Raw genomic sequence first — 72,089 nt, forward strand, 5'->3', positions numbered from 1 at the left:
TATTCCCATCTTTTGGGTTAAGACTCCTGCTGCCACTCTCTTACGTTCTGAGACATAAAGGCGGTAGGGTTTTTGTCCATCTGGTAGTGCCAACGCTGGTGCTTGTTGGAGGACAATTTTTAGTTTCTCAAACGCAGATTGGCATTGTTTTCCCCATTTCCACGTAATTACTCCCACCCTGTCTTCTTTATGTTCCTTCCCTAACAGACCATAGAGGGGGTCCACCAGTTCACTGTATCCAGGAATCCATTGTCGACACAATCCCGTGAGTCCCAAGAATGTACGTAGCTCCTTCATATTCTGGGGTGGTGGGAGTGCACAGATTGCTGCCTTACGTTCAGGGGAGAGAACACGGCCTTCTTTTGAGATTAAGTATCCCAGGTACTTGACAGTATCTTGGGCCCATTGGACTTTATCCTTCGATACTCGGTATCCTTTTTCATGGATGTAGTTCAGCAATTCCACTCCTTCTATCAGAGCTTGGAAAAGTTACTTTTTGAACTACAACTCCCATCAGCCCCAGCCAGCGTGGCGCTGGCTGGGGCTGATGGGAGTTGTAGTTCAAAAAAGTAACTTTTCCAAGCTCTGCCTTCTATCACACATGTCTCCATGTCTGTACTGCATAAAAGTAAGTCATCCACATAAATCAATAAGGTGGATTGCTTCTTGGACCCGTACCAGTCGGCCATGTCTGTTTGTAGTGCCTTAGTAAACTCGGACGGTGAGCTGCTGAATCCTTGGGGCAACACGGACCAGGTAAGTTGGCAACTGCGAGCTATTTCAGAATCATCCCATTGGAAAGCAAAGAGGTCCTGGCAGTCTTCATGCAATGGTATTGAGAAGAATGCGTCTTTTAAGTCCAGGACTGTGAACACTGTGGCTTGGGGGGGAACACGGGTCAGTAGAGTGTGTGGATTTGGTACCACTGGCACATCTTCCGATACCTTTTCATTTATTACTTTTAGGTCTTGGACCAATCTGTACTGCCCTGGGCGGCCTTCCTTGGGAACCCCGAATATGGGGGTATTGTGTGGGCTGGTTGTTTGATGTAACCATCCATATGTTTTAAACTGGTCAATCAATTCCTGCAGTCCTTTCCTGACCGCTGCTCTCAAGGGAAACTGCTTCACTGGGGTGGGTGCAGTTCCTGGTTTGAGGGTGACTTTGACTGGTGCAGCATATCTGGCACGTGCTGGATTGTCTTTTCGTGCCCACACATCAGGGTGAATGGGGAGATGCACAGGTTCCCAATGGGCCTTTTGTTTTTCCTTGATGCCTTGGGCAATCACTTGGAAAGCACACTCTTGGCTTTTGGGCAGTATGACTTTCATACTTTGACCATCAAATTCAATGCGGGCCTGTAATTTACTCAAGAGATCCCGCCCTATAATTGGAAGAGGGCAAGCATCAGACAATAAGAACTGATGGGTCAAATACTTGCTACCAGCTTGAACTACCATTGCCTTGGTTAGGGGTAATTTTTGTTGGGTCCCATCAATTCCCATTACTGTGACTGTCTCTGAACTGGGGTTATATTGACAGGATTTTGACCGCGGCAGCATTGAGAACGATGCTCCAGTATCCACTAATCCAGTGATGTATTTTCCCTTGACTTTTAATGGCAAACATGGTTCTTCTGCCGGGTCCCCCTCAAATCCCGTCCACCTTCATTCAGATTCCTCTCCACTGCCCGCCCACTGGGCCATTTCCTTTTCAATCTTCTTCTTTGGTGGCTGTCCAGCCCTTTTTCCATCCTCCCACAACTTCCGGCCTCCATCAATGTTCATATAGTCATCCCTGCTTCCGTCCTGTCGGGCCCTGGGCACTCTTTCACTCTTACAATCTTTTGCCCAATGGCCTCTTTTTAAGCATCTCGCACACTGATCTTTCTCTAGTCTTCTCCTTGGTCCTCTTTCCCTGTCTTCCTCCTGTCTTGTAGCAATTAGTGCTGCGATCATGCTACATTGTTTCTTCATCAACTTCCCTTCCTCTTTCTTACTTGCTTCATCCCTATTTACATATACCTTGTATGCAATTTCCACAATCTGTCCCAGTCCAATGCCCATCACACCTTCAACCTTCTGTAATTTCTTGCGAATATCTGTGCAGCTCTGTCCGATGAACAGGGTGACGAGGAGGCGCTGATTATCGGCTGCTTGTGGATCTAGAGGGGTGTACTTCCTCATGGTGCTAGTGAGGCGCTCAAGGAATGAGGAGGGAGATTCCTGCTTTTCCTGTCTCACCTCATACAGTTTAGCCATATTTGTGGGTTTTGGGATGGCGTCCTTAACACCTGCCAGGATTAATCTCTTAAACCGCTCCAAAGCAGCGGCCTGTCCTGGTACAGAGCGCCAGTTTGGATCTGTACTCATTGGAAGAACTAAGTCTGGAGCCAGAGCTGGAAGGCCGCCTGCCGCCCTCTGCTCTCCTTCTGCCACTTTTCTTGCCTGGCTCAATACTAAAGTCTTTTCCTCTTGGCTCAGAAGGGTATTCATTAAAGTCTGTATATCAGCCCAGGTGGGGTGGTGACTGGCAAAAATAGAGTCCCAGAGTTGATAATGCTTGTCTGGATCTTCCCTTAATGATGGCATTTGGTTTTTCCAGTTAAACAAATCTGATGTAGTGAAGGGAACATGAACATATGCCAGTCCTCCAGTTCCATCAAGAACTGGTCTCATGGGGCAAATTACTGCTGGTGCTGGCAGGGTAACACCACTGCGTAGTGTCATTGGTGTTAAGTCAATGGCTGGGGCCACTCTCTCCCTCCTTGCACTTTCCACAAAGCTCAAGCATTGGGAGGTTAAACCAGGCGTGCTTTCGGGACTTTTATTCATTCTAATCAAGTCTGAATATTGATCCAGTGCATCCTGCCACTGATCATGTGCTTGTCTGGAAATCTGTTCCATAATTTCAATAGTTTTACTGAGTTCACTTGCTGTTGAGTCTGTTTCCCTGGGTGTGCTGGAAGCTGGCACTGAGCCTGTTTCCCTGGGTATGCTGGAAGCTGACAAGGGGAGGGAGGAGGGGGGGAGAATATAGATGATCCCACCCCTCCTGGCATTTGGGATCCTGTTGAAAGTGATCCAGCTGGGAGCTGGGAGGGGCTATAAGGTGGAGACTGGGTGGTGCCATAGGGCGGTGGCTGTGCTGAGGGCACAGCAGGCGGCGCTGAAGGTACGGGCACGGCAAACACCCGAGGAGGCGGTGCCGGCGCAGCAAACGCCCGGACCACCTCCACTTCCTCATCCGTCTCCAAAACTGGGGGCTTTTTTGGTAATTTTTGGAGAGAGCATTGGGCCATGGCCATTTCCAGCGCACAATCTTCTGGTGGATCCTGACTGACTGTCTTCCAGGCTTGCACATATTGCCATGATTCTGCAGTATCAGGCAACATATTTGCAAGCGCGGAGACTATCCTAAGGATCGTTACTTGGCGGAATGAGCCCTGTGGCGGCCATCCAACCCCCAATTCTACCCAGTCAATTCTACAAAACTTTCTTAGTGTTTCCGGCTGAGGCTTCTTCCCTCCCAAAGACGAAATTGCAATTTCAAAGTTCAGAAAGATGTTCAATACACATTCTAAAGGTGTCTGTCGCTCCTTTATTCTCACCCTCTCTCTCTCTCCCTTGACCCTGTGCCCAGTCCCCCCTGTTTTCCCACACTTCGATGCACCCTTCCCCATTTCTCTTGGTAGCAGTTTACCTGGGGAGATGTCTAAGACGAACGTAAAAACAGGTGACATACGGCATGCGCCTCCCTGATTTCCCGGCTCAGCCCCTCGCAGGGTGTGAGAAACGCGGTACTACAGGTCCACTCTCACCTCGGAACTATGTCCTGTCTCGTTCACTCCCTTTCACGCACTCTCACACTGTTTCTTCAGCCCTGAGATGACTCACCTCTCCGTTTCCCTCACCCGAGCTCCAAGCTCCAAACTTGTTTCGATTGCAAAGGGAGGTATCGTAGCGATGCCTAAACGTCCCAAGTCACTCTCACAGCCTTGGGCAGGCTCAAACAGCCCGGAGCGCTCTCCCGACCATCTGTGGACCATGCCTGGAACGCAGAGGGTCGCGAAAGATACCTCCTGGCTTGGCTCGCCAAAATTGTTAACAACAACAACGCCTCAATATTTGAATATTGATAGGCTAAGGCTCGCTCCCAGATCACAAGGTTCCAATAAACCTGGAGACGACGAAACAAGTGGTAAAATATGCCAAGTTTATTAGTACACTTGCAAGAGGAGAAGCAGCCAGACTGATTCTACCTTAGCTGGGCACAGCCAGCCTTTTTACTACCAGGAAGGTTACGTATAGAAAGTATAGCAATAAGCACATGCCCATTTCCCCAAAATCAGCCCATTTACAAGAAATCCCATTCGTGTGGTTTCATTCTCCCCTCATGGAAGACCCCTGTCTGGTTCCCATTTTCCTTATATGGTGTTGTTTTTCTTCTTCAGGTTAGGGCGTTGGTGGGGGTGTAGGCGCCATTACTCTAACATAGGAATGCAATGTCTAAGGAAGTTAAACACTGATCTTTACTACATGACCTTGCCACACATCCTCCCTAATGCTACAGGATTCCCTACAAGAACTACTTCGAGGAATTTCTCTCAGGGTGATGTGGGTATCTATTTCTTTTAACATCCTAACAAACAACTTATAACAAAATTAAAATCATTTTCCACACTATCATTTTGAATGATTTTAAATACCTGTTTTTAACTGGTTTTGCCAATGGTTTTATTGTTTTAATTCTATAAACCACTTTGAAGTTTTTTACAATAAAGCGATATATAAAAGTTGTAAATAAAATACATAAATAAATTTCAGAGTCACTGTGGCTCTTGGGTCTCATTCCTCTTTTATACCGAGTCAGGCCATTTGGTACCATCTAGATCAGTACTGCTGACATGGACAAGCATTGGCTCTCCAGGTATCCAGGCAACAGTCTTTTCCAGAGATTGGATTTTGAACCTTTGCATGCAAAATATGTGCCCTACCCCTGAGCTACAACCCTGTTTAAAAAGGTATCTTTTAAACTTGTTCTTTTCAACTCACTAATGAATGCACAGCATACTAGAGTAGATCCACATAATACATTTAAAGCACAAGGATCACCACCACTGTAGTTTGTTAAAGGTGATGGCAACTATAACTGTAAGGGGGTTATTGCCCCCTCCTTGTTCTTCAGCTGATCAATCGGAGGAGCAGGGAGGGGCCTATTTTCATATCTGTCATGGTACTGTGCTGAGTTTCAGAGCTCTCCAACCAGCTCAGTGCCCTGTTGAGATGGACAACAACCTCCTCCCCACTCAACTCTGCATGCTTTTTCTCCCCTATGGTGGCACTGCTGTTGCCAAAAATTTGGTCCGGACTGTCAGGCCACTAGCAAAGCCTTGGCAAGTCAGATTAAGCCTGTAGCCCAGTGACACCCTGAACCTGATCTACCCCAATATTGTCTACTCTGACTGGCAGGATCTCTACAGCAGCCGTGGGGAGCCTTTGGCCCTCCGTATGTTGCTGGACTACAACTCCAATCAACCCTGGCCAAAACCTGGGCTCCTACTGGGAGGAAGGGCAGAATATAAATTTAATAAATGAAAAACTTGCAGGTGCAAGTTGTACCTAAGCAACATCTGGAGGGCCAAAGGTTCTCTATGCCTACTCTATGGGGTCTCAGGCAGAGAATGTCCTTCACACCACCTGCTGCCTGAGAATCTTTTAAAAGAAGATGCCAGGGGATGTGGGGCATTCTGCATGCACAGAACATGTTCTACAATTGAGCTGCGGTCCTGTGCATGGAATGTACAGCTGTAATGTATCTGGCATTTAAACTGGGTGAGTTCCACTTGATGGCCAAGGAGTTTATTCCCCTGGATGACCCCAAACACTTTGCCAGCAGGCATTTGAAGTGTAGATGCAAATATGTTGAGGTCAGGGGCGATAGGAACACACAGGGTTATAGCCAACTAAGTTTGAAGAGTAGACCTATCAAAATTAATGAGCGTAAGTTAGTCATTTCTATGAACTTTAGTGGGTCTACTCTGAAAGGACTTACACTGATTACCACACATAGGATTGTATCCAACTAAATTCTGTGCAGAGTAGACCCACTGAAATGAACAGACATGACAAGCTTAGGTTCATTCATTTCAATGGATCTGCTCTGAGAGGGACTTTAGCTGAATATAACCCACTGCAATGAATGAAGCTACATCAGTCATGCCCATCAATTGCAATGGGTCTACAACCTATACTTTGCATGTAAAGCAAGACTAGCCCAAGATATTTTGCTGCCAATGGTTGACCACATGCCCTCTTCACCCCCATATTTCACATACAAAACTGATGGGGCTGGCTGTTGAATTTTATTTAAACTTTGGGCATGGGGCAGCATCAATAGTATGCTGACATACAATTAGTGGAATAGAATCCATGACTGGGTCATGGCCTGATTTAAGGTGGGTGACAAGAGCCACACTACTGCCAGATGACTGGAGCAAGCTAATGTTGTCCTTATATTCAAAATTGAGGGGGAGGAGGAACCTGGGAACTACAGACAAGTCTGACATCAATCCTTGTGAATATCCTGGAGCAGATTGTAAAGCAGTCAATCTGTAAGCATCTTGAAAACAGTGCAGTAATTACTAGAAGCCAACATGGATTTGCCACCAAACCAAAGAAGACACGGGACAGAGATATGGTATAATGTTATATTTATTAAAATATAACAAATATTAAATCATATTCAATTCAGCCAATTAGTCAAATTTCAACTCCTTCGGGCAGGTGAGGCTCAACCTAACTGGGAGGGAATACTCCCTCCAATCCTCAAAGCAAGTCAGTCACCTCGGACTGTAACTCCTCAGTCAAGGATGTGGGAAAACTTATCCCTCCTTGCTATTGGAGTCAGGTATGTGGTTCCAACCTCTGCATCCTGGCCCTGCCGTACAGGCGTTCACCATGATGTGCAAGCTGGTCCCACGAGAACACTCCCCAGATCCCCACCAAACATTAAGCCCTGATGGTTCCCTAGGGAGTGCCCTTTACCAGAATGACCCTGCTGCCTCAATTTTTCCCCAATTACCTCACCTGCCTGAATTCCACACCAGCCAAAGCAAGACAATCACAACCCTCCCCATCAGGCCAATTAAATCAACCCAAGCAGGGAGGAGTGGTCTTATTTATACCCTCTAATCCCTTCACCTAATTGATGCTAAGACCCCACCTGACCTATTTGAAAACCTTCGGGAACCTTCCTGAGCCTTCTGAAGAGGGGGGGTGGCGGCGGCAAACACGCCCCTGCTCAAGGCAGGAACACCATTGTCAAGAACAAATCCTCCCAGACTGATCGTATCTCATTTTTGATCGGGTTTGGTGTAGTGGTTATGGTGTTGGACTGTGACCTGGGAGACCAGAGTTCAAATCCCCAAATAGTCTGATAACAAATATAAGACTGATAAGACTGGCGCTCCTGTCGAAGCCCTGGTCGATCTGTGGAATACAGAGATGACCCGGGCTGTTGACACGATCGCTCCTGCGCGCCCTCTCCTATGTAGAGCTCATACAGCTCCTTGGTATACTCCGGAGCTGAGAGCGATGAAACAAGACAGGAGGCGGCTTGAGCGGAGATGGAGACGAACTCCCGACGAATGCAATTATGAGCTGGTTTGTGCTTCTACTAAGCTCTATGTAGGAGCGGTGAGGGCGGCAAAAAAACAACATTTCGCCGCCACTATTCAGTCATCTCTCTCACGCCCACGGGAGCTTTTTAAAGTGGTTCGTGGCCTACTTCATCCAGGCCTACAAGATACGGCGGATACATCGGTAGCTCGATGTAATAAATTTGCTGAACACTTCCAGCATAAGATCTCATGCATTCACCGGGACTTAGACTCCTATTTAATAGCAGTTAATCCTACTGAGGTGTCCAGAGCACAGTCTTGTCATGTTTTGTTGGATGGGTTTCAGTTGGTTCAGCTCGAGGACGTGGACAAGGTGCTTGGACAGGTTCGTGCGACCACTTCGGTACTGGATCCTTGCCCCTCTTGGCTAATTAAAACTAGCAAGGAAGGAACAGTTGGCTGGGCCAAGGAAGTGATTAATGCCTCTTTACGAGAGGGAGTGGTCCCTGGCTGTCTGAAAGAGGCGGCAGTGAGACCACTCCTGAAAAAACCTTCCTTGGACCCAGAGGATGTCAGCAGCTACAGACCAGTAGCCAATGTTCCGTTCCTGGGCAAGATCCTGGAACGTGTGGTTGCTGACCAGCTCCAGGCACTATTGGATGAAACCGATTATCTAGATCCATTTCAATCGGGGTTCAGGCCTGGTTTTGGCACTGAGACTGCCTTGGTCGCCCTGTTTGATGACCTATGTCGGGAGAGAGACAGAGGGAGTGTAACTCTGTTGATTCTCCTTGACCTCTCAGTGGCTTTTGATACCATTGACCATGGTATCCTTCTGGAGAGGCTTGCGGAATTGGGAGTTGGAGGCACTGCTTGGCAGTGGTTCCGCTCCTACTTAGCGGGTCGTCTCCAGAAGATAGTGCTTGGGGAACATTGCTCGACACTGTGGGTTCTCCAATGTGGGGTCCCGCAGGGTTCGGTTCTGTCTCCCATGCTTTTTAACATTTATATGAAGCCGCTGGGGGCGGTCATCAGGAGTTTTGGAGTGTGTTGTCATCAGTATGCTGATGACATGCAGCTCTACTTCTCCTTTACATCTTCTTCAGGTGAGGCAGTCGACGTGCTGAACCGTTGCCTGGCTGCGACAATGGACTGGATGAGAACTAACAAACTGAGACTCAATCCTGACAAGACTGAGATGCTGTTGGTGGATGGTTTCTCTGATCGGATGGTGGATATATACCCTGTCCTGGATGGGGTTACACTCCCCCTAAAGGAACAGGTGCGTAGTCTGGGAGTCATCTTATACTCTCCCTCACACTTGAGGCTCATGTAGCCTCGGTGGCCCGGAATGCATTCTACCAACTTCGGTTGGTAGCCCAGCTACGTCCCTATCTGAGTAAGGAGGACCTCTCATCAGTGGTACATGCTATGGTAACCTCGCATCTGGACTACTGCAATGCGCTTTACGTAGGGCTACCTTTGAAGACGATTCGGAAGCTACAGCTAGTGCAAAATGCGGCAGCCAGACTGCTAACAAGAACTAAGCGGTCTGAGCATATAACACCTGTGCTAGCCCATTTGCACTGGCTTCCAATATGCTTCCGGGCCAGATTCAAAGTGTTGGTACTTACCTATAAAGCCTTATACGGCGCGGGACCACGATATCTGTCGGAACGTCTCTCCCGATATGAACCGGCCCGTACACTGCGGTCTACTACGAAGGCCCTCCTCTGGGTTCCGACTCATAGGGAAGCCCGGAGAGTGGTGACAAGATCTAGGGCCTTCTCAGTGGTGGCCCCCGAACTATGGAATGGTCTCCCCAAGGAGGTGCGCCTGGCGCCGACACTATCATCTTTTCGGCGCCAGGTTAAAACCTTTCTCTTCTCTGAGGCATTTTAATTCCTGTTAATTGTAAATTATTATATTTTGATTTTAGACTGTACAGTTTTGTGTACAGTTTTGTGTTATTTTTATTGTATTTTTAATGTTCACCGCCCAGAGAGCTGTTGCTAGTCGGGCGGTATATAAGCTTAATTAAATAAATAAATAAATAAATAAATAAATTTAAATAATAAATAGTCATGAAGCTCACTGGGTGACCTTGGGCCAGTCACTGCCTCTCAGCCTCATGAAAACCCTATTCATAGAGTCTCCATAAGTCAGAATTGACTTGAAGGCAGTACATTTACATTTAACCTCCCTTGTAGACTGTGGGAATGCAATAGGCATAATATATCTGAACATCAGCAAAGCTTTTGACAAAGTGCCCCATGATATTCTGATTAGCAAGCTAGCTAAATGTGGGCTGGATGGAACAACTATCAGGTGGATCCACATTTGGCTACAGAATCATACCTTTTTATTATTAATTTTTATTCAAATTTTCAAAAACAAAAAAACAACACAAAACAAAAACAATTATACCAAAAAAATAAAATGTTGACTTCCGATTTGTCGCAGATCAACCATAGGTCTACAATATATAACAATCCTATCTCTAAAATTATATTACAAAATCACTTTCCTCCAGTAGTTATCTTAATTAATCATCAAATCTCATAAACATTACTTTATTCTTTCCACAAAAAGTCCAAAAGAGATTTCAATTCCTTGAGAGATATATCTTTCAATTTTTCTCCAAATAAACATGTCGCTTAATCCATCTTGATTCAAATCTATTAGGTCCAGTAATTTCAATAGCCATTCCTCCATTATCTATATTAATTCCATCTTCCATCTTCAATAATCCTGTTAAATCCAGTAATTTCAGTAGCCATTCTTCCATTATCAGTATCCCATAATAATCTTGTTGTCATAGCCATAAACCAAATAAACATATCGATTAATCCATCTCGTCGAATCTATTAGGTCCAATAATTTCCATAACCATTCTTCCATTATCAATATTAATTCCATCTTCCATCTTCAATAGTCCTGTTAAATCCAGTGGTTTCAGTATCCACTCATCCATTATCAGTATCTCATGATGATCTTGCTGTCATAGCCATAGTCATATAACAAGAGTCTGATGGGAATTTCCCCCTTCACAAATATGTCCTTTCCATCAATTCTAAATATGTTGCTGAAATATTGTTGTAAAGTCACTTCTCTCCTCTTCTTTTTTACAAAATGCACTGGCTCATCTCTTAAGAGTTTTTCCATTGTCACATATTTGTAATTAATTCCATAGATTTTTTTCTATGTCAAGCTCCATCACATCATTCCAGTCAAGAAAATTATCCAAGACGTTGATAACTTTATCACTAATATCTTCATTAGTTTCTTCAGAGACAACGTTGAATTCCAAACAGTAAACTTTATTTCTAACATCCGTAAACTCCAGATCTTTTTCCAATTCCTCATTTGTTCCAGTCTCCATGGCTTGTATCTTCCCTTTAATTTTTCTTTTCTCATCTCTAATCCCATCAAAATCCTCTTTCACAGAATCCCCTATTTTTTTAAACTCCTGCATCATTTTGCTAAGTTCAATTTTCATCTCCTGTCTGCCCTGTCTCAGGGTTTGTTTCATTATCTCAATCTCACTCATTATTTTCTGAAACATAATTTCTTCCATGGTCTCAGTCACTTTCCTGGTTGTCATTCTTAAAACCACAAAAACAAAAAATTATTTCAGCCACAATTGGGTTAATGTTTCAGGCTTACAGACATCAATACAGCCTGTCTTATCTCTTATATACTCAGGAAAACAAAACAAGTTTAGTTCCCAGCTTCAAGCAGTTAGTGGCGTCGTGAGTAAGCAGATTCGTCAAAATGAAATAGACAAAAAAAAAAATAGTTCCAGACATGATACTCCAAAGTTCATAAATCAAATTTGTTTATTTTTTCCCCTCCTCGAAATAAAAATCCCTCTTCCGTTAATATCTTTAGAATGCACTTCCAGGCCTGCTTTTTGCAATAAAAACAAAGATAAGCTTTTTTCGATTTCTTTCCTCCTTAGTTTCGTGAGTGAAAGAGAAATTTTTTAACTCACCCAGTTCCTTATAGCTGATTCATTGACAAATCTCTTTTTGGTGCAACAATTTAAACCAAGTTAAAAAAAATGGAAAGAAGGATGCTTGCCTGTTAGTTCGTTTTTCTTTGAAGAAAAGATAAACATGTTGCTTAATCAGCAAGAGCTTTGATGGAAGTCCGTCCAGCATTCGCTGGCTGAACTTTCTCTCATAAATTAATGAAATCCAGTCCTCCCAACAAAAACAGGCTTTGTGGTTAATCTCACGTTTCTCCCTGACCAGGAGAAAATCTTAACCAGTCAAAAAAAAAAAAACATTCTGACTGATTAAAGCTGAAAAAACTTCATCTAAGACAAGAGCTTGTCTCAGAGGCAGCACAGGCGAATCACCCTTCCCGGAAGTCGGCTACAGAATCATACTCAAAGAGTGCTATAGTTCAATAATTCCTTCTCAAATGCGGGGGAGGTAATGAGTGGGGTATTATAGGGCTTGGTCCTGGGTCCAGTGCTCTTCAACATTTTTATTAATGACTAAGATGAGGAGATGCAAGGAATGCTTATCAGATCTGCAGATTATAAAATTGGAAGGGGCAACTAATACCGTAGAAACCAAATTCAAAGTGATCTTGATAGGCTGGAGCATTGGGCTGAAGACAACAGAATGAAATTGAACAGTGATAAGTGCCAAGCTCTACACCTAGGAAAAAGAATAGTATTTTAGGCTGCATTAACAGAAATATAGTTTCCAAACTGCATGAAGTACTCATTCCTCTCTATTCAGCACTGGTTAGGCTTCATCTTGAGTTCTGCATCCAATTCTGGACACTGCACTTTAAGAAGGGTGCAGATAAAATGGAACCGGTTCAGAGGAGGGCAACAAGGATGATTAGGGGATTGGAAACAAAGCTTTATGAAAGGGGACTGAAATAAATGGAGATGTTTAGCCTTGAGAAGAGAATGCTGAGGGAGACAGGATGGCACTCTTCAAGTACTTGAAAGATTGTCACACAAAGGAGAGCCAGGAAAAGAACATAAGAAGAGCCTGCTGGATCAGGCCAGTGGCCCATCTAGTCCAGCATCCTGTTCTCACAGTGGCCAACCAGGTGCCTGGGGGAAGCCCGCAAGCAGGACCCGAGTGCAAGAACACTCTCCCCTCCTGAGGCTTCCGGCAACTGGTTTTCAGAATATGCTGCCTCTGACTAGGGTGGCACAGCACAGCCATCATGGCTAGTAGCCATTGATAGCCCTGTCCTCCATGAATTTGTCTAATCTTCTTTTAAAGCCGTCCAAGCTGGTGGCCATTACTGTATCTTGCGGGAGCAAATTCCATAGTTTAACTATGCGCTGAGTAAAGAAGTATTTCCTTTTGTCTGTCCTGAATCTTCCAACATTCAGCTTCTTTGAATGTCCACGAGTTCTAGTATTATGAGAGAAGAAGAACTTTTCTCTATCCACTTTCTCAATGCCATGCATAATTTTATACACTTCTATCATGTCTCCTCTGACCCGCCTTTTCTCTAAACTAAAAAGCCCCAAATGCTGCAACCTTTCCTCATAAGGGAGTCGCTCCATCCCCTTGATCATTCTGGTTGCCCTCTTCTGAACCTTTTCCAACTCTATAATATCCTTTTTGAGATGAGGTGACCAGAACTGTACACAGTATTCCAAATGCGGCCGCACCATAGATTTATACAACGGCTTTATGATATCGGCTGTTTTATTTTCAATACCTTTCCTAATTATTGCTAGCATGGAATTTGCCTTTTTCACAGCTGCCGCACACTGGGTCGACATTTTCATCGTGCTGTCCACTACAACCCCAAGGTCTCTCTCCTGGTCAGTCACCGCCAGTTCAGACCCCATGAGGGTATATGTGAAATAAAGATTGTTTGCTCCAATATACATAATTTTACACTTGTCAATCTCTTCTCAATCATCCCAGAGTGTAGGACAAGAAATAATGGCCTACTTACAGGAAGCTAGATTTTGGCTGAACATCAAGGGGGAAAACTTCCTAAGTGTTAGAGCTGTATGACAATGGAACCAATTACCTAGGGAGGTGATGGGCTCGCCAACACTGGAAACATTCAAGAGGCAACCTGTCAGGTATGCTTTAAGTTGAATTCCTGTATTGACCAGTGGCCCCCTTCCAACTCTACTATTTTGTTATTCTGATTCATACTAATATACAAATAAATGGTAAATAAAAGAAGAAATGGGTTCTTAAATGCATGTTTCGGTCAAAAAGTTGAAAAGTGAGCTCTAACATACCTGAAGGCAACATCTTTAGAGTTAGAGAATGTTAGGCAGGTTGCATAGCACACTCATATCTTCTCTCAGACACCTCCCTGCTGCTTGCTCACCTCTCCACCTGGTGCCTGCTCACTGTCCATCCAATTCCTCAAACAAAAGTGGTAATGCAGTGTTTGAAGCATCATGTGAGCAGAGCAAAAGCATATGCAATGTCTATTGGAATACTGTTAGGTCTGAGTTAGGGAGTCCTCATCAGGGGAGTCCTCATCAGAGGAAGACCAGGAGTTCTGGTCTTGGACCAACCCTGGGTCAGGCAGGTGCCATCTGGGGATGAGGAGCCAGGGTCCTGCAATGAGGCTGAGGAAGGACCATCTGCATCCAGGGTGAGTTTGGCCTTGGACATTGAGGCTGAATGGACCCAAGCCTGAGGGTAAAGGTTGCCTCAGGCACCAGCTGGAGACCTGGCCCATTCAGAGGAGTGCCTGACTGAAGACCAGGACTCCTCAGGAGTAAATGACTTTTCAGGAGTAAAGGTCTGGGTACAAGTGATGAATAGGAGTCAGCTGAGATTTGGGATGTGGTTCCAGCAACTCCAGCATAAAAACACCAGTGGTTAGTTAGAAGAGCTGTTGGAACAATGTCTATATTGCTCTATTTGCTGACTTCAGACTTGACCTTGGAATGTTCCAGATCTGCCTCTGGTCTTGCCCTTCATCTGTGTTGCCCATGGACTGCTTTGACTTTGTTTCTTGACTGATTCCTTTGTTATTGTGGAATCTGTTTGGACTCTGACTTTGAACTAGTCCTGGAACTGCCTTGGTGATGCCTTCAACAATATTAGGGCTGGGAAGTGCTTGCTTTTTGAGGAGCCTGGTGAGAACAAGATAAGTACTGTATATGGTCTGGACTTATGTGTTGCTACGTGCTTGTGTCATCAGCTGGCCTTTCCTCACAGTACTGTCTATACTACACTTAGAGAGTGACTAGGCTTCTTTGGGAGAAGGGTGGGTTAAAATTGAACAAGATAGCATTTTAGTGTAAATTTCTCCTAATCTACACATTTTTCTATGCAATTTTGCCTAATACATTTTTGTACAGCACTTTCCTTTAATGTAATACATATTGTATGCTATTTTCACTATGTATTAGTGTAGACATTACTTGTGACTTGACTTGCAAAATTCAGAGAAGTGTGAATTTTGAAATATGGCTGTTTTAGAAAGTGCATATTGTTTCAGAAAGCGCTAATTAGGTAGGTTTACCTTTAAATATGAACAGAATTGAATTTCTCTCTTATGTCTTGATATTAACACTGTTCCTACCAGGGCTAGTCAAAGCAGACAATACTAGGATATAAGGGAGCCATCTATGTACCCTTAATATTTCAGGATGGATATGGATCACCATCCAGCACCAGATTACTCCGTTTTGTGTTGTTGTTTTAAAGAACTAGGAGAAGCCATAGAAATAATGGCAGAGTGAAAAAAATAACCAGACAAGTGAGGAACTGGTGAAGAGAAGTGAAGAACATTGAAGCTACTGAACTGTTAGGATTGATCAGCTTTTTAAATTAGGCCTGCCCTGTCTGCGTTCTGGTGATCTACTCGAAAACAAGAACTGGGTATTATTGCTCTTCAGGCCATGTTGGCTCCACCCATTCCCCATATCCAGCCTATTGGTTCTTCCTGACTGGGACTGGTGAAAAACTAGTCACAGGGATGAGCTTCAGTGGGGCCAGTTCAGAAGAGAATTACATAAAATGAAATCATTTGGGCTTGATTTAATCTGGGCCCCAAATAACTTACTTTAAACAGTTGAATCTGAAACTGCAGTTTGATGTGAAATCAGACTGATTACAATCTGTTGCTACTTAAGCAATGAACTTAAGCTGTTGGAAAAAGCAAACTTGGCCGGCCCAAGATGCAGGTTTTCAGCCTGCTATGTTTAAACTACTCAAGGAAAGTGGGCATGGTCAATTAAAAACATAGAGCACAGCTAGAATTTTGTTAGAATATATTTCACCTCCCACTGTTTTATCTTGTGCAAACTGAGACACTCCTCATGTCTATTGGAAACTATTGTGCAGAATAGTCAGTGCCATTATTCCACAATTGTCTTCGGAGTTTTTTTTAATGTTGCTATACTTCACATATTCACAGAAGAAAAAAGAAAACCGTTTACTATAGAAAGCTTCACAAAAATTGCAAAGTAAATCAAACATATTTAAAGTGCATTTTGACAAATGTGTAGGGCAGTACAATATCTCAGAGAGGAGGTCAGGTCTCCTACTCCCTTGGTGCATTCACTATAGCTGCCCAATTCCCCTGCTTTTTAAAGATTGATAGAAATATCTGTTGGCTATAGGTACATTCTTAAACTGCAAGGTTTTTTGCCTGTTAGTGAATATTCATATAAGATCAGCATTTAAAACCAATTACTATCCCACCAATGCCCTTGTGTAGCCTTGTAGTCGAGCAGTAATCACCTGATTACCACAGGTGACAAGGAGTTCTGTGCAGGTGAGTCAACAAGGAGAGACGGGTTATCTATTGTGTTGTCAGATTATGTTATGATCACATTGTAACCTGCCATGGGACCTTTGGCACAGGGTGAACAATAACTATGCTATATCAGGGACAGGGGTCAGTTTTTCCTATCCTAAGCATGATTGCATGGGAGTAAATCCCACTGAATTTACGGGAAGCATCAGCATGGCATTGGGGGGATATTTTTAATTTATCATTGCAGAATATGAAAAATTCATGCTGGCTATATAATAAAAGCCTCTTGGATCAGGCCAGTGGCCCATCTAGTCCAGCATCCTGTTCTCAGAGTGGCCAACCAGATTCAAGCAGGCCATGAGCACAAGAGTCTAGTCCTCTTTAAAAGCTATCTGGGTTGGTGGTCATCACTGCCTCTTATGGGAGCGAACGCCACAGTTGTACTATCCACTGTCTGAAGTCAAAGTTCCTTCTTTTGTCTGTCCTGGATCTTCTAACATACAGATGCATACATTGTACAAGTTTAAATCTTATTTATTTTTGCTTTGTTCATGTTATAAATCTAGTTAGTAAATAAATGATTGGCATTCATAGATTTTTAGTGTCAAGTTTTGTAAGACATAGTGTTGCAAACAGATCTCCTTTGTAGATAGCATACAAGCAGGAGTCTCAAGGGCAGCATTGGCCATAATGCAGTAGAGGAGATTGTAATGAATGTCACTGGAATAGAAAAGGACTGGAGAGGCCCAGCAGTTCAGAGGATGTAAACCTTGAGGGACATGATGTAATTCATGCACAATGCCAGAGACAGCATGTGGGAGAGAGACAATTTTATATTGGGGAGGGGGAACCAGGATCATGGAGGGTCATGCTATTTTATGAAGAAAGGTAGCTATCTCAGAGGAATGCATTGGAATGGTCGTCATCATTAAGGTGGAATTTTCATTGGCATCCCAAGGTCCAGGTTTGCTAGAAGTTCAACCAAACACACCATCCAATTGCTTTGGTGTAAGCGGAGGGGAACAGACTGGATTTTTTCCAACCCATGATGATGTGTGGGTTAAAAAAAAGGGCAGACTTTTAATCTGCCAACAAGACAGAGCCATTCAATTGTAACATGGACATATCTATGTATATTAACACCTTATTTTTACCATGTGGGCAGTGACTTTGTAATCAGTGAGGAGGATATACTCCAGGTCCAGAGAATGATCCAAGAAAACATGGTGGTAAAGATCTGTCTCTGGAATCCAGCAAATTAGAGTTTAAGTTCATAGGTGATCACTTGTGGCTTTCATGAAGAGCACATTGACCTCTTTGTGTGGTAGGACAGAATAGAAATGTATGTCTCCACTAAAAATAAATAACAGAATGAGGGGTTCTTTCTTTCTTTCAAAATGTATTAACTACCTTTCTGCCAAAACCACACCATCATAGCTCAAGCCATTGAGCATAACCCTGAAAATGACATCAATGTAACTTTTGTGAAGATGGGGCTCACACATCTCAGCTAGCTAAGGAGGACCATCTGAGCAGAGGAGGATGAGGGTATATAAAACCCTGGATATACCACTTTTGAATATACTGTATATGCATTTCAGTTAAAATATTTCTATCCTGTCTCTTATAAAAAGCTCAAAGCATCTAGCTAAAGAGAGGACCTTCCAGTATTATAAAAATACAAAACACCAATAACAGTGAAACACTAAAGAATCATTATGAGGAAGGGTTATGGCTCAGTGGTAGAACAGCTGCTTTGCATACAGAAGGTCCCAGGTTCAGTCCCCACCATCTCCAGGTAGGACTAGGTGTGCTCTCTGACTGAAATTCTGGAGAGCCATTGCCAATTAGTTGCCCATCTGTGTCATTTAATGAGAAAAGAAATTGCATTAAAAGATTTTGGTGAAATTCTCATGGGTGGGTTCTTGTATTTACCTTATTTTCAAGGTAGGTATGGGGTGTTTGTGGGTATCATTCTACAAGTTATCTTTCTGGTGATCTACAGTCTGGAGCACCCCCAGATGCCCATGAAAACCTCATGATGTCCTAGGGTGGACTTTGTTATCAGTGTAGCAATGCAGAAATAAAAAAAAAACCTCTGATGGGGAATTTTTGGTGGTGCCCCATGCCCCTGAGGTTCAGATTGTCTTGGTAACCTCAAGTTTGGATGACTGTAATGTGCTTTATGTGGGGCATCCCTTGAGTTTGTTCTAGAGGCCACAGTTGGTGCAGAATGTGGTGGCTAGGTTTCAGGTAGAGACAAACTAACACCAGCAGATAAAACCTTTTGCACTGGCTGCCAATCAGCTACTGGATCAAGTTCAAGATTTTTGGTATGAACATATAAGACTCTATAGGACTCAGGACCATGTTACTTGAGAGATTGCCTTATTGCCATTGCAATCTGTGGGAGAGTTTCTCCTGCAAGTTCCAAAGAGAGCAGAAGCCTTCTCCACAGTAACTTAAAAGAGGGCTTTCAGTGTGGTCACCCTTGTTCTGTGGAATAAACATTCCTGTTAAGATGTAACAGGTGCCCACTATCTACATTTTCTATAAACAATTGAAGACATTTTTGTCCTGAAAAGCCTTTCCAGTTGGATTAAAAGGTTTGATAAATTCTGCTTTAAATGAGAGCTGAATCGAATTTCTTACCCATCCCAATTCTATTATCATTGTCTTAAGGAGAAGAGGAAGCATTTGATGGAGCTTTAAAGCAGGGGTGTTCACTGAGGTGCCTTGCAGATGTTTTTGGGCCACACGCCCCTTAAATATTGGACAGGTGCCATCTCTGTTGACTTTTCAGCCCCTAATGAAGACTGTCCTCATTCAACAAGCCTTTTAAGTAGAGTCATTATCCCAGTCTACATTTGAATTGGAGCCAGTGTAGTGGTGAGAGTGTCAGACTAGGACCCGGGGTGCCCACTCAGCCACAAAGCTCACTGGGTGACCTTGGGCTAGTCACACAGTCTTTTAGACTAACCTACATCACAGGGTTGTTGTGAGGATAAAATGGAGAAGGGGGCAACCATGTATGCTACTTTGAGCTCCTTGGAGGAAAGGTGAGATATAAATGTAATAATAATAATAATTGTTCTTAAAGATGTTTTGTTTTTAAGACTTTTTAGTGTTTTATCATTGGTTTAACATCCTGGACTCTCTTTGGGAGGAAGGGCAGGATATAAATTTAAATAGTAAAAATAAGTCTCATCACCCCTGACCAGCATGGTCAATAGTCAGGAGTAATGGCAACTGAAATCCAACAACATCCGGAGGTCACCATGTTAGCTAAACCCTGTTTTAAAGTCTCCAAAGTGAATCACATATCTGTTCTCATTGATTTTAGCAAGGAACAAATGGCAATGCTGATCATCCCTTCAGCAGAGACACAATACATGTAGCATTTAAAAAAAGGCTGGTTTCCTTTTATGTTTTCAACAGGCACACATGCCCCATCATTAATATGTATTTTCAGCACATGGAACAGCCTGCAGTGCTCCAGTTGGCCTGGGGACAGGTGTTGACATCACAGCAACCAACCCAATGATTGGCACTAATTGTGAACCTTCTTGGCAGTTTTCAGCAAAATAGCTATAACGGGGAATGATTTGGGAGACATACAGAAAGATTCCCTCAAGGTCAGGACACACAAAAATAGGTATGATAATCCAGGCAGTCTTGTACTGATGCCATCCAAACGTGTGTGTTGTTTATCAGGATGATGTTGAATTCTGTGTTGAGTGGAAAAACATTTATTTTATTTATTTATTACTGGATTTATATCCTATCTTTCCTCCAAGGAGTTTAAAGTGGTGTACACGCTTCCTCCCTCCTCTCCATTTTATCGTCACAATAATCCTGTGAGGTAGGTTATGATGAGAGATAGTGACTGGCCCAAGGTCACCCACTGGGCTTTATGACTGAGTGTGGATTTGAACTCTGGCCTCCTAGATCCTAGTCCAACACTCTCTAACCACTACACCACACTGGATCTCATCTATAGCTAATTGGTCTGGCACAGCTGTTCCTACTACTCTGATATGGGTAGGCTGTGCCATGGACAGCAAGCTAGGGATTCAGTAATACTGGAACTCGGAGCCATTCAATGAAACTGTACTTCTTTACAGAGGGCAGACCTAAACTATAGTCTTCTCTCCCAGAGTTTATGGTGATGGCCTTCACCTCAGCAGTGTATATCTGATGGGATGCAACAGGATGCAGTCCATTGACTTGTTTTGGAGCCACCCCTCTGCCAGGTCCCTCTGTCTCCAGAACTACACCCAATCAGCAATCGGAAAGAATCCCCTTTCATGCTGCTTGGCTCCCAGTGTCTGTTGGTTGTGGGAGGAGCAAGCCATGAGGAGGCAGCGACGGCAACAGTGTGTGTGTAAGAAAATTTACAGAAAGGAGAGGAGGGTTAACAGAGAATGGTTTTAATTTTTTTCCCCATCCACTATGGCTTTCCTGGCATTTCCTATGTACCTCTTATTTAATTTTGCTGTATTTTGAGTAGTTTTTTGGAAGTTCCTAGTTCTACTTCCTTATTAACCGCAGCAGCAGTTTGCATCTTCTACTGCTGCCTATGAATATCTCCACTGCCACTACTGCCACCACTGCTTTCTGTTGATAACATTTTGCACAACTATTCTGGCGGCCAAAGGCTACCTGAGCTAGCAGAAGCAGAGTCAGAGCTGATACCACATCCAGTTCAGGATGGGAGTAGTGAGGAGCCAATCACCCAGGCATTGAAAACAGCAGTTTAAGTTGTTTAACCTTGATTATTAAAGTTCTAAATGAATTTGGGAGTGTAGGGAGAGAGATTTAAATATGAGAAAGGATGGAAAGCAAAAGAGAAACATGTGGAAAGAGAGGAGGTATACATTGATTGTTGGAGCCTAAATTGCAGATTACCTGAGGACAGGGGGACCTTCACTGATGATCAAAAGACAGCATTTCATCCTCTCAGCATCGAGTTGGGAGGAGGGGGACAAGAAATGTGGTGTCTAGAACTTTCTTGAAGATCAGGAGGAAAGCGTTTTTACTCCTTCACATGGGGAGGGGGAACTGTCTGTTATATTCAGGAACATTTCTCCCTCATCTCAACGTGGAGACAGGAGGGAGAAACATTGATGAGCACAAGAGAGCATTTCCTTGTCTCCATCCCTGAAGATCAAACAGAGTGATTCACGTGTGAGAAAAAACACACTATGTGCCTGCATGTGTGTGACAGCTTGTGTGGGGGGGAGGGGGAGGGGGAGGAGGAAATGTAGGTGTGTGTGAGAGAGAAAGGTGACACTAATGCAGCTCCCAGCAGTAGCTCCTCCTTCTGGCCCTGATTCTTGTCCACCCTTGTGTGCCTCCAGGAACCAGGTGGTAAAAAGAGGCATGAAAGAGCATCATGATAAGCAACACTAATTTAGTATGTGTGTGATCTGTAAAGAGCCATGTCCTTAATGAACATCATTAATTCAGTGTGTGGGAAAGAGCATAAAAAGCAACCAAAAGGGGAATATTAAGTCAGGGGGGTGGGGTACTAATCATAAATTCATCTTATCTTTTTTTTTTAAGTTATAGCTTTTTATTGAGGGTGGTTTTTTTTTACATTTTATACATTTAAAGATAACATAAGAAAATAAAGTGAAATAACTAAAAGGGGGAAAGACAACCATAAACCATGTTATTCATTATGTTTTTGTTCATGGCAACAGAACATCTTGTTCATGATTATTATGTTTGCATTTTCAAAAAAAGAATATATTTACATTAAATAAATATAAATGATAATATTTTTATTAGCATTACAAATTCAGTAGGAAAAGGGGAGGGGTGGGCCGAAGAGGGGTGCATCTGTGAGCGAGTGTGGCATAACCCATGAAGGGACCCTGCACTTCTAAAGTGGCCATCACACTACTGCCTCAGCTTGAATGGCTTTAAAAGAGGACTAAGGCTGGGCCCCTTGAAGCAGAGCACCTGCTTGCGGCACAGGTGGTGCTAACGATGAGGCTGCACCTGCTACAGCTGCTGCTATATAAAGGGGCTCAGTTTCAGCTTGTTCATTGCTGGAGCAACTTCAGAGCTCTGTTCCCCAGAGCACAGGCTGAGCCTTGCCTTGTATCCTGCCTGAGCCTCGGCCCACTTTGGCTGGTCTTACACCCTGGATGGGCCTTGCCTTGTTGCACTGCAGAGCACACAGGGGGTTTCACATGAAAATTTCACAGTGCTTATTTAGCAAAATTGTATGATTCACACTTAGACCCGCTTATGAAGTGAGAAACTGCGTTCCTTTGCAAAAAGCAGTTCTTTCATGTCTGCCTGTAAAGCTACTTATGGAAGGCATTTTTGTATAAGTGGATTGCCCTGGGCAGGCCTGGCACCAGCAGGCTGCTATGTTGAGTACTGTGGCTGAGAGGGACCCCTGCTCCTGGTGCTGGGTGGGTGTATCTCCCGCTCCATGCTCTGTGCTAGCATTGGGTTGCAGAGCATGCACCTGGCAACCCAATGCTAGTACGGATCGTGGAGCAGGAGCCACCCACCCAGGCAACACCTCCCTGATGCTGCTGCAGGCTAGCCACACCACTTCCTGAGTCACACTGCCACCATCACCAGGGGTGTAAATAGTGCATTAGCGCATGCCTGCCTGCCTGCCTGCCATCACCTGCCATTACCCCTGGCAGTGACAGTGGTTGTACCACCATGCTGCTGTCTTTGAGGGCCCACTGCAGTCTGGTGCCGGTCCTGGCCCTGGGTAAATACCAGCCAAAAGCATCTGCAGCACAAATCTGCCCTGGCTTCATTGTAATACATGCCAGACCTCCAACTCTGGCACAGATGGTATAGTGAAGAGGGTCTGACTCAGTGGTAGACCATCTGTAGATCAGAATGAGGGACCTGTGGACCTGCAGGTGTTGCTGGACCAGAACTCCCATCATCCTTGACCATTAGCCATGCTGGATGAGGTTGATGGAAGTCCAGCAATAGGTACTCTATCACTGATGTACAAACTGAATGGTGCAGAATGATGGAAGGTGGCTATTAAAGAGAAAACCATGGGTAATGCCATGCCTAGCTCTGACCTGGTGCCAGACATTGAGCCCTCAGAGGATAAACCAGGCACCCCACAGTTCAAGGACCTTGAGGAACAGGCAGGGCCCCCTGAAATCAATGCTGAGGATCCCTTTCAGGGTTCTTCTGGGCTGATTCCTGATGGATAATTCCTGGAACTATCAGAGAACTTATCATGAGAACATGAGAAGAGCCCTGCTGGATCAGCTCAATGACCCATCTGGTCTAGCATCCTGTTCTCACAGTGGCCAACTAGACACCTATGGGAAGACTTCAAGGAGGACCTGAATGCAAGCACACTCTCCTCTCCTGTGGTTTCCAGAAACTGGTATTCAAAAGCAGCATTCTGCCTCCAACCATGAAGGCAGAGCATAGTCATCATGACTAGTAGTCACTGATAGCCCTATCCTTCATGAATTTGTCTAATCCCCTTTTAAAGCCACCCAAATTGGCGGCCATCACAACTCCAACCTCCTCCAAGAGAGGGAATTGGAGGTCACCCCGTCAGGCTTCCTCCGTGGACACCACCTTGTCACGATCCCACCTCAGGGTCCTGGTCTCTTAACAGTTCTCTCACCAGCCCTAGCACAGATCTCTCAAGATCCCACTGCTAGGCAGTACCACCAGACACCCTGTAAACAATATTGCCTTCAGACTGTGCCTTTGTCTCCTCCTGATTTATTGCTATGTTGTGTCTGGGTGCACTTACAGGCCACAACCCCCTGTATCTTTGTGCCTATAAGAATTACAGCCCTGGGTTGTTTTGGATACCTGATGATGTTACACTATCTCTTCACCACTGCCACCCTTGATACTATTTCCCAACCTTGGTATATGCCCTGCCCACCCTTCTGGTCTGTGAAAACCCAGCCAAGGATCAGGTGTTTTGGTAAACCAAGAACTATTTATTTATTTATGCAGGGAATAACAAGATTACTTAAAGGTTTAGTCAACAAGCGTGTGGTTTCATAAGATGCATTACTCTTTATGTTTCTTAGTAATCAATAACCTGCCTCACTATCCGCCTAATCCAATCCACCCAGCAACCCTTTTTAAATTGTGTTTTAAATTGTTTTTTAAAAGATGTATTTTAAATTGTATTTGTTTTTAGTTACTGTAAACCACACAGAGAGCTTCGGCTATGGGGCGGTATACAAGTATAATAAATAAATAAATAAATAAACCCTCCAGAACCCTCAGAACCTGTCATCCTCTCATTTATACCTTCAGATACTCAGACACTCAGCCAATCATCATACAACATTCTTCAACATTCCAACCGATGTACTCCCCCCTCTCACTCAGTCTACTTACCACATATACTCTAATAAACCCTCACTTACCATATTTACAGTATTAAATGTATAGGGACATCACACACACCTCTTCAAGAATGCCATCACCAAAAGCTTCAGGTCCAGCTGAGGAGTTACAACACAGTATGTATCTATAGACCCAGCCATCAGTTTACTCATGAGTAAAGGGTCTACCAATGAGTAAGCAATCCCTAATACTCCTTCACCTTGTGGTTAGGAAACCAGAATATGAAAGCTTCCCTCCTGAGCCTATCATTTATTGGAAAAAACACTGTTCTCTGGCTCCTGGTTCTAGGTCCCCTTCCTTGCTAAATTCCCTGTGATATTGACTTTGGGATCCAGACTGGTTTTCTGGGCTTCACTTTGTTGAGACAATGGCCCCATCTGCACAATTCCCAGAGTGGTTTAATAATCAATCCCTCTTCCCAGAGGGAACTCTGAGAATTGTAGCTCTGTGAGTGGCATAGAGGTATCCAAATAACTCTCAGCACCCTTAACAAACTACAGTTCACATTATTCTTTCTAGGAAGCCATGACTGTTTAAAGCAGCCTTTCCCAACCAGTGTGCCTCTAGATGTTGCTGGACCACAACTCCCATCAGCCTCAGCCAGCTTTGCCAATGGTCAGGAAAGATGGGAATTGTGGTCCAACAACATGATACTGCTTTGACTGTATAGTGCAGATGGGGCTTATATTGAACCTTGAATGCTGTTCTCTTGGGTAAGTGTTTTGGTAAATGCTTTACTTTCCTTAGACTGAGACCCTACCTCCTGGGGGTAAACCTTGGAGCAGGCAAATTCTTATACTGTATTGCCCAATCCAGATGTGAAATCATGTTCAGTCTCAGCAAAAGGGAAAGAGCTAGGACACAGGTTCCCTGTCTCTTTTCTCATTAAAAAGACTACTTGAGTCATCTGTCTCCTGAAAGCCTTGCAGTGAGTATTTGCTCCATGCTGTTACACATGGGAGGTGAAGGTGCAACCTTCCATCTAAGCAAGGGATGAAGTTAGACTCAAAGTGTGACTCAAATAAAGTGTGTAATGAATTCAGCTCTAGCCTTTATTAAACTGATGTCTCTGAATACATAGGCAAATGCAAATGGGGGGGAGAATCAAATCACATTTGCAAATGCAGTGACGTTCACCAATGCCTCTTCCAATTTGCACTCAATGCACCTTCATTTTGTGAGCTCCCAGATCTTGCTCTGCTACCGTCACTTGGGCAGGTTGTTAATAGCAGCATTTAAATGCAAGTCAAATATCAGGTTCTTCAACATTTCAGCTTTTCCCTTCCTGGGGAAAAAATTTTTTTTTTAATCTGCCATTAAAGTTGCAAGAGTGTTGCCAGTGGGTGGGTGGAATGACAACCATGCCATCAGGCTGCTGTTGGGTTTAAGCAAGTTTGCAGGCGGCCCCCTTAGATAGGGAGATGTTCCCTCTAACCCAGCCTTTCCCAACCAGTGTGCCTCCAGATGTTGTTGGACCACAATTCGCATCTTGCCTGACCATTGGCAATGCTGGCTGAGGCTGATGGGAGTTGTGGTCCAACAACATCTGGAGGCACACTGGTTGAGAAAGGCTGCTCTAACCAGTATTGGGGATTTCTCTATATGTTTGTTTACCATGATGTAACTTCCTTAAAGGGTGGGGTTATTTCTCTTCTTCCTCCTCCTTTGTCAAGGGAGTATAGAAATTCCTGTATATTCTCCATTAACCTCTAGCAGAGGGAGCAAGTGGACACTCCTTCCAGGAGCATCCTCACCAGTGACTGAAAATGGACTGAGACTGCAGATTATATCTGTCTAAGCTAGAGCTTATGTTTTCTTAAACATATGAAGGTTGTAAATATTCTTTCATTCTTTTTACCTAAGAAGATTGTTGATTTATTTGATTAACTAGTATATCTGAGAGAAGGTGTTGGACTGGTTATTCTCCAATCCACTCTTGCATTTATACTTTGCTAAGAAATAGGACTACATACTGTTCCTATTTCATTTAACCAAACAGCTGCTTTCATGCCAGAGATCAGAAGCAGGGGCTCCTGACTAGTGTCAGCTCTGCACTGAGACAGCAGTGCCGGTGGGGGCTGGAAATTCCTGGGTAGTTATCAGGGCGGGAAAGTCCTTAGCTGGCAGTCTGGTTGTAAATCTGCCAGGCTAATGAGGATGAAGCATGATAAGGGAAGGCCCTTCCTAAGCTTACATGCCAAACCAGAAGTCCAGAAGCAAGGTCAGTAGAGGTCTGGGTTCAATTGCCAAGGGGTCAGTCCAAGATAAGATTCAGGGAAACTAGAAACACACGAAACCATGCCTGACGTTGTAGTCAGCAACAAGCTGAAGCCAAGGTTTAACTTTTAAGGAGCAGGTTTGTCAGCAGGTGTGAGCCCTCAGCGTTTTGGCCTTAAGTGGACAGGCCTGCCCCTGTTCTGCCTGACCTTCTGCTGTCTATGTTCTGCAGGTGAGTGGGGAGTATCCTGTTCACTGGCTGCATCTGGCTGAAGGGCTTCAGCTGTGTCTGGGGTGCTCTGCAGCTGAGGGGGAGAAGGAGCTGAGTTCTCAGGAGTTTCCTCTGTTTCTCCTTCTGGGTCTGCTGCTGTTACTCCCGAGTCATCCTCGTCTGATGAGTCCTCTGACGGGGCCATGACAACTAGCTCCATCAGGCATCTCCTGTCCCTGTACTGTTTCTGTCCACCAGCTGGTCATTCTAATAGGACAATCCTCATTTTTCCACTTTTCAGCAGACAGTGAGAGGGGAAAGGTGGTAAAAAGAAAAGAAATTTTAAAAAATGCTACACATGAGCTCTTCTTAGCCAACTGCAAATAATTGCAAAGCTCCAAACAAACACCTCTTATCACAACGCCATCTTGGAACTGGTCAATGTAAAATCTCCTATTTAAGAACTGGTGCCTGAGTTTACTGTTTTCCTCTTTCCTCCCTGTCTCTTTTCCTTTGTGTGTTGTGTTCTTTAGATTGTAAACCTGAGGGCAGGGACTGCCTTGCATTGACTGTATGTAAGCCACTCTGGGAGCTTTTGGGCTGAAGAGCAGGGTACTAATGACCTAAAGAAAGAAATAACCTTAACTGTGAGCCTGTTGCATATCAAATCCATCATGTTGTCTTTGGACTAGGATAAGTTACAGAGAGGGAAAGGGTTTTCCCACCCAGCAAAAGGTAATAAGAGTAGTTGCCTGCCTGAAAGTGCCAAGATTGTGGAATGAACAGCTGGGCCAACTGGCATGAATTAAGCAAGACTATGATGAGACATAAAAGTATTTGCTCCAGGGAGTTGGAGGGTGGATTTAAGAGCTAAGCTGTAGGATGGGCAGGTGTGCCCCCAGTAGGAAGCACTATGGATTTGAAAAGTTCTTTTGTTACATTGACACACACACACATACATACATGCACCAGTGACAACAATTAGTGTTGCCATGCTATGCTCTATAAACTGGGGTTTTTCATGCACAGAAATTGGAATTGTGTGATAGTTTAGTTCACATAGTTCCCTAGGCTGAGGGACTGATTGTTAAACAACTCTAAAAATTGTAGCTCTGTGAGGAGAATTGGGGTCTCCTAGCAGATCTTCCCATCCTTAACAAACTACACTTCCCAGGATACTTTGGGGGAAGCCAGGACATTTAAAGTTTTATAGTAGGTTGGCTTTAAACTTATGGTGCAGCTGAGGCCTGAGTTTTGCTGATCTCTGGGGCTAGATAGTTTCCTTGAGGTGTGCTTTTGGGGGGTGGGGAGTATATTTAGGAGATGTACAGATCCCTTGCAGATTTTTCTGGAATCCGCTGGATCTCTTGGAGTTTCTGGAGAAGTATGTCCTTAAAGATTTTGTTGTTCTTGCCCATGAAACTTTGTTTTTTCACTTCTGTAGCTGTAGCAATTTTTTTAAAAAAGTTCCAATACCTGTTGTAGGATATTTGCTTTTTGAGCTGGCTTGTAGAGTTGTCATCCTTCATTACTAGGCCTGTTCCTGTGCCTTTAACAGGAATCGGAGGCACAGGCCATAGGAAGCTGTCTTGTACAGAGTCTAGTCATTGGTCCATCAAGCTCAGTACCGACTGGCAGTGGCTCTACAGTTTCAGAAAAGGAGTCTTTCCCAACCCTACCTGGAGCAGCTGGGGATTGAACCTGGGACCTTCTGCATGCAAAGCAGATGCTCTATCATTGAGCTATCACCCTAACCCCAAGACATTAGGCCTGAGAGAGCTCTTTCCATCACTTGGAAGAATGGAGTCAGCATTTAATGCATTTTTGGTACAGAGGTCCTCAGGTGCTGGATGAAGGTGCCTGTCTCTTTGGGGATGTGGGGTTGAATTCCACTACTGCTCCCTGTACAGTTTGAAGGATGCCTGTGTTTTGGTTTGTGTATTGTTTTGGAAAGTGCAAATCAGATTGTTCACATTTGATGATGAACCTATTTCCAATGTTGTCCCCTTCCCTTGTTGGAGCTGTTTCATTGCTGATGCAACAACTCCCTAAGAGCTCAGAGCTCCAGTACAAACCCTTCCTGAACCAGGGAAAAAGACACTCACCCCTATTATCCTTGGAAAGACTGTAGCTCAGTGGCACACCATCTGCCTTGCATAGAGAAGGTCCCAGGTTCAATCTCCAGCAGTTCTAGGTAGCGCTGGGAATGTATTCTGCCTGAAACCCTGGAGAGCTGCTGCCAGTCAGTGAAGACAATACTGAATTAGATGGACCAAGATCCATATGTTCCTATGCCTATGTTGCTTCCAACTGCAGAACCTCAAAGGGGGAACAAGAATCCATTTAGTTCAGAAAGCTCAGGGTTAAACTTAGACTCAGGATCAAATCCCAGCTCAATTGAGCTGACAGCAATGAGCAAATTGCTTTCTCTCCACTGTCTGGAAAGAAAAGATGCATTTACTCTTCCCTTTGAACTTTAAGGATAAAGTCATTTCTACATGAAAAATGATAAAGCTGTAGTGGTGGGGGGAAAGCTAGTGAATTGTCAATGGGTTGGAAAATGTAGGCTTTATTTTGCAAACCAGTAAGTCCATATTCTTTCTAGCTGTCTCTGAGCCCCTGGGGAATGTGATGCAGTGCAAAGATAATGATTTAGACTCCTTAAAAATGTGAGTCATTACAGGTTACTAGGGAACACTAAGAAAACCAAAAGAAATAAAGACATTATACAAATGTATTACCCAGTTTAATTAGAGCTCCACAGGTGAAGGTGATTGTTCAGGAATTTTGCAAATGTCATAAAACCATCTCTGTTTTCTTTCCAAAGGTAATATCCTTAGCTCCAAATTGCTTGAGCAGCAAAGGGATGGATGTGACCTCAGACGCAACAGTAGCACTGATTATTAGCAGGAAAGAGCCCCAGAGAGCTGAAAGGAACTCTGAATTAATCTGATTTATATAATTCACCAATTCCAGCACGTCGTTGAATTGCACTCTCCTCCCCAGCATTTTTTTTTTTTATAGAGAGAGAGAGAGAGAGATGAACAGCTCTCACTTATGCCAACAGGAGTGACGTGGGGGAATAAGGTTTCTCATTATTATTTCTAGCAAAAGGTCAAGCCTGGCATTAAGAAACACGTGTGTCTTTCTGACCGGATGGCGAGTGCTATATAAGCATTGAGTGGTTGTTGGAAAATGCCAAGTGGAAGCATTTTACTTCCATCACTCTGAGAGCCGGAGAGAGCACAACAGGTCCGGCTGATAGCAATTGTAGATACGTTGCTTCGGAGAGCAGGACAGGAACCAAGGGGTGGAAATTGCAGGGAAGCAGATTTCAGCTAAACATTTAGGGCCCTTCCAGATGTCCTTTTTTGTGTGCATTTGTGATTATTTGTGCTCACAATGGTATCGGGGTGATTATACACAATCCTGCTTTCAATAGTGCTTGCTGCTGCAAATGTTTTGGTGTGAACATATTGCTTCATTTCCAATATGCTGAAATCCTGTAACTTTTCATACCACAAATATTCCAATTTTATTTTTTGTCCAAATTTTGTTGCACTGTAATACAAGAGTTGCCCTTTCTGACAGTGATAATGCATTAACATTGGAGAAGCATTCCAGAACAAATAATAAAATGGACTGATTTATGGATGGTACAGTATAAATCCATCACTAATACACTCTTATTGCATCAATGACATGTTGCAGAATATCCACATAAAAAGCCACCATCAGACCAGAGGGGTCCTTTGATAAACTTCCTAATGGCAAGAGCTGTTCCTAAAGTGGAACAGATTGTCTTGGGAGCCTTGGGGTGAGGGGAGGCTCTCTTTCACCAGGGGTATTTAAGCCAAGGCTAGACAGCCATCTTTCAGGGATGCCACAGTTGCATCCTGCATTGCAGACTCTGCATTAAACCAGGGGTTGGGCTTGATGACCGCCTAGGTCCCTCCCAACTCCATATGATGCTGATCTTCTGACCTAGGGCTAGGGATGGGATCTGTTGGCCAGTGCTGGTTTGAAAGCATTATATCAACCTAACAGGCCAGTATTAATTTGAGTTTATTCTTTGTCTGCGAGGCACTGCTTTTACTGATCTGTTTTTTCTCCTCACAAAAAATATTGATATCAATATCAATAATTTTAAAGTAAATATCAATAATTTAAAAGGAAATATCAATATTTTGAAAGGCGATATTGACAATTTAAAGGAAATATGAATAAAATTATTGTTCTAAAATATTGATATTAAGAAGTGGATTAAAAAAAAAGTTGTTGAAAATAACCATGGAAAATCACTACATAGAAATCCAATCCACAATGATAGAGAATTAGTGAATTAATGGAAAATTCGGTACCAAATCCAAATTGGGCGGAATCCTAGCACAGCTTTGGATTCTTCAATCAGTGGTCAGGTTCTGTCTGCATATAATTGGAGCTGCTACTCCCAACAACTTGGGGCCATATTATCTGAAAGACTGCGTGCCCCTTATATTCAGCTGTCAGTAGAGGAATGAAGGCCCAGAAAAAAAAGGAAAAAAACATTGTCATCCCCCCATTTTTTTTCCAAAAAATAAACTGGAAATTTTGTTATTGTTTTAAAAAAATGTTTTTCCCCCTAGGCTTTCACATCTCTACCTCTAAGTTTGCTTAGATCATCTAGGGAAATTGTCCTTGTGGCAACACACCCTACAGAATATTCTCTGGCTGTGACCTAAGAACAGGCACTTTCTACTGTTGTGTCCGATTCTGTCAGCCTAAATTTAATAAAATTAGAGCCATCCAAAGTGGTAGGAACGGAAACATTTGAGCGGCCTTACCTTTGCTCTGATTAACCACTTGGCTGGATTTCAGAGGACTCTCTCTAATCACATGAATTTCTTTTGCTTCGCTAACCCCCCTATCCAGCTGGAATAGATGTTCGTTAGAGAAGAAATTGAAAAATGAGCTTGGTGACCTATCGGAGGTGGATGATTAATTGTTCGGAGATTGCAGTCATGATTACAGAGCCTTTCGTCTCAGGTGATGATAATTAGGTTTCTCAGTCTTCTGCATGTCTACGTGATACCAGAAGCTAGCATCCATCCATCCATATATACACACATCCCCCACCCCCCCAAAAAAAGCTTCACTTGGACTGCACAGACTCTTGTTTATTATGCACAGCCGAGTGCTATTTAATTATCCATCTTCTTTTAAAAAGAAAGCACCACCAGTAATCAAACCATCCCTATCCTAAGGAATCTAAGGCAATATTCACACATTTATTCCACTATTATTCCACTTTAAACAGTCATGGCTTCCCCAAAGAATTCTGGGAATTGTAGTTTGAGAGGATGCTGTGAGCTGAGATTCCTATTCTCCTCACAGAACTACAATTCCCCAAATGATTTAACAGTCAGTCCTTGTTGCCGTAGAACTCTGGCAACTGTAGCTCTGTGAGGGAAATAGGATTCTCTTAATCCTTTCCCTTCCCAAACTACATTTCCCAGGATTCTTTCGGGGAAGCCATGAATGTTTAATGTGAAATAAATGTATGGTGTGGATGTGGCCTAAGAGTAGGTGCACAGGTGTCAATGGTATCTTCTATCCAAACATTTGCTTTAGTGCACATAAGACATCCTTGCAGACATTCTGGACGCAAGCACATCCTCATGCTACATATGCAAAAAGAACTAGCCAAACTCTGAACATGCATAATAGTATTTTAATGGACATGATTATCGATTGATTGCAGGAATTGCCATTTTGGGATCTGGCACTTGAAACTTCTTTTGACAGTTCCCACACTGTGATATCTGATTCAAATTCAACCCAATGGGTCCAGGCCTTCACTACTTGTAGCCCATCAACCCAAATACAGTTCAAAATAGTTAAGTATTTGTAAGCAGCTGTCAATGATATCATTGGAAGCCTTTGGCATGTGGTGAGCTGTCACTACTGTGCTTTGGACCATCTCTCTGAGCAGCTAAAGTATTCTCAGGCTCTGGACTAGCCCTGCTCAACCAGGCAGAAAAATGAATATATTTGTGAAAATAACATACAAAAATGCATTATATTGGGAGAAAATGCTTGCAAAAATGTATGCATTAGACAAAACAGCTTACAAAAAAGTTTGTGTTAGGAGAAATTTGCACTAAAATGCTGAAGAATTTTCATGGGTGTTTTTTCTAAATGCAAATTGCTGCAAGAAATGTAGATAACTGAATTTAAGATTATTTTGTAATCAAGGCATGGAAAAAATATGGAAACAAGCCACATTTTAATTTAATCCAGGTGGTAAACTATAATACATGGCTAGCATTCCTCTTTGCCAGATGTGGGGAACCTTTGCCTCTTCAGATATTGCTGAACTACAACTCCCATCATCCCTGGCCATTGGCAATGCTTGCTGAAGCTGATGGGAGCTGTAGTTAAGCAACATCTGGAGGTTCCCCACACTTGCTCTGTATGATAGATAACAATTTGAGTAGGCCTGAAAGACCAAAATTTACCTTTTTTGACTAACCTATGCATAAATTGAAGGTGGTAGAGGAATGGACTCCATTCTGTATTCATTCTCTTCCCCTACAAATTCACTCACTGTCACTTTCTTCAGTTTGATTGTTTCTCCTCAACTTGGAGGAGGAGGCTGCAGCAGTGGGGGGGAGGAAAGGGGGACTAGGAAGTTGGCTTCTCTTGCCTATGAAGTTAAATATCAAGTCACAATTAGGAGGCAGCACTCAAGTCTGAATACCTAGAAAGACTCTGACAGGCCTGACAAGATTGAAGTGGTGTAGGAAAATGTCAACAGACACTATCAACTCTTGTTGGGCCCACAGCTTTTCACAGGGAACTCTGCCAAAGGAGTGTAGTTAACAGCATCAAGAGATGGTGAGTGAGATGGGGAATGATGGAACATGGAAATAGCTGAAAGCAGATTTTGGGAGGGAGGCAGGGGGAAGAAGAAGAAGACAGATGTTGTAAATGCTGCAAAAACCAACACAACATAACACCACTATGGGTAGAAGGAAAAGAAGGGCTGTAGCTTGGTGAAGCCTGTGCCTTGCATCAAAATGTAATGCATGAATGCCATTGTGAAGATTGCAGATATGGGGCTGCATCCAGCTAAGTCCTGAATATCAGTTGCTGGGAATCTATAGAAACTATAGAAAACTATTACTTACCCTATACAAATGGGTTTCTTCTCATTTTTAAAATATACTTTCATAATATTTGAGGCACACCTAGCCACCTCTTAGGGCACACCAGTGTGCCTGGGTGCACCGTTTGAGAATCACTGCCCTAGGGGGAGCGAGACTGATTTAGTTACTGGAGTTAGTCAGTGTTGTGTGTGCTGGGTGAGGCCTAGCACAGAACAAGCTCAGATGTTTTGCTGTTTAAGAATTATTACATAAGGAAGCTCTTATTTTATCCTCAATCTAATCCTGATCAATATAACATGGTGTCAAAAGTTAAGAAATCCTCATAGTGTCTCCAGAGTAGCAGAGCTCCTGGGACAACTGAAAAACAAAACAAAGGAAAGCAATGGCAAAGTTTTCCCCACCAGAGGCCTTTGATCTCACCAGGCCTGCAGCATGGCCAGACTGGAAGCAGAGGTTTTCCAGATACAGCATTACTACAGAACTGAACGAAGAGAAGGAAGAAATCCAGGTATGCTCCTTGATTTATGCCATGGGCCAGCAAGCAGAGCAGATATTTTAATCATATGAGTTTGCTGCTGCAGAGAACCAGGATGACTATCTCCTAGTCCTGGTGAAATTTGATGAATATTTTGTGCCAAAGAAAAATCTCATTCATGAGAGGGTATGCTTTCTTCAGAGACATCAGAAACCAGGGGAACCTGCAGAGGCCTACATAAGATGGCTGCATGAGAAAGCTGATGAATGTGCTTTTGGGGATACCAGGAGTAGGGTTGCCTGGTTCAATCCCTGAGACTGATCCTGTATCTTTAGGAGAAGAGAAAGTCAGCCAAGTGCAGGTGTTCTTGCAACCCTGTAATGGGCAAAACCACAAGGTGGAATTCTCCCCTCTGCACAACTTTTAAAGATACAAAGACCTCTTGGAGCCTGGGCCTGGCAACCAAGAGGTCTTCTGTATCTAGATCAGCCTAGCTGCTGACATTGCTAAATTGACTACATTCATCACTCCGTTTGGGAGATACTTCTTCAAGAGATTGCCGTTTGGAATTTCAAGTGCAGCTGAACTGTTTCAGAGGGAAATGTCGGAGCTGTTACAACACCTAGAGGGCGTTTCAGTGTTCATGGATGATGTGTTGGTTTATGGTGCCACAATGGCAGAACATAATGAAAGATTGGCCAAAGTCTTAGCAACAATAAGGGCAGCAGGGTTAAGACTCAACAACAGCAAATGCATCTTACACCAGAAAGACCTTACATGTCTTGGACACTGCATAAATAAGCATGGTGTGAGTCCAGATCCTAAGAAAGTAGAAGCCATTTCCACAATTAAACCTCCAGACTCCACCACAGGACTGAAAAGATTTTGGGGCATGGTACATTATTTAGGATGCTTCTTGCCAAATTTGGCAAAGAAACTACACCCATTAAATACACCTTTGAAAGCAGACAGCACATGGTGCTGGGGTCCAAGCCAAGGAAATGCCTTCTTAACAGAGGCTCCAGTACTTGTTTACTGTAGCAGACCGTAGTGTGTGCTGATGCCAGCCTGGGAGGAGTACTACTCCAAAATCTCCATGATTGAGAGTTGAACCCAGTGGCCTATCGCTCAAGAACGCAAAGAGAAGCTGAGACCCGATACACTTGGAAAAGGAATGTCTAGCTGCTCTTTAGGCTTGTGAAAAATTCTCAAAATATCTCTGTGGGCTAGAATAATTTACACTCTGTACAGACCATAAACCCTTGGTACCACTGATAAATTACAAAGACCTGGATCGAGTACCAGTACAATGTCAGTGACACCTTTTACGCATGATGAGGTACAATCCTCAAGCAGAATACAAAGATGGCAAGACTCTTGTAGCAGACACACTGTCAAGAAATCCACTGGAAACTCCAGACCCTGAAACAAGCCAGTTAGCTGAGGAAATCAAAGTCTATGTAAATCTTCTACAAGCTTCTAAACCAATATTTACCACACTCCTTCAACGCATTCAAGCAGCTACCAGCACTGACCCAGACTTTTCAATGGTGTTGAAATTTGTCAGAACTGGTTGGCCATTGTACATGTCTGAAGTGACGACTAAGCTTAAACCTTTCTTTGCAGAAAAGGAAAGCAGTACAGAGTTGGAAGGAACAGTCCTATTTGGTGATAGAATTGTCATTCCTGCTACAATGTGACAGGAAATATTGGGAAAACTCCATGAAGATCATCAAGAAGTCACTAAGTGCAAAGAACGTGCAAGAATGACTGTTTGGTGGCCACAAATAGGGCAAGACCTCAAGGCAATAACAGCAAACTATGAGTTTTGCCAGACAATAAACCTTCACAATGGAAGGAACCACTCATTACCACTCCATTGCCAGATAGACCATGGAAGAGAGTGGGAGCAGACATCTGTGAGTTACAAGGATAAAAGTACTTACCTGTAATAGACTATTTCTCCAGATACATGGAGATTGCATACATGCCTGATTCAACCATTTCTACTGTTATCAGTTGTCTGAAGAATATATTTTCCAGATGGGGATCCCCATATGAACTAGTAACAGATAATGAACTGCAATTTGCAGGGAAAGAGTTTACTTTGTTCACAAAGAAATATGACTTTTGTCACATTACAGCCAGTCCCTATTCTCCACAAGCCAATGGGGAAGCAGAGAGAGCAGTACAAACAGCAAAGCGAATCTTATGTCAGGAAGATCCCTTCCTAGCACTGCTAAGCTACAGAGCAACACCTATCAATGCAACAAAGTGCAGTCCTCCACAGTTGATAATGGGAAGACAAGTAAGAACACCAATTCCAACCTTAGAAGCAAATTTGTATCCTAAGTGGTTTGATTTGGGAAAAGTCTGTGTCAGACAACATGGCTAAAAGTTGTTGCTGTTATGTGCCTTCAAGTCAATTACGACTTATGGCGACCCTATGAATCAGTGACCTTCAAAAGCATCTGTCATGAACCACCTTGTTCAGATCTGGTAAGTTCAGGTCTGTGGCTTCCTTTATGGAATCAATCCATCTCTTGTTTGGCCTTCCTCTTTTTCTGCTCCCTTCTGTTTTTCCCAGCATAATTATCTTTTCTAGTGAATCATGTCTTCTCATTATGTGTCCAAAGTATGATAACTTCAGTTTCATCATTTTGGCTTCTAGTAACAGTTCTGGTTTAATTTGTTCTAACACCCAATTTTTTGTCTTTTTCGCAGTCCATGGTATGCACAAAGCTCTCCTCCAACACCACATTTCAAATGAGTGGATTTTTCTCTTATCCACTTTTTTCACTGTCCAACTTTCACATCCATACATAGAGATTGGGAATACCATGGTCTGAATAATCCTGACTTTAGTGTTCAGTGATCCATCTTTGCATTTGAGGACCTTTTCTAGTTCTCTCATAGCAGCCCTCCCCAGTCCTAGCATTCTTCTGATTTCTTGACTATTGTCTCCAGTCATTGGTTAATGGCTGTGCTGAGGTATTGATCATCCTTGACAAGTTCAATGCCCTCATTGTCAACTTTAAAGTTACATAAATCTTCTATTTGTCATTTAGTCTTCTTAACGTTCAGTTGTAGTCCTGCTTTTGTGCTTTCCTCTTTAGCCTTCATCAGCATTTGTTTCAAATCATTACTGGTTTCTGCTAGTAGTATGGTATCGTCTGCATATCCTAAATTATTGATATTTCTCCCTCCAATTTTCACACCTCCTTCATCTTGGTCCAATCCTGCTTTCTGTATGATATGTTCTGCGTATAGATTAAACAAATAGGGTGATAAAATACATCCCTGTCTCACACCCTTTCCGATGGCTAAAAGAAACTACAAATATTACTATGACAGATGTTATGAAGACACTTCCAAAATTCCAACCTGGTTCACAAGTAAGACTGAAACTGGATGACCAGAAAGGATGGTCTGAACCAGCAACAGTACAGAGCCAAAGTCAAACTCCAGGATCTTATGTTGTCACTACCAACAATGGAACATTCCAAAGGAACAGAAGACATCTACAGTTGGTTCCCAAACTACAACCAATTTCACAACAAAGTGAGAATTCAGAGGCAGAAATACCAAAAGAGCAGAATTTATTGCCCAAATAATCTCAAAACACTGAGAACAAAGAACAGGCACATCCTTGTGAGCAAGCATCACCTGCCAAAGACAGCCTATCTCTTGAAAGTCTGAAGACAGTGACATCCAGAGGAAGAGTAATTTGGAAACCAGAACGTGATAGAGACTAAATGTTATTCTACACAATGTTTGCTGATAGGGAAAAAAAAGTTAGTACTCAAAGAAAGGGAAATGTAGTGAAATATGTCTTTAAGTTAGATGCACAGCAAAGAAAGAGTTAACTTTCTCTAAAGGGTATTACACACCCTAGGGGAGCTAGACTGATTTAGTTAGTGGAGTTAGTTGGTGTTGTGTTTGCTGGGTGAGGCCTAGCACAGAACAAGCTCAGGTGTCTTACTGTTTAAGAATTATTTATTTATTATTTGATTTATAGCCCACCCTTCCTCCCAGCAGGAGCTCAGGGTGGCAAACAAAAGCACTAAAAACACTTTAAAACATCATAAAAACAGACTTTAAAATACATTTAAACAAAACATCTTTAAAAACATTTTTAAAAAGCTTTCAAGAAATCTTTTTTTAAAAAGTTAAAACATTGTTTTTAAAAACAAAAGGTTTAAAAAACATATTAAAAAGCCGTTCCAACACAGACTGGGATAAGGTCTCAACTTAAAAGGCTTGTTGAAAGAGGAAGGTCTTCAATAGGCGCCGAAAAGAAGGTCTTCAATAGCCACTGAAAAGACCTGGCTGTTCAAACAGGCTTTTGAGGTGGGTAGGTTCTGTTGGTTCTGTAGCTATTAGTTGTGATTTTAATATGCTAATGTTTTTGTTTATTGTCTAATGTAATTTATGTTTTTGGCTGTACATTGCCCAGAGTGGCTGGACAACGTCCCAGATGGGCGACTAATAAATCCAATAAATAATAATAACAACAATAACAATAATAACAACAATAACAATAATAACAACAACAACAACAACAATAACAACAACAACAACAATAACAACAACAACAACAATAATAACAACAACAACAATAATAATAATAACAATAACAATAACAATAACAACAACAACAGAGAGGGCGCCTATTTAATATTTAAAGGTAGAGAATTCCACAGGGTAGGTGCCTCTACACTAAAGGTCTGCTTCCTGTTGTGCAGAATGGACCTCCTGATAAGCTGGTATCTGCAGGAGGCCCTCACCTGCAGAGCGCAGTGATTGACTGGGTCCATAGGGGATAAGATGGTCTTTCAGGTATCCTGGTCCCAAGCTGTATAGGGCTTTGTACTGGAATCTTGAACATGGCCCAGTAGCCAATGGGCAGCCAGTGCAGTTATTTCTGCAGTGGAGTGACATGTTGGCAATACCGTGCCCCACTGAGCAGTCTTGCCACTGCATTTTGCACTAGCTGCAGCTTCCGGACCAAACTCAGGTGGACAAAGCTGGGTCAGATCAACTCCTCCCAGCTCACTCACCCAAGTCTTGGTAATACACACCAAATAGGCACCTTCATCCATGATCACATCATGGATGAGTGTGATCTTATTGTGTACCGATCTGGTGTTACACATAGGCCAGTGGGCACAGCAGAAGAGCAACGAAGAACCTTCCATGAGAGGAGCGGGAGCAAGGATAGATAGCCTTGCCCTTGTCTGCTATGGTAATTCACCACCTCCCAATAGCTATACTTCCCTCTACTTGTGATCACCGAAATTGGGGTGGCATCACCCATGTCCCTCCTTACTAAGACTCCTCCTAAACACCTCATATGGACCCAACAAGAGCCCACCAACAAAACCTGAGCCAATTATCCCAGTAGGCCTCTGCAAGTATTAGGAACAGTAAGACCAACTCATATTTTTCACACAGAATTATCAAATATAATAATTCACAAGAATTATTAAATAAAGAAGCTCTTATTTTATCATCAGTCTCATCCTGATCAATATAACAGGCCTGATCCAGCAGGGCTCTTATGTTATGTTCTTATGAAATAGATGCAGTGTGTGCAATATGTGTGCAGCTCTGTCACTACCCACTACAGATATACAGCACCCAGTGCTTTGGGGTGCGGGTGGTGTAAAAATGAGGTCCTGGTACTCATATATTAAATATTAGACAGGCGCCATCTCTGTTATCTTTTTGGCACCTACTGAAGACTTTTCAACATTTTCAACAAGCCTTTTAAGTTGAGATCTTATCCCAGTCTGCATCTATGCTGGAATTGCTTTTTAATATATTTTTAAAACTTTTTTTAAAAAATATGTTTTTAATTTTTTTTAAAAAAAATATGTTTTAAAACTTTTAAAAAAGATTTTTTTAAAGCTTTAAAAATGTTTTCAAAGATGTTTTGTTTTAATGTATGTTAGGGTCTGTTTTTATGATGTTTTAAAGTGGTTTTAGTGCTTTTGTTTGCTGCCCTGGGCTCCTACTGGGGGGAACGGTAGGATATCAATCAAATAATAAATAAATAATATGTTGATGAAAGTGGTGTGGGTGTCAGCACAAAATGGTTGACATGGGCAGTGTTAAAAGAAAATTTTAGCCCTTAGTAGTCCAAAGTACCTGTTTGGGAATGCTATTTGCTAAAGTAAAGCCTAGATGCCTTAAGATGTGCAAAGTCCTAATGATTGCAAGAATTTGGCTCAAGATGTTTGACTAACTATCTGTCTCCTGTTTGCCTTGTAAAGCTGGTAAAGTATAAGCACAAGATGTGTGCAAACAGCATAAACAGCATGACAAAGGGTCAGATACTGCTTGTATTTGTTTGTTTGTTTAAAAGCTTAAGGCATAGTCAGCAGACTGTGACTCACTGTTTAAACTTGAGTTTGCAAAAGTAAGGATTAAACTGTTGAACCCTTGGGAAAAGTTTAACTAGACTACTGATGAAGCAGAGCATAACAAACATGGGTGTAAAATTAACCAGCTTGTTTTGTAGAAGGTACAAAAATCCCTGTGTTGGGGGGCTCAGTGCTCTCTCATGCATCACCCCTTGTGTGAAGTGTATGGTTAGCCTTTATTGCAATAAATTATAATGTCTTGGACTCGATATACCCGTGTCAAGTGGTTATTGTCTTCGCCTGGAAGGACCATAAGTAATTCTTATGACAGTTTATGGCGCCCATCGTGGAGCTCCCAGGTCATGCTGGGGATCCTTTTTCTCCGTCTCTTGTCCTGTGATCACGAGCTCACCTCCCAGTTTTGGCGGGATCCTGGACCAAGCGGAGACTGGTGGCTCCCTGGGCGATAAAGGAGCCTGCAGAAGAAATGGGTAGGTCGACTTCAACGCAAAACGCCAGCACTGGTGAGTATGTCCCGGGACTGAGAAGTAGAGAAAAGCACTTGGGAGGAAGGAACAGAAGCCACATAGGAGTCATAATTCTAATTTTTCCTCCAAATTCTCTGATATGAATCTGTTATTATTAAGGGTTTTTCATTTGTCTGTCTTGATTGTTAAACGTTTACATATTAACAAAGCTTGTTTTGTTTGTTTGGTTTTTTTACACCAGTGTAGCAGGGGAATTTCCTCCTTTCCCCTCCTTTTGGCAATTTGAAAAGGAGGCATAGTTTTTGAAGTATTTATTTTTTTGCTCATTTGTTTTTGTTTATCTTTTGATTTTTACAAACTTTTTGGAGCTCCTTTTGCTGCTATGCTGTTAAAGAAGTTTTCTGCTATGCTGATTCATCGGTATAAGTTTACGTTGGTGATTAAGAAAAGATAGTTGAAGGCTGGAGAGCTAACTTGAAGGATTAGAAAAAGTGACTAATTTTCTGCTTACCTTACTTTGCAGATAACAAAGGTTTGAGAGGTTTAGGAAATATTTTATTAGCAAACAAATTGACTAAAAAGGAGATAACAAGAAAATGAGTTAATACCAATGATTCAACCCCTCCTTTTCCCCCCGCTCTTTGAAGGGAAATTTTTAAACTCAAGGCTGGGTGTAAAAAGAACCCCCCCCCCTTTTCTCTAGTTCGTCTTAAAATAGTATGGATATATTTTTTTCAGTTGATTCTGAAGAAAATTTTTATTTCATGCTTTAAGTTTAGCTTAATTCTTTTAGTTTATCATTTCTTCCAGAGATATTTGAATTTATTAACTATGCTACTTGATTTCAGCCGCGTCATAACCAACAAGAAGAATGGGTGATTTATAAAAAGGCCTTATTAATGATTATGTTGTTTGTTATGTAGCTACAAAATGTTGTTCTTATCGTCTGTGCCGGCTTCTCTTCCTCTTAAATAGTTAATTTTCCTCTATAGAAGGACAACTTAACTTTTCTCCGGAGCTCTTTTTTCTCTTGTCTCTTATTTTAAGTACATTTTTCTTTTGAATTTGTTTTGTTTTCTGGTACTGTAGTTCCTTTAAATTCCCGGGCAGCGAATTAAGGTTTTTAAAGTTGTTTTTCTCCATTCTGTGTACAAGGTTGCAAAAAGTGCAAACACAAGGGTGCATGAGGATTTCACCCCTCCTTTTCTTTCAGTCAAGATCTGTTTTCAAAAAGGCCAAGCTGTTTGGCTGTACAGAATATTTTCTATGCAATCTGTAGAAGTGCACAAAGGGGGGAGAACATCCTCCTCTAGGATCATCCCCAGTGTTAATATCTTTGCTAAATACATTCAGCAGTAAGGGGGAAATGGTGGTGTTTGGCCATCTGGCAGGTGGTAAATTACCATGAATATTGGCTTTAAATCAATATTGTTCTTTTCATGTATGTATATGTCTTTTATGACTTTTTGTGTTTGTTTGCTGTCTTGCCATGAAGAAAGGTGGGTGGACATGTATGGTATGTACAGATATGTGCAAAATTCAATGGAAAAATAACATTGCAATGTAGTGTTTGGTTGTTTATGTGAAAACATGCACAAATCATACACATGTTCCCATACCTCATTTGAAATAATGATTGGTTTTATATTGGGTCTTATAATTTGAGAGAATGTTACAGATGCCCATACGCCCTGGTTTTCTTTACATCCCCCATCTCTTGGTCCTAACAGGCCTTTCCATTTCCTTATTTTGTCAGTGTTTCTGGTGCAACCTGAACTGATTTTGTGGGTTATGCTAAAGCTGCTCCTTTTATTGATTGTGAAAATGCTTTTTATGAATTTAAGCTCATTTTGTGTAATTCTTAATCTTATATTATCTTCCTTGTCCTACTTTGGAATGCAATGATAAAAGAATTTCATGGCTACTTTTAAGTGCAAAGCTCTGTACATGGCCAGAGGCTAGGGAAACTCAAAGGTTTAGAATGTGTTGTACTGTTATGTGTTTATCACAGAAGATTTTATTTAAGATATTTTTGACTGGATCCTTGAATTGCTCCAGGACACAGATATGCTACTGGCATGCCATCTTCCTGCATTGCTACAATAACAGTGAGTGGAGAGCTGACCATTCTTCCCCAACTACAGAAAGTGACAAGTTTACTTTGGCCATCCTCCTGCAGTGGACACCAATATTTCTTCTGGCAAGATGTCCCATATTGTGCAAGCTTGCAACCTTTATCACAGTCACTCGGGGGGGAGGGAGTTGATTATTCTTTTCATTATTCAAGTTTCTGGTGAGCATCAGCAAATCATAGACAGTTCAGCTAAGTCTCCTGAGGATGAAGTATGAACAAGCCACCCTGCAGTATGTTTGAAGATCACAAATATTGTTTTATTTTTCATTGTAATATTGAATGTAATTGAATACTCATGCATTGTGTTTTAAGGATGTGATTATTTAACCATTGCTATTTTTCCTTACATAATTTAAGTGTTAAGAATGTCTTGCTTATAGGATGTTATTTTTACTTTTCAAAATCCCTCTGAGTGATTTTGTAACAGGGGGTTTACAAAATTTGGCTATTTGTTTTAAAATATGAGATTTGCCAATGTAGAATCTTGGACCTTTATAGCCTAATAGCCTTTGTTCTTTATTCTTTATTCTGAACCATTGCATAGTTACTTTCTCACCTATTTTATTTACTTTCTCATCCTGTTATAGAAAAAGTTAGAGATAGTGAAATACTTAGGAGAGCAAACTACACTTCAGATAATAACGATGGTAGCAGAGGGTGGTTAGATTCCCTGTCTGGCTGGGGAGAGTATGCCAAAGGAGATTTAACCTTTATAATGCACCCCATTGTGGTGAATTTGATGTTTTAAATAATTCTGGTCTTTGTCTTAATGACCCTTGTAATATGGATCCAATCTCAAATGGCACAGTTACATCAAATGGAAGTCAGCATTAGAGCCTGGGAGGCGAGACCGTGATTGAGGTGTGAAGGGACATCTGTATAAGTATGCCTTTCAACAGGGGGGAGTGTTACGGCTTGGCTAAACCCCATTTTGGTTCAAGTGGAATCCAGGAAGTGCAAGGTCAAGAGCTATAACTCGCACCCCCACTCTCACACACCCTCACTTGATGGTATGGCTGGTGATGCGTTCCAGAGGTTTTGTGCAAAGAAAAACAAGGACAGAAATTTTTAAAAATGCTACTGCATAAATGTTATCTTATTCTTTGGCAGATTTCCCCAAACTTACAGTGAATTCCATTGTTCTTTAAAAAGAGTCTATAAAAGCAGAATGCTAGGATTCTTAGAGTTTAACATTAAGGAGTAAATGTTAAAAAGGGGGGAACGTTAAAAGAAAATTTTAGCCCTTAGTAGTCCAAAGTACCTGTTTGGGAATGCTATTTGCTAAAGTAAAGCCTAGATGCCTTAAGATGTGCAAAGTCCTAATGATTTCAGGAATTTGGCTCAAGATGTTTTGCTAACTATCTGTCTCCTGTTTGCCTTGTAAAGCTGGTAAAGTATAAGCACAAGATGTGTGCAAACAGCATAAACAGCATGACAAAGGGTCAGATACTGCTTGTATTTGTTTGTTTGTTTAAAAGCTTAAGGCATAGTCAGCAGACTGTGACTCACTGTTTAAACTTGAGTTTGCAAAAGTAAGGATTAAACTGTTGAACCCTTGGGAAAAGATTAACTAGACTACTGATGAAGCAGAGCATAACAAACATGGGTGTAAATTAACCAGCTTGTTTTGTAGAAGGTACAAAAATCCGTTTTGGGGGGCTCAGTGCTCTCTCATGCATCACCCCTTGTGTGAAGTGTATGGTTAGCCTTTATTGCATTAAATTATATTGTCTTGGACTCGATATACCCGTGTCAAGTGGTTATTGTCTTCACCTGGAAGGACCATAAGTAATTCTTATGACAGCAAGAAGAAAAGAGATGATGGTACTCTGAACTGATAAGTATCATCACAAAAAAAGCACACTGGTAGCACTTTTCCACCAGGGTAATGTGTCCACTTGACCCAAAAATGTTCCCTACATGTGGTCTATAGCAGGGTTCTTAATCCAAGAGTTCAGGGATTGGCTTCAGGGGATCTCTGATAAAATAAAAATTTATAAATAAAAAAATAAATTTCCAATGTGATATAATAAATTGTATTTTTTAAAAAATAATTTCCAGGGGCCCATAGCTTTCATCTGATTTTCAAAGGGGCCTGCGGCTGGAAAATGGTTGCTACAGGTCTATTGTGAGGCTTACTTATTTCACCAGGCCTCTTTCATCAGTCCTTGTGGGGGAGTAAATTTTACTTAGTGTTTATGTAGTTGTACTTACTTAAAAACTCTGATCTTTAAATATGTTGTATTGATGGTTTTAAAAGATCTTTTAATATATTGTGTGTAATGACAGGTAGCCAATTCATGGTTGTTAAGCTGTGAAAATGTGGGATGGAAAATGAGGATAATGAATGAATGAAATTAAAATGCAGTACAATCATATACTACTTTCCTCAGCAGGAGGAGGGCCCATGGTGCTCAGTGGGGCTTACTCCAGGGAACTGTAGCCTCAGATATACAATTTAAAATAAAAGAATTACAATATTCAAATTTTCTTTCTTTTCACTGACCGAGGATTGCATTAGATAGCCTATGTAGTAATTTCCTTCTTGTATCATGAGTAATAGAATTAAGTAATGAGACTCAGGCCCTAGAAAGGAAACAAAGTGCTGGGACAGGAAGTCAGGGATAGGGCCCCACCCATGTGCTCTCTGCAGCTACAGGCAGTTCTGACTGAGGCCTGATACCACATCTTCAACTGAATAAAGATCTTATCTCTATCCTAATGCCTGCAAGTGCTTTGACTAATGAAACGTGGCAGAGGTTCTCTAAGAATATCTGGAGTAATTCTCACAACAAGCAAACGTGGCACATGGACTGAAACCTCCAGGGGCCTGGATTTTGCAGCTAAAAACCTACCTCAGGAATGGACCCACTGGAAACAGGAGTTTGAGCTCTACATAGATCTAGCCATGCCTGAAGAAGAAAGCAGGAAAGTGAAACTTTTATTTTACCTTACTGGGGAGCAAGGGAGAAAAATTTGTACTAGCCTTAAGCTCAGCACTGACTCAACATTAACTGCTCTGCTGGCAGCTTTGGAGGCCTACTGTTCTCCAAAGTACGAGACAGTGGAGAGATATAAATTCTTTACAAGAAATTAGCAGGAAGTAGAAGGATTAGACAGCTATGTCACAACACTGCGAACTTTAGCAAGCACAAGTAATTCTGGAGAGCTAGAAGATTCCTGACCAGGGACAGAATTGTGTGTGGCATACTGGACCATGAGTTGCAAGAACACCTACTTCGAGAGAGTGATCTTACCTTAAGCAAATGCCTGGATATAGCTTGGACTGCAGAGGCCTCTAAAACCAGGCTGAAAATACGCCTGGCGCCTACGCTGCTATTTTTTCGGCGCCAGGTTAAGACCTGGCTATGCTCCCAGGCATTTTAATGTGTTTACTTTTATATTTCTGTGGTTTCTGTTTGTGTTTATTGTTGTTCAGCTGTCTTATTATGATATTTTGTATTTTAATCTTTTGTACACCGCCCAGAGAGCTATTCGCTATGGGCGGTTTAAAAATGGAACAAATAAAATAAAATAAAAATCCTAGGAGTGCGAGGGCTATACCCTGCTATACACATAGTCAGAAAAAAGCTAACCAAATCAAAGCAGAAGCAAGTGAATCAGGGTCCTGCACCCATTGTGAGCTGCATCTACTGTGCCAGGCAGCATGAACTGAGAAAGAAAAAACGCCTTGTGTTTGGCCAGCAATGTGCACACTGTGGCAAACTGAACCATTTCCAGAATGTGTAGGAAAAAAGGCAAAGGAAATGCATTAAGACATCTGCAGGAGGTTGCAGACTCCACAGACAGTGCTGAGGATATGACAGTCTCTCTGAGCCCTAAGCCATATCAAGTCTGGACGCTGGGCCCATCAACAGCAACAGGATTATTTGCAATAATGTTTTTGGGCCAATGACCTGCGAGATTTCAGTTGGATAGTAGTGCATCATGCAATGTGATTCCACAGTCTGAATTAGACCCAAGCATGAGCATTAGGCAGAACATCTGCTCCCTGATAATGTACAATAAGAGCATCATGCAGACAGCAGGGAAGTGCAATTTGACAATAAAGAACCCCAAAAACAACAAAACTTGCCAACTTTTATTTATAGTTGTGTAGGAAAGGGACCAACCCATCCTTCTAGGGAATTCAGCCATCCAAGCAATGGACTTGATTAGAGTGCAGCACCAGACCTTTGTCTGTATAATACAGAATTCTTCCAAACCCTGGACTATGGAAACTATCCTGGAGAACTATGGAGATGTTTTCAAAGGAGATGGCTGTTTTGATGGAGAACTACATCTAGAAATCAATCCACTAGTAGATCCAGTTTGCCTGCCTTGGAGGAAGCTTCCAGTGGCATTGAATGAGCCTGTTCGTAAAGAACTAGACAGCTTGCAGAAAAGGGGCATCATAGTTGCAGAAGAATCTAACAGCCCCTGGATAAGCAGCATGCTTGTGGTAAGAAACCATCAGGCAAATTAAGAATCTGCATAGGCCCCAAACCTTTAAACCGAGCACTCAAAAGATGCCATTATCCATTGCCCACACTTGGTGATATCTTGTCTGATCTATCCAGAGCCTGAATATTTGCAGTTTGTGATGTCAGTGAAGGGTTTTGGCATGTAAAGCAGGATGAAGAGTCAAGCAAGTTGACTACATTTGCTACACCCTTTGGTCACTATAGATGGCTCTGCCTTCCCATTGGGCATCTCCCCAGCTCCAGAAGTGTTTCAGAGGAAACTAAATCAGGCGCTTGAAAACTTGCCTGGTGTGAAGATAATTGCTGATGACATTCTGATTATAGGAAAAGGGACATATGATGCTGAGGCAGAAAAATACCATGATTACAAGCTGCAGTCACTCTTTCAGTGTTGTAGGGAAACATTAAACTAAACCCAGAGAAAATTTATTTATTTATTTATTTAATTTATATCCCCCCTTCCTCCCAGCAGGAGCCAAATTGAAATTCAGACAGTGACAGGTGACATACATAGGGTATGTACTGTCAGCAGAATGACTGAATCCAGCTCCCTGCAAGATAGAGGCAATTCAGAACATGCCACTTCCAAGGAATGTGATTGGAGTACAGCTCTTCATGGGAATGGTAAACTTCCTGGCTACATTCTGCCCGCATCTGGCAACTGAAGCTGAGCCCCTACGCCTGAGACAGGAGGTGAGACGACTAGAACGCCGGTGGCGGAAATCCCGTTCTGAAGATGTCAGGACACAGGTTAGAGCAGCAGTAACTGCCTACCAAGTGGCAATAAAGGCAGAAAAGAAGAGGTTCTTTGCTGCCTCTATTGCATCCGCAGAGTGCTGTCCCAGGAGGTTGTTCCAAGTGGTCCGAAGCCTGGTTGGTCCAGTTGGCTCAGGAACCCTTGGAACAGTCTAAGGCCTCCTGTGACAAATTAGCAAAGCACTTTGCCGACAAAATCGAACATTTACGGAGCTCAATTCCGTACGCCGTGGACACAGTAAATGAAACAGAGTTGGCCAGTTGCAATCCGGTCAAATGGGATCGGTTTCGACCTCTTCCTTCTGAGGATGTGGACAAGGTGCTCTCGACTGTGAAGCCTACCACCTGTCTAACTGATCCTTGCCCATCGTGGCTCCTTGTGAGCTGCAAAGAGAAATTGGGCGAGGGGATTAAGGCGGTGGTCAATGCATCCTTGGAGGAGGGTGTAATGCCATTAGCACTCAAGGAGGCAATTGTAAAGCCCATCTTAAAGAAGTCCTCCTTGGATCCCCAAGTTTTGAATAACTTTCGCCCAATTTCGAATCTACCATTCCTGGGCAAGATCATTGAGCGAGTGGTGGCTAATCAGTTGTCGACACACTTGGATGAAATGGATTATTTGGATCCATACCAATCGGGTTTCAGGACTGGACATGGAACTGAAAGAGCATTGGTCGCTCTGGTTGATGATATGAGGAGGGCATTAGATAGGGGAGAATTCACCTTTCTTGTCCTCCTCGATCTCTCAGCGGCTTTTGATACTGTCGACCACAGTATCCTTTTACATCGCCTGGAGGAATCGGGAATAGGAGGCACTGTACTACGGTGGTTCCATTCCTTTCTTTCTAACAGGCATCAACAGGTAGCATTGGGGGAGGAGGTTTCAGACCCTTGGCCTCTCAATTGTGGTGTGCCACAGGGCTCTATCCTCTCTCCCATGCTATTTAATATCTATATGAAGCCTCTGGGGACAATCATCAGGAGATTTGGGCTGCAGTGTCACCAATATGCGGATGACACTCAGCTCTATCTCTCGTTTAAATCTTCACCAGAGTCTGCTGTGGAGACCATGTCCAAGTGCCTGGAATCCGTGAGTGGATAGATGGGAAGGAACAGGCTGAAGTTGAATCCTGATAAGACTGAGGTGCTACTCGTGGGAGACAAGGGAAGGTTGGGAGATGTTGACCTGGTGTTCGACGGGGTGAAATTGCCCCTGAAGGACCAGGTCCGCAGCCTTGGGGTTGTTCTTGATTCCAAGCTGTCCATGGAGGCTCAGATTTCGGCAGTGAGCCGGGCAGCTTGGTATCAATTGCACCTCATTCATAGACTGCAGCCCTACCTTCCTGCTCATCAGCTCCCACTGGTGGTACATGCCCTGGTCACCTCTCGGTTGGATTACTGTAATGCGCTCTATCTGGGGTTACCCTTGAAAACGGTCCAGAAATTACAACTTATACAGAATGCTGCAGCTTGACTGCTTACAAACTCGCCACCGGGAACACATCACCCCAGTGTTGTTCGACCTACACTGGCTTCCAGTTATTTTCCGGGCCCAATTCAAGGTGTTGGTATTAACCTTTAAATCCCTATACAGTCTCAGCCCAGTTTATCTGATGGAGCGCCTCCAGTGCCACCAACCATGCCGCCCAACAAGATCAGCCACACAGAACCTTCTCTCAATCCCGCCAACTAAAACAGCTAGGTTGGCGGGGACAAGAGAGAGGGCATTTTCAGTGGCAGCTCCCACTCTCTGGAACTCCCTCCCATATGACCTTCGACATGTCCCTTCCCTGAATGTATTCCGCCAAGCTTTGAAGACCTGGCTCTTCAGACAGGCCTTTGGGACTTACGGGGAGGGTTAAATTTTTACAACGAATAGCCTACTACTCTGTACTGGAACTGTTTTATTGTTATATTGTATTTTATGATGTATTTTATTATGATGTAATGTATTGTTGTTAAATTGTACGTCGCCTAGAGCGGCCATTGGCCAGATAGGCGACCCACAAATTAAATTATTATTATTATTATTATTATTACGCCAGCTGACAAAACAGACTGTAGAATGGGACTGGGCAGAGTCACAGCAACAGGCATTTGAGAGATTAAAGAAATTAATCATGGATGCCCCTGTCCTTAGATACTACCAGCCAGGACAGCAGCTGACACTACAGTGTGATGCATCAGAAAAGAGTTTGGGTGCCGTTCTTTTACAAGAGCAACCAATTGAATATGCAAGCAGAGCCCTCTCAGAGACAGAACAAGGATATGCACAAATAGAGAAGGAGCTACTGGCTGTGGTGTTTGGAACAGAGTGTTTCCACCAATACACTTACAGGCACTCAGTAATCGTGCTCTCTGATCAGAAACCCCTAGAGACAATTATGACAAAGCCTCTTCTCAGTGCACCTAAAAGACTGCAGTGCATGTTGATGCACCTACAGAAATACCAGGTAGAGATCAGATATTGCCCTGGAAAATCTCTAGTGTTGGCAGACACATTGAGTCATGCCTACCTACTGAGCACAGGAAAAGCTGTGCAGGGTGATCAGGACTCTGAATCAGTCAATATGTTGCACTATCTCCCAATCAAAACAGCCAAGCTACAAGAAATTAAAGAGGCTACAGAGCAAGGTGCACAGCTTCAAGTGGTCAAGTGAGTAATTCTGGATGGATGGCCTACAAACAAAAACCAAGTGCCTGTAGGAGCAGAAGCATATTTTCAGGTTAAAGAAGAACTCAGTGATCAAGATGGTCTCATATATCGTGGGCAGACACTTGTCATTCCAATCCCTTTGTGCATGAGAGTCAGGGGAAAGATTCATACCTCACATATGGGAATTGACAGCTGCCTTCAACGGGCTAGAGAGTGTGTGTATTGACCTGGAATGAGCACACATCTGAAAGCATACATGGAAAGATGTGAGACCTGCTGTTCTTGTGACAGTGACAACCATCAATAGAAAGAAACCTTATTGCCACATGAGCTTCCCACACGACCATGGGAGAAGATTGGTATAGACCTTTTTACATTTAAAGGAAAGAAGTACCTCATTACAGTAGATTATTACGCTAACATTTGGGAAATTGATACTCTACAGGATACAGGAGCCACAGAGGTGATCCGGAAGCTAAAGGAACACTTCCAGGTATGGGATACCTGACACAGTCATAAGTGACAATGGACCCCAGTTCAGCTGTGAAGAGTTCAGAGTATTCTCACAGCATTGTGAATTTGACCAGTTTACCTCCTCCCTAGTATATCCACAGAGCAATGGAAAAGTAGAGTCTGCTGTTAAAACAGCAAAGAAACTGCTGCATAAAGCTGCCACCTCAGAGTCTGACCCCCTACTTGTCTGTCCTGGCCCACTGAAATATTCCATCACAAGGATGCCAGAAAAGTCCAGCACAGGCCCTGATGGGGCGCAGAACCAAAACTCTGCTTCCAATGCAGATATCTTCTAGTTCCAGAGCTAGTAGGAAATCACAGAGAGGAGATGGCTTTCAAGAAGACAAGTGGAGTACTACAACCTTTCAGCCAGAGACCTTCCAGCCCTAGCAAAAGAAGTGTGGATACCGCCGGTGGAAAGGCACACAAAAAAAATGGTCACCTGGAGTTGTAACAAAAGTAGTAGTTGCCAGATCATATGAGGTGACTACTCCAGAAGGCAGCATACTACGTCACAATCAGACATTTTTGCTCTTCCAAGCAGAAATAAGAGTTACACCAGAATATGTCACAGCACTTGCCAGTATCTGGAAGTCCCTCAGAGACCAACCCCCAAGGATCAGATGGGGCCCAAGGGTCAGATCTAAACTAAAGGGACAAGGGGAAAGAACTAAATATGTCCAGATCAGGCTACCTTCTAAAGAAACTGACATATCTCAGGGACTATGCTACTAACTGACTCCATGGCAAAGCTGTGACTCCACAAGGCCATGTGCATGTAACCTCTAGCCTTGGTGGGAGGGGGTTATAAAGGATTAAGGCCTGTAACTAGTTAACTGGATAGTATTTTTATTAAAAAGTATTCTGAAGGAAAAGGCCACACAGAGGATATATAACAACAAGAACTTTACTATCACTAAAGATATGAAGAGAACAAGTCGCACAGCATGGTGCTGCTTGTAGGCCAAACTGCAACTCAGAACTGAAACAAAACTGTCACAGCCCTGGGCAGACTCAGCAAGCCTGGAGGGCCAAGACACAACACCCCTCCCCCCTAGCTCTCATAGTCCTGAAGATACTTGGGACAAGCCCTAATGTGGGTCGATCGGCAACAGTTTTGCATCGAAGCTGATAGCACATCACCTAGTTCCCCATTTGGCTCTGGTTCATGAAGGTCCACTTCAGGGTCCAGGTTCAACTGCTCTTGTCCAGCATCAGGAGCAGCCACTGGCTCATTTTCTCTTCCCACTTGAGTATTCCCATCACCCTCAGAGGGAACTGATCGAGCTGGGCATTGTCCTCTCATCTGGTCCACATGTCAATATAACACATGTCCGTCTGGTGTTTGAGCCCTGTAGGACAATGGTCCCGTGGCTTGAGTCATAGTGGCAGGAATCCATGTTTCACCAGCACCGTAGTTCCTGACATACACGGGGTCACCTGGAGTGAACACCCGTGCAGGTTATTGAACTGCAATGAACTCCCTTGGTCGGTCCTTGGTCAAGTCAGGATGCATCCAATCAAGCAGAAATGTCCGTCATCTGTTCATTAATAGCTCAGCTGGGCTCCTTCCAGTTGTGGCACAAGGTGTGATGTGTTGTGTCAGGAGAAAATTTGCAGTCACCTTCTACAATCCGTTTCAATGCATCCTCTCGGCCTGGCCATTGGTTGCTGGATGAAAAGGGGCTGAAGTGACATGCCGAATTAGTCCATTATCCAGGAATGTGCAGAATTCCGCAGATGTGAACTGGGCCCCATTGTCTGACACAATGGTGTTGGGCAACCCATGTGTTGTGAAAAGTCTGTGTAAACTCTTAATAACAACACAGGATGTCATTGATGATACAGGAACCACTTCTAACCATTTGGAGTATGAATCAACAATAATCAAGAAGGTTTGTCTCTGGAAGGGGCCTGCAAAGTCAATATGAAGCAGTGACTATGGTGTTTTTGTCAATTCCCATTGGTGCACAGGGGCATGTGGTGGAGCTGGTCTTGAAACCTGACACTTCTCACATCTCTTGATGCATTCTTCAATCTCACTGTCCATCTTAGGCCACCATACATAGCTGCACCCCAGAACCTTCATTCTCACTATGTCAGGGTGTCCGACATATAGGGCCTCCAACACCCGATGTCTCAACACAGTAGGAATGACAACTCTATTTCCCCACAGGAGGCATTCCTTGTGCACTGACAGTTCATGTTGTTTGGATACTAATGGTCTGAATTTCTCCTCAAGCTTCCCTAATGGCCATCACCTCCAACCCAGTTGAGAACACGGGCAAGAACTGTATCCTTGGATGACGCAGTGGCAATATTCCCAGCATGGAGGGGTGGTTCCGATAACAACTCTAATAACAGCATGTCCAGAGGATGGGTTTCATCAACCCCTGCAGAAGGGAGAGGGAGGCGGCTCAAAGCATCAGCATGGGCAATGCTCCTGCCAGGCTGATGTTGCAATGTGTAATCATACACATTCAGGAAAATCGCCCACCGCAAAATGCATGGAGATATTTGAGGCATCTGCTGCTTAGGGACAAACAATCCCAATAACGGCTTGTAGTCAGTAGCAATAGTAAATGGTCAACCATAGACATAGTCATGGAATTTTTTTACACTAGCTACAATAGCCAGGGCCTCCTTATCAATTTGGGCATAATTCCGTTCTGTTGAAAACGTTCTAGAGTAGAAAGCAATAGGAACTTCATGAGAGTCCTCAAGGCGGTGGCTCAGGACAGCTCCAATATTGTAAGGAGATGCATCACACGTGAGAATCAAAGGCTTCCATTCATCATAGTGCACCAAGACACTGTCAGATGATAACAGGTGTTTTACATCACGGAAAACCTCAACATGCTGGGCTGTCCACTGCCATGCAGCATGCTTGTCAAGAAGGTGATGCAATGGTTCTGCCACTGTAGCCTTACATTTCAGGAATGTGTGATAGAAATTCAAGAGGCCCAAGAAAGCTTGGAGTTCCTGTTTATTATGGGGCACTGGAGCTTCATGAATTGCTTTAAATTTCACCAGGTAGGTCGAATGCCAGCAGCATCAATACTGAAGCCAAGGAATTCAATTTGGGAAATACCAAATACACATTTCTCATGCTTGACCCAGAGACCAGCAACAGCAAAATGGTGCAGTACATCCCACACCCATGTGGCAAGTTCAGCAATGAAGTTGCCAGCAACCAAGACATCATCAAAATACAGAATGGCACCTGGTACTCCTTTAAGAATGTCCTCCATTAAACTCTGAAAAATTCCAGGGGCCACTGAAACACCAAACTGGAGGCATTTTACTCTGAATGCTCCATGACGAGTGGTGATAGTCTGAGCATTGGCAGTAGCATGATCCACAGACAGTTGCTGATAGGCCTGGGCCAGGTCAAACTTCGCAAAAAAAATTTCTTGTGAAATTGATGCCGAAAGATGACTCACCACTGGGATTGGATATGGATGCTGCTGCAGGGCTTTATTGATAGTACACTTGTAATCACCACAAATGCAGATGTCGCCATTCAATGGAGTGACAATGGGTGTGTTAAGAATAGCTAAGTTTGAGCTACAGTTGGTCAAGTTAAAATGGGTCAGCCAGAGGGAATTCAGGGAGCTTTGTTGATCCCTGGGATACTCTGCTGAAGAAGTCCAAGGCTTTAGTGCCAGTCAATTTGCTAATGTCAAGAAGATGTGACTGAACCTTATCTGTAATCTCTTATCTGCTTCCTGGGATCAAAGTCAGGGAGAGTGGGTACTGCAGATCAGGACCACTGGGTGAGACTGTCTAGCCCCCCTTATCTTCAAATGAGGTGATCACGGAAGGGGCACCTAGGATGGCTAATTGGCCCCTTTCCTGTTACCAGCTAAACCCCATAAAAATGAAGGGTGATCCTTCAGTTACTTGTTCCCGTTCCCTGATTCTAACTACTTTGACCTGCCTGATGATGCTGATACGCTGTTGGGAACCAGGCGTTTAGAAGTGAGTATAGATAGGTTAGGCTAAGTTTGTTGTATTGATTGTCTGTTTGAGTCTCTCACAGTATTATGTAAATGTATCTCTTGTTGAGCCTGGTTGAGGGCAATCAGCTTTAAAGGAAATAAATGCTCCTCTCTTTTTGTATGTACCTTCCTTTTCTTTTAAATAAACTAACCTTTTATTAATGGTGTGTATTGCTTGGGGCTTATGACTCTAAATTCAGTCCTTGATCACTGGTCGCTACTGACTACCATTGATTAGTGTGGGTTAACGCCCTAGAGCAGAGGGTGTAACAATAGGTCTGCTCTAGGATCTCCGTTAGTGCTCTGAATTCCCCTTATTCAGAGTGGAAGCTAATAAAGGGGTGGTGGCAGTGTACCCCTTCCAGGATTGGTATTTGGGTGTAACTAATCCTGGGAAGGTATAAGTTTGCCCGGGAAACAGTGACCCCAGGGAATTGGGGCTGTTCCTGGAAGCAAAGAACCACCTTGGGGTGCTGAGGTCACAGGGCCCCTGGGGGGCAGTCTTTGACAGCGTTTGTCACTGGTTCCAAATGCCTTGCCTGATGAGGTGATCAAGTTCAACATCAATCTTTGCTCGCAGTACAAACGGAACATGACAGGGTTTCATATGGATGGGGGCCACAGTAGGATCCAAGAACAATGAAGTAAGACCTTTCCCAAGACCTTTATCAAAAACAGCTTTGAAATAATTTAGGATGCTATCCCACAATGATTCACCAATCTGGTGGACCCCCGTGAGAGCAATGGCTCAAACCAGTCCAAACCACGAAGACTGCTGTGATGCCCTTGAGCAACTAATAACTGTAAAGTTCCATGGAAAGTTTGGTAGTACACCCCAACTTCACAGATGACCTTTATTGGAACCTGATTTTCCTAGTAATCAAGTTTGGAGTGCAAAAGGACAATTTGTGGGCCCCCACAAGGAAATATTTGCTGGTAGGTTTCCAATGAGATGATAGTATAACCTGAGCCCAAATCAACTTCCATGGTTCATGGAGTGCCCTGGATGGTGACTGTCACCCTCACCTTCCTCACATCAGCGAAGTACTGCAACCCTGGCTTGATTTGGTTAATCATCTCCTCTGCGTTGTCATATATGCAAAACGACTGTACAGTGTGTGTGGTACTGCTTTGTTCCTTGATGGTGTTTTCCTTTCCACTCCTGGGGGTGGCTGCTTCCGCTTTGGCTTGGCATACTCCCTCAATATGCCCAACGTTTTGACAGAAACGACACTGGGATCCGCCACAGCTCTTACATTTCACTGGAGAAACTTGTCTGGATCTCGGAGGTCCTGAAGCACCTACTCTGGTTGATGAGCATTTGCACTGCAGCCTGTGGATCTCTAGAAGTTGTTGACTGGAATTTTTAGCCAGCTGGGTTTCTGAACAGGGTGAGTTTCTTGCCAAGCGCACTTCTCAGGCGCTTGCTGCTGCTGCTTCAGTAGCCAGAGTTTCCTCTAATGCAGTCTTGAACGTGAGCTGTCCTTTTGCAGACAGACACTTTTGCAGGCCCTCATCATGCAACCCACCGACCAGGCGATCATGCAGCATCTCCTCAAGATTTGGGAAATTGCAGTGTTTTGCCATGCGTCTAAGTTCAGCAACATACAGTGACACACTCTGTTGGGCCCTGATTTCGTTTGTAGAAAGAATTATGTTGTGCTATTTCAGACACTTTTGGAGAGAAATGTCCTTGTAAAACATTCTGGATATCCTCATAAGATGTATTAGCAAGTTTTGCTGGTGCTAGGAGGACCTGGGCTAGGTCAAAGGTGTCTGGCCCACAGATACTGAGTAACACAGCACACTTCTTCTCTGACTCTATAATGCCATTTGCTGCCAAGTAACACTCTAGCCTGGCTGCATAACTTTCCCACTTGCTGGAACATGCAGGGTTAAATTCTTCAAGATGCCCTTGGGTGGCCATTTTCCACAAATATACAGTAGGGCCTTGCTTTTTGGCCACCCACTTTTCGGCATTCCACTAATACGGCGGCTTTCAATTAGAGTAAGGCCCCACTCATACAGCGCTTGTTCCACTTTTACAATATTTTTGGGCGTTGGGCACCATTTTATTGAAGGAGTTCCAGTTTTCAGTGGGTTTCGCTTTTAGGTGGAGGTCTGGAACGTGTCCCGCCATATGAGTGGGGCCTTACTGTACACACTGACTGGAGTACTTTGCAGTGATTTCCACAAGGCCCGAACTGATGTCTTAATCCAGTTTAAGGAGAAATGTTCTCTCCCTTTCAGCCTTTAATGCATGAAGAAAACACTCTATGTGCCTCACGGCATCCCATCCTCGTCACCAGTAAAAAGTATTCTGAAGGAAAAGGCTACACAGAGGATATACAACAACAAGAACTTTACTGTCACTAAAGATATGAAGAGAACAAGGCCCACAGCATGGTGCTGCTTGTAGGCCAAACTGCAACTCAGAACTGGAACGAAACTGTCACAGCCCTGGGCAAACTCAGCAATTCCTTGTATGGCAAGCCTGGAAGGCCAATACACAACATTTATGACTTTGTTGTTTTTTTAAAAAAAGAGGAAAGATGTATCATGAGTAATATAATTAGGTAGAGAGGCTCAGAACCTAAAAATGAAACAAAAAGTGTTGGGACAGGGACAGGGCCCCACCCATGTGCTCTCTACAGCTACAGGTAGTTCTGACTGAGGCCTGATACCACATGTTCAACTAAATAAAGATCTTACCTCTAACCTAATGCATGCAAGTGCTTTGACTAATGAAACACTCCTATGATTCTATTAATACAAAGATAGCCAATGTGGTGCCCTCCAGATATTTTGGACTATGACTCCATCAGTCCCAGCCAGCATTGCTAGTGGTCAGGGCAGCCCTGTAGCCAGCATTCCTTATTAGGTAAGGCAGCCACATTTCTGGGGGGAGCATTTTTGAAGGGGAGGTGCATAGCATAGGTCATGTTACTCTACAGGCTGTTTTTTTTCAGTATCACTTAAGTAATTTTATGGTGATTGTGATCATGAAAAATCCACCCTCAGTCTTGAATGAGCAGAATTTTGGGGGCTCTTCCACATGAAGCTTTTGTTTGTGCATTCACCCTGCCTTGTTCATTGAATTTTCCACTTTTATTAAATTGCTCTTGTTCTGATAACAAGCTGCCCATTTTTTTAAATGGAGGCTGTTGTTGTCTGTCACATATCACAAATTAAAAATACAGTTTTCAAAAGAATGCTGGGTCAGGGGGCAAAGCACAGTTACGGGGCATTTGCTGGCTACCCCTATATTAAAACTATAGCTTGTTGTGTGTGTATATAAATATCTGTATTAAAGATTACTGGTATAGGGTTTTTCCCATCCTCTGCATTTAAATGTGTGTAATGTATTGTAACCCCTTCAAATGGAAGGCAGAAGTATCTGATTAATATCTGGGCAAAGAATTATGGTCTGCATAAGAGGATTTCTGTGCCTCTTGGGAATGGGTGAATCTGGCAATTTCAGTTTCTCATCAGAATCTTTCTTAAGTTTGGTTCTCTACATTTCCACATCAGTTTATGAACATTTTTTAAGTCCTTGTGAAAATGTATCAGCATTTTAGTGCGAATTTTGCCTAATGTGCACATTTTTGCAATGCAGTTTTCACTAATATATGCATTTTAATTCACCCTTTGCCCTAGTATGTGCCTTTTTGTTATATTACTTGGCTGGAGAACTTTGTTGCAAAATTTGGAGAAGTGTGTTTCAAAGAATGACTATGTTTCAGATCATATATTTTGGAAAGTGTGAATTAGGTAGGTTCCCTCTCAAATGCAAATTGAATCAAAATTCTCACCCATCCCATCTGTCTGTGTCTGCTAGCCTTTTTGGTATTTAAGTGCTAAGTTTCATGAAATATTCACAACTCAATTGCTGTGCATTGTTATCCACACATAGCTCCACAGGCTAACATACCATATGGTGATGGATCAACAGATGCCAAAGGAGTGGGACTCATGGAATCTTCAGAATTGTCAAATGTGCAATTGCTGTTGTGCCATAATCTCATTCACTCAATATCCAACTGATGTCAGCAAAAACTGCAAAAAGCTTAGAAAATTATGTGATTTTGGAAATATGCAGTCATAATCTGGAGCTGTTACATTATTTGGTCACTAGTCATCCCTTACTTAGGGACTGGTAATGTGTGGACACGCCCTATCATCCTATGGGGCTGTAGGAGCATAGGAAAGCCTGGGGCACTGTACAAAAATTATTAGTAGCATTAGTATTTAAATTTATTTCCCACCTTCACCACCAGATCCCAGGACATATTACAGCAGTTTAAAATTCAGTATTAAAAACAATTAAAACAAATTACAATCACAGGAATTGGATGGGCCCTTAAAATATACATCTCGGGTATCAAAGGCCACGGTAAAAAGGTATGTCTTCAGGATTTGTCAAAAACTGTGTAGTAAAGTTGTTAGACACACCTCTGTGGGGAGGGAGTTCCACAATTTAGGGGCTGCCAAATAGAATGTCCTCTCCTGGCCCACCACCACCCCAAGTTTCTGAGGGTAGCAGAACTACCAAAAGGGCCCCCTCTGCTGACCTCAACATCTGAGAGGGTCTATAAGGACTGAGGGGAGCTCTAAATGCTAATATGAGCACTGTGAGTTGGGCCCTGAACTGAACCAGCAACCAATGCAGCTGCTTTAAAACAGGTTGGATGAATTATAAAATGTTGGCTGACTCTGCAGATTATAGCTGAGTTTTGTGCTAGTCCTTGTTCTGCGGTTTATGTTCACAGGCCCCAAATTATTGCAGGATTTATTAGTTTATTTAAAATATTTATAGCTCGCTGTTCATTACCACAAGGACATCCCAGCACTAAAAACTTCAAAAATAATCATAATAGAACAAAAGAATATATATAAAAAACTGCAGTAAATCATCCAAATGCCTGGGTCAATAAATAGATATTCAGCTAGTGATGAAAATGTGCAGTGTTTTGGTTTATTTAGGAAGGGAAGGTACACAGTACTGCTGGTATCTGCCCTGCCCAGGCTGGGATGGCTGTATGCTGCCATAGTTTAGTCCAGACATGCAGTATATATGTTCCATCCTTAAGTCCATGAGGCCATTTACTGGAGCTGGAAATACTATTCTGTTAATCAGGCAAACCCAGAAAGTCAGCTCTGAGGGGTGGAGAATCTCAGGCCTGCAGGCCAAATGTGGTCCTCCAGGCCTCTGCATTTGGACCTTAAGATTCTCCCCACGGATGCCAGATCACCACCCCTCTCAGGCCATTTGAGTACCCCCTGGATGCTTGTGCATGGCTGGAATGTGTCCTTGTACTTTTGCTTGTCTGCAAGGAGGATGAAGGGGTGGGGGAGGGAGGAAGGTAGAAACTAAGGCTGTGCAGTGGATTCAGCCTAAATCCTGAACTGGGCCAATTTGGGGGGATTCTGGGCTTGGGCCAAGTTGAGTCAAGACAGCCCCAGATCTACCAGGATTGGCCAACCACGAGCAATCTGGGGCTGAAGGGGCTGGGTGTTTGTTGGGAAGGCTTTGCTTTGCCATCATGTTTCCCATCACTGAGTGAAGGATTCAGTCCCATGGGCTGCAGGGTGCTGATTCTCAAGAGCCTTCTCTAAAGAGAGAGCTCTTGCAAAATAGTACCCTGCACGATCGAAGGGCAATCTCAGTTAGGGGGAGGGGAGGAGATGCTGCATCTCCTTCTCCCGTCCCCCTCCTGACGGTATGTTTAATTATGGGTTTTTAAAAAAACTAATTAAACATTAGCCCCACCCCCTGAATTGCTTCAGGGATGGATCTGGGGTGGGATGTGTGGTCCCTGGGGCAGGCCAGCTATGCACAGCCCTAGCAGAAACCTGAAAGGTCCCCCACCCCTGTTCTAGGCAGTCCGCCTCTGCTTTCTTCATTGCAGTGTGAGTCTCTGTATGCTTGGAATTATCTTTGCAAAGCCAACAGAAGAGCAAGTTAAGTTGGTGGGGATAACACAGGGTTCCTTTTCATCCCTTTCTTAGTGCTGAAGACGAAATGGCTCAGGCTGTGGAATTTCAGCCCCCTCTACAGCAGCAACTCAGTGCTTTCCCTTGAGGGGGCACACAACACTGTGTGAAAAAGAAGTGTGCTCTACATTTCAGCAGGGGATTCCATCTCTGCACCACCACACCCAACTGGATGGCGGTGTGGGGATCATATCGCTCCTGTCCTTTATTGACTCCTCTGACTCCAAATTTGTTTCCGGGCCCAATTCAAAGAGCTGGTTTTGACTTTTAGAGCCCTAAATTGCCTTGGACCAATGTACCTGAGGGACTGCTTACATCCATATGTACCTGCCCAGGATTTAAAATCATCTATCTATCTATCTATCTATCTATCTATCTATCTATCTATCTATCTATCTATCTATCTATCTATCTATCTATCTATCTATCTATCTATCTATCTATCTATCTATCTATCTATCTATCTATCTATCTATCTATCTATCTATCTATCTATCTATTTATCTATTTATCTATCTATATATATATATCCCGCCCTTTCTCCCAGGGTGGCTCTGATCTCTTCTGCGTGCCTGGAATGCAAGATGTTAGAGTAGTAGACATATGGGAGAGAACCTTTTCAGCTGTGGGCCCCAGGTTTTGGCATACCCTACCCCAAGAAGCCTTCTCTGCTCCCTCCCTGATGGTGTTTCGAAGATTTCTGAAAAACATCTTCTGGAGAGCATTTGGGAGAGACTGAAGGTATAGCCTGAAACTGATTTTATTTTTGCCCCCCTTTCTAGTTTCACCTCTTTAGTACCCTTTTAATATCACTCCACTTGAATCTTTAACTGTATTTTATGTATTTTTATGTATTTTAATTTTTTTGTGTTTTTAGATATGTTCGATTGTATTGAGAGCCATCCTGAGTGCCCCATCGTGAGTAGAAGGGCAGGATAGAAACTTTGGCTAATGGATGGAACCGCAGAAAGACCAATCAAAGACTTCTCCCTCCACCAATAGACCAGAACAGATCAAGTACTGCTCCCTAACCCTGGTGTAGGGAACCTTTGGTCCTCCAGATATTGCTAAACTATCCTTGGCCATTGGCCATGCTTTCTGGGGCAGATGGGAGTTGTAGTTCAGCAACATCTGGAGGACTACAGGTTTCCCACAACTGCCATAACCCCTCAGGTCTTCCAGGTGAAGTAGGCTTAGTGATGTGAAATAACTAGGATGCTACAGAATGTTCACAAGCATTCAAACTGTTGGCAAGGAAAGGGCCAGGTACAGAATATTGGTAAGCTTTACAGCTTTTGTCCAATCTTCACAGACCATCCTTGCATGAATCAGGCTTCCCCCACGACCTTTTGATTAGCAAACTGGTCAAATGCGGACTACATGGAAATACTGTCAGGTGGATTCACAACTGGTTGGAAAACCGTACTCAAAGAGTGGTCGTCGGTGGCTCTTCTTCGGACTGGAAGGAGGTCTCGAGTGGAATGCCACAGGGTTCTGTCCTGGGACCGATACTCTTCAACGTTTTTATCAATGACTTAGATGATGGGGTGGAGGGAAGCCTTATGAAGTTTGCGGATGATACAAAACTGGGAGGGATAGCTAACACAATGGAAGACAGGAATAAAATCCAAAGGGACCTGGATAGACTAGAAAATTGGGCTGAAATTAATAGAATGACATTCAATAAAGACAAATGCAAGATTCTGCATTTAGGCCACAAAAACAAAATGCACGGGTACAGGATGGGAAATACCCGGCTTAGCAGTAGTGCGTGTGAGAAGGACCTTGGAATTGTAGTGGATCGCAAGTTGAACATGACCCAGCAGTGTGATGCTGCGGCAAAAAAAGCAAACGGGGTTTTGGGCTGCATAAACAGAGCTATAGTTTCCAGGTCGAGGGAAGTAATAGTCCCACTATATTCTGCATTAGTCAGGCCTCATCTGGAATACTGCGTTCAGTTCTGGGCACCTCATTTTAAGAAAGATATAGACAAGTTGGAGCGGGTTCAGAAGAGGGCGACGAGGATGATAGCCGGTATGGAGAACAAGTCTTATGAGGAAAGGTTGAAGGAACTTGGCATGTTCAGTCTGGTGAAGAGAAGGCTGAGGGGTGACATGATTGCACTCTTTAAGTACCTGAAGGGCTGTCACATAGAGGAGGGTACAGATTTGTTCTCTGCTGCCCCAGAGGGTAGGACTAGGTCTAATGGTTTTAAGTTGCAGGAGCGTAGATTCAGATTGGACATTAGAAGGAAATTCTTGATAGTAAGGGCAGTTCAGCAATGGAACCGACTGCCTAGGGAGGTGGTGGGATCCCCTTCGCTGGATGTCTTCAAGCAGAGGCTGGACAGCTATCTGCGGGAGATGCTCTAGCTGTGGATTTCCTGCTGTGAGCAGGGGGTTGGACTCGATGGCCTACAAGGCCCCTTCCAACTCTATGATTCTATGATTCACTCATCAGTAATTTCCACAATTATTTCCTGACTGATCATCTTTCAAAACATTTAAATAAAATTCATATTTTGGATATTTTAAAGTGATTTTATTTAGGGGGGGGTTATTGGGGGTATTTCTCTTGTCCTTTTTTTGTTTTAAAAAAAAGCCTGTTCCATGTGCTATTTAATGGGTAATCCTGATTTATTGTGCACTGGTGCTTTGGATTACTTTTATATGCATTGCTACCAGGGCCATCTGCTAAAAAGCATCAATGCATTGCTCTGCCATGTGGCAAGAGAGCTGTTGTGGAAAATATTTTCTCATGGCAGAACTGTATATGGTGTCATTTGCACATATGCATGCATATTTCTTCTTCCTGTCTCGATATGAACCTGCCCATACACTACGTTCCACATCGAAGGCCCTCCTCCAAATTCCAACTCATAGGGAAGCTCGGAGGATGATAACAAGAACTAGGGCCTTCTCAGTGGTGGCCCCCGAACTGTGGAATAGTCTTCCCGATGAGGTGCGCTTGGCGCCAACGTTCCTATCTTTTTGGCGCCAAGTTAAAACCTTCCTCTTTTCTCAGGCATTTTAGTCGATTTTAGTCTTTTAAATATGTTTAACTGATTTTAGAATTGTGGATGCCTACATACATGTTCCTTGCACTGAATTATTGGATTTTATTGCGTATATTTATATTCCTCTGTTGTACACCGCCCAGAGAGCTATGCTAGTCGGGCAGTATAGAAATTCAACAAATAAATAAACAATAAATAAATAAATACATTTACCTGACACTCCAATGCAACACACATTTCCTCAACAAAGTTTGATATATAGTAGGGGTAGGAGGCAAAGCTGCAGCTGGCAACTGTTTTCTTGTCCATGGCAACTGAATAGAGGAACATAGGAAGCTGCCTTATACTGAGTCAGACCATTGATCTATCTAGTTCAGTACCGTCTGCCCTGACTGGCAGCCGCTGTCCAAGGAGTCTTTCCCAGTGCTGTCTGGAGATGTCAGGGGTTGAACCTAAGCCCTTCTGCATGCAAGGCGAATGCTCTGCCATTGAGCTACAGCCTTTCCACAAAAGTGAGTCTTCAGATCTTATATAGCAACATAGGAAGCTGTCTTATACCGAGTGAGACCCATTGCTCCATCTAGCTCAGTATTGTCTACTTTGACCAGAAGGGGCTCTTCAGGGTTTCAGGCAGGAGTCACTCCCAGCCCTTCCTGGAGATGCTGGGGATTGAGCCTGGGACCTTCCGCCTGCAAGGCAGATGCTATGGCCCTTCCCCTAACTTTAAAGTTTCATCCAGAAGCCATGTGACATCTTCTGTGGGCCTCAATGGGATATGTTCTTTCCCAAGAACAGGGACTGGGATCCCTTTTCAGCCCAAGGGCCACATCCCTTCTGTGCAACCTTCTGGGGGCCACACGACAGTAGAGGGTGAGTCAAACAGCAAAGAGGGCAGAGGAAGGCATCTCAATGTGACCTTTGGGCAGCCAGCTGATGTCTACAGCCACTCAGGTGCCCCTCCCTATCCTCTATCCAGGTGAGGAAGAGGCATTGTCAGAATCCAAAGATACATTCCAGACAGGGAAAAACCCTCAAGGAAGGTGCAGCGCAGGTCCAGCAGTGGTGTGTGGCTGTGAAGGGGGTGTAGCCTGGGAAGAGGTAGAGAGATTTTGCCTCCCCCTCCCCCCCCCCACATTCCCCATTAGGAAGAGCCCGACTGCTGGATCAGACCAAACCAATCTAGCCCATCATCCTTTTCTCACAGTGTCCAACTATGACTATGGCAAGCTCTCCCTTATATCTGTGACTCCATGTTTTATTTTATAGTATTGTTTTCAAGTTGCTGAGTATAAGTTGCCTTGTGATCTCTTTGTCCTGGAAGGCAGGGCTAAAATGTTTAATTTTTTTTTAAAAAAAGTCAGAATGCTGACAATGGCCCTTTGCAGATGCACATTAAACTATGGTTTGTTTGTTACGTGCAAGCAGTGAGCCCCATGCTCACGTGTTCTCCTCTTCTCCTCCAGCGTGACTATGAGATCAGAGGCCTCCACTTTTGCTTTGAAACTAGGCAGAGTTCCTCCTTACATCTGAACTCGGCTTATTCAAACTTACCTAGATCAAACCATGGTTCCCCAAGTTCAGATGTAAAGAGGGACCCTGCTTGGTTTAAACATGAAGACAGATGTTTCTGATTTCCTGTCAGGTCAGATGCAGTATGCAAGCCCAAGATTTGCTGCTGTTCATGCACCTGAACCATAGTTTAGCTGGATCATAATAACTTGTCTCCCTTCAATTGAAACTATGGATATGTCTACTAAAACTGTTATTTCAGTTTGGCTCATTGGTCTCATAATAATCATAATGATTTCCTCTTCTTAGAATTGGGAGCTCTTGTTTTGTTTTGTTGTTTATTGAAATAAATATGTGCATAATACTAGTGGGATCTGCAGCAAAATGTTGCAGTGTCGAGTGCACCTGTTCAGGATTCCAGACACTCCATTCCATTCCCCCTCCCCCAATTTTCCATCCCCTCCAACCAACATTCAATCAGCATTCCATGCCAACTGAGCATGCTCATTTCTCAGTTTGATAGAAATATCTGTTGGCTATAGGTACGTTCTTAAACTGCAAGAGTTTTTTTGCCTGTTAGTGAATTCCTCTGCTTTTTAATCCAGGAGATAAGAAACGGGATCCTATGCAAGTCTGCTAAGAATGGATCGATCATTTGCACGCTTATTGAGTTCAATGGGATTTACTCCCATGCAATCATGCTTGAAAATGAAATGGACTGCCTTCAAGTTGATTCCGACTTACGGTGACCCTTTGAATAGGGTTTTCATGGTAAGTTGTATTCAGCGGGGGGTTACCATTGCCAACCTCTGAGGCTGTGAGGCAGTGACTGGCCCAAGGTCACCCAGTCAGCTTCATGTCTGTGTGGGGATTTGAACCATGGTCTCCCAGGACCTGGGGGAGGGCAGGAAGGGGAGAGGGAGGGGAGGAGCTTGGATGGGTGGGCACTGGGCAGAGGGGAAGCCCCTTTTCTTTCCAAAAGGAAAACATTGTGAACAGTATCATTCCTTTTCAGGGTTTCCCCCAACTTTTTATTCTACAGCAGGCACATGTAGCCTCCCACCCAAATTTAAACCAAATCTGTCCCTGGCCACATCCACACCAGGCTGTTATTTCACTTTAGGCAGTCATGAGTTCTCCCAAAGAGAAGAGTTGCTAGGAGATGCCCTGTTCCACTTATAGAGCTTCAATCAGAGCGGCTGACTGTTCAACCACTCTGGCCACTGGAGCTCTGTCAGGAGAATAGAAGTCTCCTCTCAGCCCCCTTCACTACACTTCCCAGGATTCTTTGGAGGAAGCCATGACTGTCAGTGTGGGTGTGGCCCTGTGATTAGGCAAGCCCAGCAGCTGTGAGTCTGGGTTTTAGAACACTGATAGTTGGTTCTTACTGAGCATGCCCGGCACTATCATTCAGTTCAAGCCAAAATTTCTTAAATTAATTAAAAATCAGCCAGGCTTTTTTTAACTTTTAAACTGCAGAATATGAAGGTCAGAATATGGGGCAAGGTCAGTGATAGGATTACAGGTACTCTGTGAAAATGGCTGATTTTAATTAATTTCAACAGATTATGAGAACTCCGATAGGAAAAAAAGTCAAAAGGTCTGGTTTTCTCTCTCTCTTTTTATACAACTCTTGATTCTCTCTGACTGTTTTGTGTATCACCATGAAAATTTAGAGGGTTGTTAAGCAAGCGTTTCTGAGTTTAGGACTATAAGTTTTGTAAGGCTTTGTTTTGAAATGAGTTTATGGGAAGGATCAGAATGGCATGGGGGTATTTTCAATTTAACATTGCAGAATGCGAAAAATCCATGCTGACTATAGTATACAGCCACTCTTGTGGCTGTATAATAAATTTTGGTAATTTAATACTGCCAGTGTAACTGTGTTTTAAGGTCAGGATCAGAGGGTTCTCTGTCTCTCTCTCTCGCACACACACACTCACTATTTCATAGCCAGAAAAATAATTTAAGAAATGAGCCTTGAAGAAATTAACCTTTCCTTTCCTCTTAGAGATGGTAGGCAATTTCAAGGCTGCTTGTTGCTTAGAGGAATTTTTAAAGACACAGCTACTTATTTTATGGAACTTCAATCTGGCTCATAAAGGGACACATTTCTGTATGTGGGCAACAGTTGGCATGCATAAACATGCCTTCTTCTTTGTGAAATAAAGCTGCTGTGGAACATCCAAGAGTGAGAGCAGCCGAGTTTTGTGGTTAAGGCACAGAGCTAGTGGTTTTGAAAGGCATGCATGATTAGGGGCAGGGGGGGGGAGTGGAACAGGCACCTCTTCTTTCCTGATATTAATTTCCTTGGTGAAAGATTCTTGAGCAACCTTCTGTAAATGGCATTCAGAAAATAATTCCTGTAACTTCCTTTCCACTTTAAACTGTTACTGGGCATGCGGTTAAAAAATAAAACTTTCCTTAGTCATTGTAGTCTCCTGAAAAAGTCTGTAAATTTTTGACTTGGAGGTCAAAAATTAACAGCATCCTTAATGAGTCACTCGGCTGAGACTAAAGAGAGGGTTAGGGGGATCGAGAGACTCAATTTCACGTGTTCCTAGTCTCTTAGCAAATACCTGCTGTGTACTCACACCTTTCAAATCCTCACCAGTGCCAACTCACCTGCTCCTTCCAGTAGGACAATTTTTCATATTATACATTGTACATTGATCATCTTTTATATATGTCTCAAGACAATTTACAAACACGCCATAAAACTACTAAAAATAGTTTTTTAAAATACAAAATATGACTGACGATATTGTTTTAAAATAAAGCAAAATGAACTCCTAAGACAGAGAGATCTTTTCATCCAGCTGGAAAAGCTTGTTGAAACAATAATGTCTGCTGTTGTTTCTGGGAAAGTGCAGATGGTTGGGCGCCTGTCAAATCTAAAAAGGAATGCTACATTCCATTTTCCCCAGGATAACTCTTAACAGCTAACAGGCCCCCCCAAAATAATTCTCATTATCCCAGACGCTTCTCCAGTTTTCTGTTACAGTGAGCTTGTATTTAGTATGAACAAGTGGGATCTGCAAAATCAGTCAATCAGTCAATCTGTTGCAGCATGGAGTAGTGCAGCCAGTTACACCCTTTGCAGAATACTCCATTCCACTCCACTCCAGTTTTCCATTCCCTCTCCCCCAAAAATCAGTCAGCATTCCATGCTCTGTCCTTATTGGCCTGTTTAGGGTTTTCCTATAAAGTGTTATTGCACTTCTGCCATCCTTGGGGTTCTTCCAAGCCTGATCATCTCTTTTGAGTGTGGGTGGGGCCATTTTGGCTACTACTTAGAGAATGAACTCACTATTAGTATATAGGCTCTGCTAGTAATGATGTTGAATACCTACTATGGTGTAGTACTTAGAGTGTCAGATTAGGACCTGGGAGACTAAGGTTCAAATCCGCATTCAGTCATGATATTCACTGGGTGGACATCTATCTCTCAGCCTAGCCTACCTCACAGGTTGTTGTGAGGATAAAATGAGGAGAGGAGAACCATGTATGCCCCCTTGACTTCCTTGGCAGAAATATGGAATAGAAATGATGAATTAATGAATATCCCTCTGTTTCCCCAAAACATGTTTTTCTGGAGCTACCCTGTAGTATTCTCCTTCTTAGTCAGATATAGTTTAGTTCTATGCCACCTTTGGCCAAAACAGGTCCTCAAATTGGCTCACACAATGTTTAACAACACAATGGTTGGTGGTACCACAAACAAGGCCTCAGTTAATGAGGTGGCTGAAAATATTCGAAAACATAGCTTAAAAATATTCTTTCATCAGTGATCTTCAGGGTGCAAGGAACAGTACCCTTCAGCCATCAAATGCCTGGGTAAATAGGAACGTTTTCAAATTCCTCCTGAAAGTTAATAGTGATGGAGGACCGACACACCTCACTGGGGAAGGCATTCCACAAACAGAAAAATCCTGTCACGCGTCAGTGCCAACCGGACAGCACTCGGTGGTGGCACCACCAACAAGGCTTCGCCTGCTGCTTGTAGGGTCCAAGATGGTTGACACTGGGGAAGACACACTTTTAGAAACTTGGGTTCCAAGCCATTTAAGGCTTTATATGCTAGCAGTAACACCTTGAATTGGGCCCAGCAGCTCACTAGCATCCAGTGCAGCGCTTTCAGAACCAGTGGCAAATGGTTCCCTATGAGTGTGTTGTTGTTGTTTTGCTCTGTTATTCTGAAATCATACATTGGAAACTGTTAAGACTCCTTTTTATTTAAGTTAGTTGGTTTCAATCCCAATTAGTCAGTGATGCAGTTCTGGGCAGCCCTTTCTGTATACTAGTGTGTATCTCAGACCAATGACTCCCTAGAGTACCTAGGTAACTAGGGCTGTGCACCAGAAACAGACAAATCCCAAACCAAACCAGACAGATTTGGGCAGGTCTGGGCTCTGGTCAAATCAAGTTCAGACAGCCCTGGAACATCCTGGGTCATGTCAGCCTGCCCAGAACGATCCAGGGTTGCTAAAAGTCAGGGCGAGAAGGAGCAGGGTGGGGCTGTTTGCAAGAGACCTTTCAAACAACTAGGCACTGAGCTTTGGCTGTGTGTGCCTGTTCCCAAGCTGAGCAAGACTGAATCCTCACTGGTGAGTGGAAGGTTCAGTGCTGCTGGCTGCAGGGGTCTGCTTCACCAGCCTGCCTCTGTTTTCTTCTTCCACATCTCCTTAGTCAAGGGTCTACCCTCAAGGGTAGCCAATAAGGTACACTCCATATGTCACTGGACTCCAAATCCCATCAGTCCCAGCTAAAATGGACAAAGGTTGGGGATTATGGGCACGTGTGGGGAACCTTTGGTCTTCCGGATGTTGCTGAACTGTTGCTCCCATCATCCCTGGCCATTGGCCTTGCTTGCTGGGGCTGATGGGAAGTTATAGTTCAGCAATGTCTGGAGGGCCAAAGGTTCTCCACCCCTGGATGATGGGAGCTGAAGTCCATCAACATCTGGAGGGCACCACATTGGCTAGCCTTAATAGCTAGCTCCAGAATATTTTTCCACAGTGTTTTCTTGTTCACTCTCACTCTCTCTGTCTCTCTCTCTCTCACACACACACACACCATTGTTTTGGAGAGCACAACCACACACAGCATATGTGTGTAGTGTAGTGTAAATTACCACACAAAGTTGCCCAGCTAAATGCAAGGGTATGCACAAATCAGTGCAAACAGCCAAAATAATATTGGGGACAAATTCTTTGGTGTACATTTTATGCTTCCAATAGCCCTTCCTTTTGCCTCAAAAAAGTTTGAAGGTGATCATTTGGCACAGCCTTCTCTGGCTCCCCCTTTTCCTATTGCCACACACTTCAGTGACAATATCTAGCCCAGGGGTGGGGAACCTTTTCCCCTCCAGATGTTGCTGAACTGGCCACAC

Source organism: Rhineura floridana, chromosome 17 (genome assembly GCF_030035675.1).
Source record: "Rhineura floridana isolate rRhiFlo1 chromosome 17, rRhiFlo1.hap2, whole genome shotgun sequence".
NCBI lineage: Eukaryota > Metazoa > Chordata > Lepidosauria > Squamata > Rhineuridae > Rhineura > Rhineura floridana.